This window comes from Propithecus coquereli, unplaced genomic scaffold (genome assembly GCF_000956105.1).
Source record: "Propithecus coquereli isolate 6110/MARCELLA unplaced genomic scaffold, Pcoq_1.0 Scaffold8, whole genome shotgun sequence".
Lineage (NCBI taxonomy): Eukaryota > Metazoa > Chordata > Mammalia > Primates > Indriidae > Propithecus > Propithecus coquereli.
Genome location: NW_012154173.1, coordinates 5,795,872 through 5,867,960, shown reverse-complemented (window position 1 = coordinate 5,867,960; position 72,089 = coordinate 5,795,872). Strand labels below are relative to the sequence as shown.

The window sequence follows — 72,089 nt, the reverse complement described above, 5'->3', positions numbered from 1 at the left end:
CAGCACCTACTAGGGCCTGAACTTATTTTTATTTTTGTGCCAGTTAAGTACAAAGTTAAGTGAGGAATAAAGCCAGATAGAGAATACAATACATTCTTGTAGATTTCTTTTAACCTCCCACTAGGAAACTAATAAGATGGAGACGGGGGCAGTGGTAGAAAGGAAAGAATAAGATATCCTCTGAATAATGGCACTACTTAAATATCTCCTTAATAAATGCCACAGCATTTGGGAATTCATTAAAGGGAAGAACACTTTTTTCTGTATGTTAACTGCAGTTTCAGCAATAGGAAAGATGATTAAGAGATTCTTTGAATGAAGCTCAACTTTCTCAGCAGCAGCCTAATAGCTATGATTTTTCTAAAAAGGACTTTCCTAATAACCTATAAGCTTTCCTAATCCCTGATTCAGAAGCTGTTTTCTCTCAGCCAATGAAAATATAAAGTTCTAGAACCAAGCCTTAAAGTTCTTAAAATTTAGAATTTCCTTTTAAGAGTAGACAAGTTGGCTAATAAGCATCTCCCTTTGCTGAATATTTTTCTTCCTATTTCCTATTTCTCATGTATACAGGGCTCCAATTCAAGATAGAAATTTCTGGCAATGTGCGTGCATAATGGTTACCTTAAAATTGTGATGCATTTTAGGGAAGTTAGATTATTTTGTTTAAAAAATGTATTTACAACTAGTATTTGAAGAAATAACAGATTTCAGACATATAGAGTAGATTTTAAAAGTAAATACATAATACCTGAAAAAATGTAGACCCCAGACTTATGGTTCTTCCCAATATTGGGTAAATACAATATATTGGGTTACAACAATTCTATAGAATGCTCTAAGTATGGAGAATGAAGCACAGAGAGGTTAAATAGTTGCCTGGATATAAGGAGTGATGCATTCTGTGATTAATTCACACTTCTCACAGATAATTCATCTTAAAATAAAATTTTAAAATACTTATATATTAATTTAATAAAAGCAAAGTGAAGAATAAAAGAGAAGTAATTATGAAAATGATCCAAGTTTTATAGAATTTCTACCTATAATATCTAGACTGTTGGGCAAAAGCAATTGTCCTAGAGTTACTTGATAATTTCCTGAAGTCTCAATTTTTGCATAATTACATACATCCATTCCTGATACTATCAGTACCAATGCATGGCGGATACTAGAAATTTACCTAACAGCATCAAGAACTCATACACTATAATACAGTAAGCTAAGGAATTTTTATACACATGCACATATATATCCCAGGTGAACTTAATTTCCATCTGTTAAAGGATGGACAATATTGCTAATTCACAGTTATCATAATTAGGGGAAGATTTTTATGATAAAAGAAGAGCCTCATCAAAGAACAATGTGTTAGTCCATTTCGTGCTGCTATAAAGGAATATCTGTGATGGGGCAATTTATAAAAATAAAAGAAGTTTATTGGGCTCATGGTTCTGCAGACTGTATAAGGATGACGCCAGCATCTGCTTCTGGTGAGGGCTTCAGGGAACTTCCTGTCAAGGCAGAAGACAAAGGGGGAGCAGGCGTGTCACATGGAGAGAGAGGGCGCAAGAGAGGGAGGAGATTTAACAACCGGCCCCTTTAAACACCTGGCTCTCACATGAACTAATAAAGCAAGCACTGGCTCGTTATTGCAAGGAGGGAACAAAACCATTCTTGAGGGATCTGCCTGCCATGATCCAAACACCTCCCACTAGGTCCCACCTCCAAAACTGGCCATCAAATTTCAACATGAGATTTGGAGGGGCTAGCCATCCAAACCATAACAAATGAGAAATTGTTTTAAATTCTCTGTCTTCTCTCAAACCAAAGTTTTACATGAATTGTACATTAAAATCCAATTTTCAGTTTGGCACAAGTACCAAAAGATATTTGAACCCCTTGAGTGATTTTTAATTTTTGAAAATAGGTATTTGTATGTTATATGAATGTGCTATTAAGAAAGCCTTATTCAACAAAGTTTGATTGCGTACTGTACACCAGGCCTTAAACTATGTGCCATGTTGCCACCTATACAAAAAACACTAGTAACCATAGAATTACAGAGAAAAACAAGAATGTTTTGCAGCACAATGCTTTCTTTATCCGTCTAGGGCACTACTTTTCAACTTTGGTTGCTCATGAGAATTGTCTGGGAGCTACTAAAAGTTTGATGCCCAGACCTCACTAGTTAAATAAGAATCTCTAGAGGTAGGACCCAGCTGTTTTTCCAGTTTCCTAGGTGATTGCAATATGAGACTCACCTACCTAGGAAAAATAAGGGATAATGAGATGAAAATTCCACTAATTCAACAAGTGGAATCAATACAAGTGGAAGGAGTAATTAAATAATCTTTTCCTCTAGAAATAGACATTCAATATGCATTCTCTAAAAGTAGTCAATCCTTGAAAATTCCTTGTATGACCTTGAGGCTTAGCCAGGGCAGCTGTAAAACACTGTGCTGGAATTCAGGGAGCAGAGTCCCTGTGAAGGGCTCCCAGGGCTCATCCTCCCAGACGATTCTGGCCTTGTAGACCTCTGGGCCAGTAAAGGGTGGGGGCAGCCTTGAAGATCTCTGAAATGGCTTCAAGGTCTCCCATTTTCTTGAGGAATAGCACCTGGCTCCCTTCCATTATGCTAATCTCTTTGGCAAACCTGGTTTTCTCTCTTGATGACACTTTTTCACTCTTTACGTGACCAGGCTGAAAGTTTTCCAAATCTTTCCTCTTTGCTTCTCTTTTGATTATAAATTCTGTCTTTGAGGCATTTTCTTCCCTCTTGTAGCTTAATATAAACAATTAAAAGCAGCCATGCAGGAGCCTAAGTGCTTTGCTGCTTGGTAATTTCTTCTGCCGGATACCCTAGTTCATCAATTTCGAGTTTGACTTTCAACAAAGCCTCTAGGCATTGACACAGTTCAACCAAGTTTTTTGCCAGTTTATAACAAAGATAATCTTTATTCCAGGTTCCTTAGTTCCATCTGAGACCCTGTAGGAATGGCCTTTATAGTCCATATTTCTCTCAGCATTCTGCCCATTACCATTTAACCAATCCCTAAGGAGTTCCAAATTTTCCATAGTCTTCTTGTCTTCTATGCCCTCCCCAGAATGTAGGCTATTCCTAGCCTGCTCCTCCAAATTATTCCAGCCATTGCCCATTACCAGTTCCAAAACCACCTCCACATTTTCAGATATTTATTACCAGCAACAGCCGATTCTTGGTATCATTTTTCTGTCTAAGTCCATTTTCTGTTTGTTACGACAGAGTATCTGAAACTGGATAATTTATAAAGAAATGAAATTAATTTCTTACAGTTATGGAGGCTGAGAAGTCCAAGGTTGTGGGACCATATGTGGTGAGAACCTTCTTGCTCATGGGGACTCTGCCAAGTCCGGAGGCAGCATAGGCCATCACGTGGTGAGGGAACTGAGCATACTAGCTTAGGTCTCTTTCTCTTGATATAAAAATTCCAATCCCACTCTTGTGATAGCCCATAAATCCATTAACCCACTAATCCATGAATCTGTGAATATTAGGGCAGAGCCCTCTTGACCCAGTCACCTCTTACGGGCCTCACTTCTCAATACTGCCATATTAGGGGTTAAGTTTCAACATGAGTTTCAGAAATGACATTCAAACCATAGTATTTTAACTATTTTTTCTTCTAATAGTTTCATAGTTCTGGGTCTTACATTTAGGTCTTTAATATATTTTGGCTTTAATATTGTATAAGGTGAGAGACAGGAGTCTAGTTTCATTCTGCTGCATATAGTTATTCAGTTTTCCCAGGACTGTTTATCAAAGAGGCTGCCCTTTCCTCAATGTATATTCTTAGTGTCTTTATCAAAGATCAGTTGGCTGTAGATAAATGAATTTAATTCTAGGATCTCTGTTCCATTGGTCTATGTGTCTGTTTTTATGCCAGTGCCGTTCTGTTTTGGATATTATAGCTTTGTGGTATATTATGAGGTCAGGCAATGTGATGCCTCCAGCTGTGTTCTTTTTACTGCTCTATTTGGGGTCATTTGTGGTTTCATACAAATTTTAGGATTTTTTTTTTAACTCTGTGGAGAATATTATTGGTATTTTGATAGGGATTGCATTGAATCTGTAGATTACTTTGGGTAACATGGTCATTTTAAAAATATTAATTCTTCCAATCCATGATGATAGGATTATATTCCATTTTTTGTATCCTCTTCAATTTCTCTTGATTAGAGTTTTACAATTTTCATTGTAGAGATCTTTGACCTCTTTAGTAAAATTTATTCCTAGGTATTATTCCTAGGTATTAATTCCTAGGTATTATATTTTTGTGGCTATGATAAAAGGGATTGTTTTCTTGATTTCTTTTTCAACACTTCATTACTGGGGCACAGAAATGCTATTGACTTTTATGTGTTGATTATGTATCCTGAGACTTTACTGAAGTCATTTATCAGTTCTAACAGTGTTTTGGTGGAGTCTTTAGTTTTTTTCTATATAAAAGGTCATGCCTTCAAACACTGACAACTTGACTTTCTACATTCTAATTTTGAAGCCTTTTATTTTCTAATCTTCCCTAATTGCTCTGGCTAGGACTTCCAGTACTGTGTTGAGTAAGAGTGGTGAAAGTGTATCCTTTTCTTGTTCTCGTTCTTAGAGGAAAATCTTTCCATTTTTCCCTGTTCAGTATGATGGTACATGTCGGTATATCATAAATGACCTTTACTGTCTTGCAATACATTCCTTCTACATCTAAGTTGTCTAGGGTTTTTATCATAAAGGATGTTGAATTTTATCAAATACTTTTTCTGCATCTGTTATAGATCATTTAGTTTTTGTTATTCATTCAATTGAATGTATCATGTTTATTGATTTGCATATGTTGAACCATCCTTGCATCCCTAGGATAAATGGCACTTGATTATAGTGTAAATTAATTTTTGATACGCTGTTTTGTTTAGGATATTTACATCTATGTTCATCAGGACTATTGGCCTGTGGTTTTCTTCTTTTGTTGTGTTCTTGTCTGGTCTTGGTATCGGAGTAATACTGGTCTTGTAGAATGAGTTTGGAAGAATTTCTTCGTTTTAAATGTTTTGGAATAGTTTGAGAAGAGTTAGTGTTAGTTTTTCTTTAAATGTTTGGTAGAATTCAGTAGTCAGGCCATCCAGTCCTAGGCTTTTCTTTGTTGGGAGACTTTTTACTATTGCTTCAATCTTGTTGAATGTTATTGGTCTATTCAGCTGTTCTATTTCTTCCTGGTTTAATCTTAGTAGCTTTTATGCATCCAGAAATTTATCCATTTCTTCCAGGTTTTCCAATTTGTTAGTATGTATTTTTTTCATAATATTCTTTTCTGATCTTTTTATTTCCACAGTATCACCTGTAAGTTCTCCTTTTTACTTTCCAATTTTATTTGAATCATCTCTCTTTTTTCTTTTTTCTTTTTTTTTTTTGAGACAGAGTCTCACTGTGTTGCCTGTGCTAGAGTGCCGTGGCGTCATCCTAGCTCACAGCAACCTCAAACTCCTGGGCTCAAGCGATCCTCCTGCCTCAGCCTCCCGAGTAGCTGGGACTGCAGGCATGCGCCACCATGCCCGGCTAATTTCTTCTGTGTATTTTTTTTTATAGTTGTCCAATTAATTTCTTTCTGTTTTTAGTAGAGATGGGGTCTCGCTCTTGCTCAGGCTGGTTTCGAACTCCTGAGCTCAAACAATCCACCCGCCTCGGCCTCCCAGAGAGCTAGGATTACAGGCATGAGCCATCTCTTTTTTCTAGTTAGTGGTTTATTGATTTTGCTTGTCTTTTTAAAAAACTATTTTTTGTTTTATTGACCTTTTTTATTTATTTATTTTTTTAGCCCCTATTTTATTTCTGCTTCAATTTTTATTATTTCTTTCCTTTTAATAACTTGGGGTTTGGTTTATTTTTACTTTTTATTTCCTTGAGGTTCATCATTAGATTGTTTATTTGAAATCTTTATATTCTTTTGATGTAGGTGTTTATTGCTATTAACTTCCTTCTTAGTATTGCTTTTACTGTGTCTCAGAGGTTTATTTTTGTTGTTGCTGTGATTGCTTTGGGCATCTTCTTCATAAATTCTTTGCCTAGGCCGATGTCTATAAGAGTTTTTCCAACATTTTCCTCTAGAATTCTTAAGGTTTGACACCTTAGGTTTAAGTCTGTTATCCCCTGGGAGTTGATTTTTGTGAGAGGTGAGAGGTAGGAATCCACTTTCAATCTTCTGCATGCGGATATCCAGTTTACCCAGCACCATTTAATGAATAGAGATTCTTTTTGCCAATGTATATTTTTGTCTGTTTTGTCAAAGATTAGTTTCCGATATGCAGATGGTTTTATATCTAGATTCTCAGTCCTGTTCCAAAGGCCTATGTCTCTGTTCTTATGCCAGTACCATGCTGTTTTGGTTACTAAATCCTTATAGTATAGCTTAAAGTCTGGTAGATTGATGCCTCCCAATTTGCTCTTTTTGCTTAAGATTGCTTTGGCTATACAAGGTCTTCTTTTTTCATTATAGCAATAATGTGTGTTTCAAGATTCTCCATAAATAAAACATGAACTTAACAACAAAATTTAATGTATTAATTGTCTATAGACCTCCAAACCATTGAATGAGAGATCTTCATGTATCATCTCTCTAGTTTTTAAATTTTGTATATTTGTAAACTGAGATTTGGAAAATTTAATGAATACCTAACATGACAATTCCGGAATTAAATCAACCAAAAAAAAATTCTCTTTCTTCATGACATTTAACAGTTTAACTATAATGTATCTCAAAGAGGATGGTTTTTGGGTTGAATCTGTTTTGGGATTTTTGAAATTCCTGGATCTGGATGTTTGTATCACTTTCAAAACTTAGGAAGTTTTCAGCTATTGTTGCTTTAAATAGGTTTTCTATACCTTTTCCCATCTTTCTCCTTCACAAATTTGTACAATATGAATATTTGTTTAATGATGTCCTGCAAGTCCCAGAGGATTTATTATTGTTAATATTATTGGGCTATTACTATTGTTATCACTATTATTTGTCTGATTGGTTTATTTCAAAAGACCTGTCTTCAGGTTCATAAATTCTTTCTTCTGCTTGATTGAGTCTGTTGTTGAAACTCTCTATTGTATTTTTATTTCATTCATTGACTTTTTCAGCTTCAAGATTTGTTTGGTTCTTTTTTAAATATCTCTTTGCTAATTTGTCATTAATTATTTTCTTGATTTTGTTAAATTTTCTATCTGCATTCTCTTGTATCTCACTGAGTTTCCTTAGAATCACAATTTTGTATTCCTTTTCAGGCATTTTATAGATTTTTTTTTCCCCTGGGGTATTTTACTGGAGAATTATTGTTTTCCTTTGGAGGTATCATATTTCCTTGTTTTTTTATGTTTCTTGTATTCCTATGTTTGTCTGTGGATCTAGTGGAATAATCACCCCCTTATAAAGTAGCTTTTGTATAGGAAGACTTTTTCTGTACAGATGTGTCCTATAGTGTTGATTGCGTAGGATGCTATGACTTTGGTTCTGAGTGGGCACTGTAGTGTAGTCTCCGTGTGACTTATTTGGCTGTAATTAATGTCAGCAGTGTCTATAGTTGCCTCTGTTACCTAAAAATATAGATGATTTGGAGTCAGTGGTATGGCTCTACTGAGAGCAAGCTGGTTTTTGAGCCCTTGGTGGCATATACCTGGCACAGTAGCTCTGTCAGCTGCAAGAGTGGCATTGCCAGCTGTGATGGTGCTGTGCAGGTTGGTCCTCAGTTTGTGGGGGCCGTGTGTGGCATATTATGGCTCCACAGCTGGACAAGGTGGGTTAGCTGGCAGTGATTAGTATTGTTGGGGCTGGTCTTCAGCCCTGGGTGGGGCGGGGGGCGTGAGTCCCACAGTCCCATGGTGACTCTGCTACTAGACAAGATAGAGTCACTGGCCACCGTGGGTGCTGGACTTTTGTCTTATTTTAAATTGTAAATGGCATCACTGTCAATTCCAACACTAAGCTTAATGACAGTCATTAAGATGCCATAAATATTTATGTCCAGTAACTATTCCTTTTTTGCTGAAAGTTTTATTTTTAATATAAGGGAATATTAAATTCATCAATTACCTTTAAATAATCATCAAAATCATCTTTGATTTTATTACTGTGACCTATTAGGAGAATTAATTCCAGTTGACACTTGATCAACACAAGTTTACCTGTATGGGTCCACTTATATGTGGATATTTTCCAATAAGTATATTGAAAAATTTACTAGAGATTTGCAGCAATTTTAAACAACTCACAGATGAACCACATAGCCTAGAAATATCAAAAAAAATAAGGAAACAACAGGTATATCATGAATACATACAATGTATGTTGGTACACATCTATTTTATCATTTACTACAATAAAATATACACAAATCTATTATGCAAAGTTGAAATTTATTAAAACTTACATACTCAAACGCAAAGTGTACATACATGGTGCTATTCACATTCAATAGAAATGTAAACAAGCCTAAAGATGCAGTATTAAATCAAAAAGGCATAGAATTAAGTGTAGTATATACTGTACTACTGTAATAATTTCACAGCCACTTCCTATTACTGTTGTGGTGAGCTCAAATGTTGAAGGCATCTGCTTAAAACACTGTCTGACTCTAATCATCTAGAAATGAGAAATTTGTCCACCACATTGCTTCTCACAGTAAAAAGGGATCTCTTGTATTTTTCATTGTGTTTAGTGCAATACTGTGAACCTTGAATATCACCATGGGGCCCATAGCAAGTGTGACTAGTGATGTTTAATGTGTTTCCAAGGAGCAAAGTCATGCCATCATAAGAAAAGTTAAATTATTTCATATGTACCATAGATTTAGGTCTTCAGCTCAGTCGCTCACCATTTCAAGATAAATGAATCCAGCATAAGGATCACTGTAAAAAGGGAACAAAATTTCATAAAGTCATCACTGTAGCTCGACCTGCAGGCACAAAAACTTTGCAATTTTTGTGACATACTTTTTAATCTTATACTGAAAATGCAGCTTTTTTGTGGGTGCAGGATTGCTATAAGAAAGGCATACTTATAGACTTTAATATGATTTGAGAAAAAGTGAAATCATTATATGAAAACTTGAAGCAAAGGGAAGGTATAGGATCTAAAACTAGATAATCTGATGTCAGCAAAGGATGGTTTGATAATTTAAGAAAGAGGTTTGGCTTAGAAAATGTCAGGATAAGAGAAGCAGCTTCTTCCAACCAAGAGACAGCAGCTGAGTTCTCAGACATCATTAAGAAAATCATTGAGGAGAAAGGATGTTTGCCTAAATAGGTTCTTAATGTAGATGAAAGTACTCTATTCTGGGAAAAAATAAAAGGCCAAAAAGGACGTTTAATAATAAGGAAGAGAAGTGAGCACCAGGATTTAAGGCATGAAGGGATAGGCTAATCTTACTGTTTTGTGTATATGCAATTGGATTTATGATCAGGGACTTACCTTATCTATAAATCTGCCCAAGCCTTGAAGAAAAAAGATGAACACCGGCTGCCAGTCTTTAGGTTGTACAACAAGAAGGCCTAGACAATGAGAACACTTTTTTTGAATTGGTTCCATTGATGCTTTGTGCCTTAATTCAGGAAGTATCTTGTCAGTAAGGGACTATCTTTTAAAGTTTGTTTGACATTAGACAATGCCCCTGACCATCCAGAACTTATAGGTTCAATACCAAAGGCATCAAAGTGGTCTTCTTACTCTCAAACACATCTCTAATTCAGCCTCTAGCTCAGGGTGTCACAAAGATCTTTAAGTCTGTTACACATGAAACTCTACAGAAAAGATTGTCAACACTATGGAAGAGAACTTCCATAGAGAGAACATTATGAAATTCTAGAAGGATTATACCATCAAAGATACCATTATTGTTATAGAAAGAGTGAAGAAAGCCATCAAGCCCAAAACAAAAAATTCCTGCTGGAGAAAACTTTATCCAGATGTTGTTCAGGACTTCACAGGATTACAACAGAACCAATCAAGGAAATCCTAAAAGAAATTGTGGATATGGTAAAAAAAAAAAAAGGTGGGAGAGGAAGGGTTTCAAGATTTGGATCTTGGAGAAACTTTACAGCTAAAAGACACCACACCAGAGAAATTAATAGAAGATGACTTGATGGGGCTGAGTGCTTCGGAAACTGTGCCAGCCGATGAGAAAGAAACTGTAGAAGCAGCAGTGCCAGGAAACAAATTGACATTGGACGGTCCCGTAGAATGGTTCTGATTATTGAATTCTGCTTTTGGCTTCTTTAATGACATGGATTCTTCTATGATATGGGTACTGAAACTAAAGCAAACAGTGAAAGAATAGGTAGCATATAGAAACATTTTTAGAGAAATGAAAAAGCAAAAAGTTAAACAGAAATCACAATGCGTTTCCACAAAGTTTCATTGAGTGTGCCTGCCTCTCCTACTGCCCCTTCCACCTCTTCCACCTCCTCTGCCTCTGCCATCCCTGAGATGGCAAGGCCAACCCCTCTTCTTTGTTCTCCTCCTCAGCCTGCTCAACCTGATGATGATGAGGATGAAGACCTTTATGACAATCCACTTCCCCTTAATGAAGAGAAATACATTTGATCTTCCTTATGATTTTCTTAGTAGCATTTTCCTTTCTCTGGCTTACTTTGTGGTAAGAATACAGTATATAATACATATAACATACAAAATATGTGTCAATCAACTGCATTATTGGTAAGGCTTCTTATCAACTGTAGACCATTAATAGTTCAGTTTTTGAGGACTCAAATGTTATATGCAGATTTTCGTCTGTGCCAGGGATCAATCAGTGCTTCTGAGCCCTGCACTGTTCAAGGGTCAACTGTATATTGACTCCTAACATTAAATCATAGTTATACTCTCTTTTTCACATAGCGCTGAGTTTATTTGCTATTATTTTGTTTTAGGAGTTGCATCTATTTCAGAAAAGAAATGGTTCTATATTTTGTCCGTATCTTATGTCAGGTTTTGTTAACAGGGTAATTTTTTTATTATTTATATTAATTGGAAATTTACCCTTTTTTCCTTTATCTTATGAAATAAATTTTAAAAAATAGGATTTACCTTTTTCTTGAAAGTTTTAATAATTTAATTGTAAAACAGAGTAGATCATGTCCCTTCTGAAGAAAATTATTTCACAGGGCTTTAAATTTCATGTTTATTGATCTACTCAGATTTTCTCTTTTTGAGTCCACTTTGGACATTTAAATTCTCCATGAATTTCATACATTTTATCAAGATTTTCAAAATTGTTATTATATAATTTTACATAAAACATTTTCATATACTTTAAAAAATCTTCCCTATAACTTTTGTTGTATCTTTTCTCATAATGTTTTATATCTGTTCCATTTCAATCTCCTTCTGTGTGTGTCTTATTCTCTCATTGATGGACCTTGTCAGATGTTTTTTCTTTGCCTTAAAAACAACCAAACAAGCTTTAGGATTCATTTATTAATTTTATTTTTTTGTTGTTTTCTCTTTTATTTCTCACCTGTAGGAGTATATTCCCCTCCAAATATATTTCTATGTGACCTAGGATTTGTAGCAAAAGCTATTAGTTGTCTACCTAAGATTGAGGCTCAACTTTTAAACTAAATAACAGCATTCTATTAATAATATTAATTTGGTTAGCAATATGTCTTTTTTGAAAACTGCATTTTCCAGTCTTTTTTGAAGTTAGGTGGGAACATGTCACTAAATCCTGGGCAATGAAATGTTAATGGAAGGTGTGGGTAGGACTTTCAGATAGCATTTAAGGGAGTTAACTTTGCTTTCCTTAACTTCCTTCTGCTGGAATGTGGATGTGATGGCCAGATACCTGGCAGCCATATTGTTACTTTGAGAATATCGACGTCCAAAGGATTGTATGGCAGAGGGATAGCAGAAGGAACTTGGGCCTCTAATATCTTATGAGACCCCCAAAGTAGCCTTGGGATGCTTACCTCTGGATTTTTTTTTCCATATGAGAGAGAAATATACTTGCCACCATCATTCTGTTCTCACCATAATCTATTGTCAACCTTAGAGCAATAATTACCCTTTTAAAGCAAAAATAAGATTATGATCACTTTGTCCTAATCATTATTTGACTGGACTCCTACATTGTGATTATTGATATTGAATTTTTTGGTTGACTTGATGTCTTTGTCATAATATCTTTTGTAATGCCCTAATTTTTAGACTTTTGTTGTCATTTGGTTTTAGGTATGATTTATAAAGTGTTTATCATAAAATTTAACTGTTTCAATGAACTGTTTAATAGTGGCCACTTTTACTGAATACTTAACTATGTGTACTCTGTCGACCACTTTTACAATTTTTTCTTGCTTTACCTTGAAACAGTCATAGATTTTTGTCATAAGTTATCAGGTAGAGTCTTATCACCATTTTACGGATAAGAGAATTGAGGTTATAAGAGGTAAGCATCTGGTAAAAAGCAGGGAAAATATTTGAATTGAAATATCTCCAAGTTCCAAGATTTGCTCTGTCATCTTAAAGAGCCCATGACTTGTACACATGTATTGTACAAAGTACTATTTCATTACCATTTATAATTATCTCATGTGTACCTTTTGCTTTACTCAAGTTTTCCTTTAGTCCTGTAAATTCATCTACTGAGGGGCTGGCTTAATCGATGTAATCAGAGATCCTCTGGACAGGCAGGCCTGGCCCATTCTAGACTGGAGAGCTTGGAATAATGACCTTGTTGTGCTAATGTTTTCTATTTCATGCAGGAAAAATTGATGGGTCATTTAAGTCTTATAAAGTAGAATATAAGCAATATATGAGTTGAATTTTTACTTATTGAGCCAGTAATTTAAGGTCAATATTCATTAACAATTACATTCATTAGCAATTAAAATATCTTTTTTTACTTCCAGATATGTATCACACATAATAAAGCTAATATAGTTTATCGATTTTTTCCCCTTTTACTTAGAACTTCTGGTAATTAAATTATATCCTCATACTCACTTGGTGAGCCCCTAACCAAAACATTAAAATGTATGTGCCATGAATTCCCTAACTCTACATGTAGCAACCTGAAAATACGAGAGGAATACATAAAGGAGATAAAGAACAGATAGAACAGATTCTTGCAGATCAAACTTTTAAAATCTTATTGTTTCTGCAAATAGGCACTTACTCACTAGACACAGATGATTCTCCATTTCTGCCAGGGTTGTAGTAATAAACACTGACTTCATTCGTCAGTGATCTGCTGTGGGGACAGAGAACTGTTAACCTTGAAAGAGAATACACACAATTTACATTCTTACATAAATCTGATTAAGAATTATCAAGGAGAAGAAAAGTTTCAGCTCAACTCACAAAACGAACATTATGGTACTCTCTATCTTTGGCATAAACAAAATAATTCACAAAGTGTTACTCATGTAATTCTGCTTTTGAGATTTCAAATAGGCACCTCCCTTTGCATATAATTTTGCTATTGGAGGAGAGGGTCAGAAAAAATAATAAATAGAAGAAATAGGGAAAAAACATATTAAGATCAGTGTTTGAAAGCTGCGAAAAGAGATTAGATGGCAGAAGAATATTTTAAGCAGACATTATTAATTTCAAATAATATTTCCCTAGATTCAGCTTGACATGTACATAGTGACTCCATACCTAGAAGATTACTCTTTACCCCAAAATATGACATAATGGAAGGTATACAAAGTAACCTATTTAAGCTTACAACCATTTTGTTATTGAAATCATTTTAAATGATCACTGTTCAAAGTTATTTTGGAATGGAATTGACCTAGACTGAGCTTACGACTTCTGGAAAATTAATTTCGCTAGATTTTCTTTATGTTTTTAGTTTATGGTAGTTTCAAATTGACAGCCACATTAAAAATCCATCCAAAAATAGTGGAAGATAGCTTTTTGCTCATAAACAAAACAAAGAGAAAGATATTACTATGACCTTATCTTTATTCTCTTATGAATAGAATGAAAAGTATAATTTTTCTTTTGAAAGTAATTATCCTAAAACATAGCCTAAGAAGTTTTGGATTAAGTTTAAAAACACTAAGTGAATACGAATAACTGCAGATTGAACAGGCAGTGTTTTTCCATAGGAAGAAAATAATGACTGTTGAAGAGTCACCAACATTCAATTCAAGCAACATACACATAAACACATTATCCCTGGACACCGTGGGCCTATAAATATAAGTAAGATATTTTCTCTACCTTCAAGGAACTTGCAGTGGGGGAGACATAGAGATTATAAATAAATATAAATAAAAGCAGCAAAAAATTTTAGACTTCTTTGCAGGTTCATCTTCCTCTGGGCCAGCCTCTTTCCCCCTACAAAAACTCACACTTTTAAGATTTTTATATATTGATATTTCTCAAGGGTGGGTCCTTGGCTCTAGTCTCCTCTAATACCATATATTTTCTAACCAATCTTTTGGCCAAAAAATCTCAAATTTATATCAAATATAGGCTTGTCTTTTGATCATGAGTGCACCATAAGCACAACTTTCCCAAAATTGAAAGGATCCTCCTAGGGAGATGGGACATATAGACCTGATCTGGTATTCTCCATCTCGGTGGAAGGCACCAATACTCATTATGCACAATCCTAAACACTGACATCTCTCTCACCGTCCGTATCAAGCCATCACCAAGTCTAGTTGATTTGACGAAGTATTTCTCAAATCTGTCCACCTCTCTTCATTACTGCTGCCAACACCAGAAACCAAGCCACCAATTCTCACTTAAACAACTACAGAAGTCTCACAACTGGCTGATCGGCATCTACATTTGCTACTGTGAGATCATTTCCCATGTTACAACTTGAAAGGTCTCTTCAAAACTGTCACCTCCCTGCTTAAAACTCCTCAGAGCTTTTCCATTTCTCTTAGAATAAAGGTGGAACATGGACACTCCTTCTCACATCATCCAGCCCCCGTTTTCCACACTCCAGCCTCTCTGGCTTTCAGTCCCTTAAATAAGCCAAAGGCTTTCCCACAACAGGGCTTTTGCATTCTCAGCCCCATATATCTAAAAGGGTCCTTTTTTCCTCTTCATCTAATTAATTTCTACTGGTCCTTCATATATGTTTACTTGTCAATTCCTCACAAAAATCCGTCCCAACTACCCAGAACAAATGAGTTATATGTTCTCACAAAACAGTGTTCTTTTCTTGGAGAGCCATTTTCTTAGTTCATCTTGGATTGTCCTTATATATTAGAGTCATTATTTGATTAATATCTGTCTTCCTCACTTATCTAAACTCCATGAAAGCAGAAGCTCTCACAGGACATGGCGGAGTTCCTGGTTCATAGTAGGTTCTCAATAAACATTTGCTGAATGAGTGAGTGGATGGTGAGATGGAGGGAAAGCTGGATGAGTGAGTAGGGGAGAAATCTAGATAAATTAAAAGTAGAGGTCAGTGTGCAGGTGATGGGTTTAAAAAAATTAAAAGTAGAGGGACAATTGATTTAATTCTAAAGATAGGATCAGGATAGCTTTCTTGATGGTGATGTTTTTTGAGCTGAACCTAATAGACTTAGAAATTGGGAAACTTTTCTATTAAAATGTTAAGGGGAGACCCTTTTTAAAAAGTCAGAAAATGTACAAGTTTTTAGCTGTTGTTGACATGATAAATTAGCCAGTATGGCCAGCGTGGGAATCTGTGAGGCATTATATGAAGGGCATGTAACGACTAAGAATTTTGTTAGGTAGGCAGCAAGAAACCAATGAAGATTTAGAAGAGGGATGTGTCATTACCTGACCTGTAGAAAGATAAGTTGAATTTGAAGGGTGGGCCAGAAAGAAAAGAGTCTGGACAAAGAAAGGGTAGGTGGGAGGCTACTCTATGAAAGGGGATGAATGTCTGAGGTACAGCAGTGGAAGTGGAGTTGGAAAGGAGAAAAGAGGTAAATATATTTCCAAGAATGAAGCAATAGTCCTGGGTGACCATTTGAATGAGGGTAGGGCGAAGGTGATGAGACAGAGGTGATTGACTCTATGTCCTGTGTGATTAAGTAGATGGGATATATAAAAAACCTCCTCTTCCTATGGAGGGCTAGGATTAAAAACAATAATTCTGGTGAAATAAGTTCAGGTTGGAAAAAAACGAAAATTGGATAAACCAGTCTAACATTCTTATGGACATCACTGGCAGGTAGTAACTGCGATCCTGCCCTTAGATGCTGGCAAAAGAGCCCATCCCCTAGGACCTACAATTTAGAGGGCTCTACTCTAACTCTGGTCTGGGTATGTTTTTCCCTGGACTGAGGAATCCACAGGTCCAAGGGGGATGTGTGCTGGGGTCCACTACCCACTAGTACATCAGTTCTGGGTTACTGGGATCTTGCATCCCAGTCCAAATGGTACTGAGTCCATTTCCAGGACTGAGGCAGGCCTCTTCATTGAGTCCATTCTCTGATGGGCCTCCCTTAGGCCCAAGAGATGCTCAAACAACAGCTGTTTGCAAAGGTACAAATACAGCCTGCACTTGAGGCACAGGAGTCCACATGCCTGCACATGTCCACGTGGGCCCCACGTAATGTTGGGCAGAGGAAAGAGAAGGAGAAAGGAGAAGGAACAAGCCAGGGATGGCTATCTCCTTCCGTAGTTTTTTTGTTTTTTTTTGAGACAGGGTCTCACTCTGTCTCCCAGGTTAGAGTGCAGTGGAGTCATTATTACTCACTACAACCTTAAACTCCTGGGCTCAAGAGATCCTCCCACCTCAGCCACCCGAGTAGCTGGGACTACAGGTGTACACTAACACACCTAGATAAGCTTTTAAAATTTTTTTGTAGAAACAGGGTCTTGCTATGTTTCCCAGGCTGTCGTTAAACTCCTAACCTCAAGTGATCCTCCCACCTTGGCCTCCCAAAGTGCTAGGATTACAGGCATGAGCCACCATTCAGATGAGCAGTCAGAAAGGTAGAACACTGCCATGGAAGCCAAAGGAGACAGTTTCAAAAATAGCAAGATTATTAATAGTATCTTTTCATAGAAAGGTCAAGCTTGATGAGAATTGAGAATTGACAAATAGATTCTAAATGACCTTTTAAATAATTGTTGCAATGATATTTTGTGGGCAGTCATAAGTTCTTAAGGGATTAAAAAGGAAATGAGTATAGAAAGTGGAATCTGTAAGTAAGGAGTATTTTCCTGAAAAATTTGGTAGTAAAGGGAATAGAAGAAACTGATGAAAAAGTTTTTAGCAAGTGGGAAATAATCCGATTTGTAGCCAATGTTGTTAATGACATGGAAGATTCAGGTGAGGGTGTATAATTGATGGAGCCAGTATCAAGACACATGGGAAGCAGCAGTGTTCATAAAGTAAGTTAAAAAGGGTGACAGAGTTAGCCTAGGAAAGAGAGGCTACCATTACAAGTAAATTTGGAAGGGAATAGTGGTATAAATAGAGAGCAATTGCACTTGGTGATCTTTATTTTTTTCTGCTATGTATAGAACAGGTTGTTAGTGGGGATATGTGGGTCATTTATAAAACACAGAAAAATTTTGAAATAATCACTGTAGGAAATAAAGAGTAAGTTAATTAAATAAATTAGTGAGAAAAGGCTAATATATGTACTGATCATCAGATAAATCTTGTTTGGTCATGTGTCTCCTTCTTGACAGCCTCATTCAGAAAGTCAAAGAATTCAAAAAGAGAAAACAGATTTTAAGGTTTACCCGAATTTATTTATTTAATCATTTAATGTTTATTGTTTTACCTAATTAGGTGACTTAGACAAGCATAGAACCCATATTGGGGGAACTAATTACACAGTGGAATCAACACAAAGTCAAGTAATCAAGAAAACTTCAAGTACTTGTGAATGAATTATTGAACGTTTACATCGGGGGGATTGATTGTGTAGTGAGGAGGGTGAAGCCAGATTGTAAACTCAGGGAGGTCAGGTCAGGAACAACTGGAATGTTTCTCTATAAACTCTGCGTTGAGTATCACTCTATCTAGCCCAGGGTAAGTTTTAAATAAGTACTTGATCAATGAATTATGGAATAAAGTTGGTCTGATATAAATGAATGAGTCTGATACAAATGAATGATTAGCCTAGAGAGAAGTTGGACCCGGATGTTTGGATCAAAGAGTAGATTTAGCGGGAGCATAGGACTGACTGTGGAAAGCTCAAGAGCCGGGGTCAGAGAGGAAGAATTTGGAATTTAACATTCAAAGAATTTCAGACATATAAGTGCCAAGGTATGGCTCAGTTAAAAATTGAATGGGGGGCTGGGTGCGGTGGCTCACGCCTGTAATCCTAGCACTCTGGGAGGCCGAGGCGGGAGGATCGCTTGAGCTCAGGAGTTCGAGACCAGCCTGAGCAAGAGTGAGATCCCCATCTCTACTGTAAATAGAAAGAAATTAGCCAAAACAATTAAAAATAGAAAAATTTGCCGGGCATGGTGGTGCGTGCCTGTAGTCCCAGCTACCCGGGAGGCTGAGGCAGGAGGATCACTTAAGCCCAGGAATTTGAGGTTGCTGACGCCACCGCACTCTAGCCCAGGCAAGAGAGTGAGACTCTGTCTCAAAAAAAAAAAAAAAAAAAAAATCGAATGGGGGTAAAATTTGTTGGATTTGGTCCAGGAACTGTGGTATCTGTGTACTGGGTGGGCAGGTATATAGGAAACCTGGTGCAAATTTCAAGAACCACAAACGTGAAGAGGGATATCCTGAAGTTAAGCGAAGTGATGATGGTAACAATAGGAATAGGGTCTATAGGTAAAAAGGAGGGAAGAAAAATTGAATAAAGATGGGCAAGTGAAGATTAGGAGGTGGCAGAGAGAGGGATAGAGGTAGATCTTGTCTGTATCTTCTGGTTCTGAGATGTAAATTTGGGGCAGTGACCCACCTCAATTTGAGAGAGTTACTGGGAAAGCTAGATCATCTGAAGGAACCCAGATTCCCAGTATGGTGGAGGAGGAGCTGTAGTAGGCAGAATAATGGCTCCCCAAATATGTTCAAGCCCTAATCCCCAGAAACTATAAATATGTTACTTTACAAGGCAAAAGGGAGTTGGTAGATTTGATTACATTTAAGGATTTTAGGGTAGGGAAATTATCCTGAATTATCTCGGTGGACCCAATCTAATCACATTGAGGCCTTAAAAGCCGAAAACATTTTCTAGCTGTGGTCAGAGAGAGATGGCAATGTGAGAAGGATCTAATACCCCATTACTAATTCTGGGACATAGAGGCCATGTGCAAGGACTGGAAGAGAAGTTTCTAGGAGCTAAAGGACCCCAGCTGACAGTTAGCAAGAAAACAGAGCTCTCAGTCCTGCAACTGCATAAAACTGAATTCTGCCCATAGTCGAATGAGGAGGACACAGATTCTCCTTAAAGCCTCCCAGTAGGAACACAGCCTGCCGACACTTTGATTTTAGCCTGGTGAGATCCGTACTTGACGTCTGACCTAACAACTATAAGATAATAGATTTATGTGGTTTTAAGCCACTTAGTTTATAATAATTAATTGCAGCACCAAGAAAAAAACAGGGATCACTGTGGGAATAAATTGAGACATTAATTTGCTGACAAAAGAATGAAGATTTTAGGGAAAACATTGAAAATTGATAGAGCCTTCTCAAATGTCTGAAAAGGCATTGATAATTTATTTTTTAAGTGCCATACTTCTTTCAGAAAATTACATGGAGGTACAAGACTCCAAATGGTATGTATTAAAATAGAAATTATGTAATATGAGAAATGCAAAACATAGGTGAGACAATTAGTCCTTAAAAAAGTTTTGCAAACTAAAATTAAGACTGTATTTTTATATTAAAAACACCACAAACTCATTGCTTTTTGTAAGTAAGAAAAACTTTTTTAAAATAACAAAATGGAATTCATTCCCATTGTCATAGGAGATTGACAAAGAAAAAAAGGTTAATTTCTTGGCTTCTAGGCTACTATTTAAATCTAGAAATATTCTAGAAATGACTTAATCTTAGCCCCAGAGAGCGTCCAGCTCATATGGCAGTCTTGAAAACTGCTCGAAAGAAAGAAAGAGGAAAAAAAAAAAAAAACGAGAACAAAAACAGACAACAAAAAACCTCAGCCTCTCTGCACCTTTTGTGATTTCATAGCAAAGATGAGTTCCAATCCATCTCGTTTTCATTCTAGTCCTACATGCCCCACTGGTCTGGGAAAATTGTTCCTGACAGAGGGATGAAAACAAATGGGAACTTGCCTGCAATTTGCTGGTGTGCAGGAGAGCTCTTTCCCAGAATTTCCTTTTGGCAAAAGCAGACCTTTCAATTTACATAAAAGTGACTGTGTTTTTCCTTTTACACTACCCTTTTGATTTACATTTTTCTTTATTGACTCACTTCTTCCTGGCATGTGAGAAATCACTCCTCAAATTCTAGAATGACTGAGAGTCCTTTTGGCTCTTCTTCAGGCCATGCATCTTAACCACTGCACTCTTTCTAATCAAAGGCTGTTCCATTCTTATGACTGGCCCAAAGAACAGGGGTCCTGCTGGAGTGGTCTCTGTGGACCTCTTCTCTCTGCATATGGGGAAAGTAGAAGCTTATCCATAGCACAAGCCCCTGTATGGTATTTTTGTACCTAAAATATTTTAAAAATAGTATTATTTTTGCTAAAAAAATCAAACGTATTAAAAATGGAGCATTCTAGATAGAAAAGTGTCAATTTTTAAGAAGAATGAATGAGGATGATTTGGGGAAGACTTACAAACAAAATAAATTCAGTAAGCTTTTGTATATATAAACAGATAGAGGAATGCAGAAAATAATAAAAGGACCATAGATTTTGGAACTAGATATGTTTTGAAACACAGGTTATGTAACATATTAGCTCTGTGACCTTAGACTTAAACTTTCTGTGACTCAGGTTTATTATTACTATTGTCTCTGTCTGTAAAATGGGGATGGCTACACCTATATTACAAGGCAGTTGTAAGGATTAAAACACAATAATTCCTGACACATTTGAACAACTGTTTGTAATCCTACATGTTTGTTGAGGGTGGAAACTCTGTCTTCTCGTTTTGTTTTTCCCGTGCTAAACACAGCAGCTATGTATAGACATGCAAAACATATACACTGAATGACTGAACAAGAGTAGTGGTAAAAATAATTTAGAATACCTGATAACTGGAATAACTGTATTCCTAGTAAGGCAGGTTTACATGTGGCTTTCCATGGAATGAGGTTTACATGATTCATGATTAGCCAATATTTGGAATTAGATTGCATTCCATGGGAACACACAGGCTGAACAGAACGCCACAATGTCAGTCTCTTTAGGTTACTTATGTTGCCCTTGTCCCCCCTCTCCCCCCCTAAGTCCGAGTTTCAAATATGTCCATCCTTTGGGTGGTGCGCATTGCACTCTTTGTGTATGCAAATACCCGTCCCCTCCTCCCTCCTCCCCCACCCCTCCCCCTCCCCCCTGCCCAACATCCAATAGATGTTATTCTTATATGTGCACTTATGTGTTGATCAGTTAATACCAATTTGATGGTGAGTACATGTGGTACTTTAGACTTATTCTTTTTTTTTTTTTCCTTAACTCTAGAATCAATGGATCCAGGCTGACATCTACGTAACATTATACTATAATAAGAGCTTATCTTAACATTAAAAGCTCTTTTTTTGGTTTGTTCAAATATAGTGTGTGTATCTGATAGGCAGTTAGGCCTATTTTGGGATTTTGATTTTTTTTCTCCATAAAACTGGTGATCTCAAAGTATGAAATAAAAACCTAAAATCCAGAATTGGAATGGTGGCTTCAATTTACACTGTCTAGCTCCCATGGTTTTTATAACAAGTTTTAATTTATTTCAAACCTTGTAGTGGAAATATCTTTGAGCTAAACCTTGGAGATCTTTTAGTAAATGAAGATAGTAACCCAAAGAATAAGACAAACAACATTACTAGTGATTAGGAAAAAACTTGTTTTGAAAATAACATGGGTTATTACTGGTATTATTTTTAATGTACTTGATACAACCAATCTGGCTTGCTGTGGGTTGCATTTAACCAAAAATCACTTATAAATATTTCAAGGCCATGTACTTTGAGGACAGTCAATCAAATTTAAATGAAACACTTTTTTTTTTTTTTTTTTGAGACAGAGTCTCACTCTTTTGCCTGGGCTAGAGTGCCGTGGCGTCAGCCTAGCTCACAGCAACCTCAAACTCCTGGGCTCAAGCAATCCTTTTGCCTCAGCCTCCCGAGTAGCTGGGACTACAGGCATGAGCCACCATGCCCGGCTAATTTTTTTCTATGTATTTTTAGTTGTCCGATTAATTTCTTTCTATTTTTAGTAGAGACAAGGTCTCGCTCTTGCTCAGGCTGGTCTCGAACTCCTGAGCTCAAACAATCCGCCCGCCTCGGCCTCCCAGAGTGCTGGGATTACAGGCATGAGCCACCGCGCCCGGCCCACTTATTTTAAAATGGCATATTTAAACCTTCTGCTACAAGGGCTTCTTTTAACCTTAGAATGGTATCATACTTTAGTGGAACAATTGCAGCAGAGAATGAATATGAATCACTTAATTTCATTAATATATTTATATTGCTGCTCATTGTCTGAATCATAAAAATATGCATGGCTTTTAAGGAGCCTAATGTTTTGCTGTTCTTTTGTTTGCAATAGTTTAAGAAATTCATATTTATGTCACTTATGCGTGCCTATTATGGGTGGGAAAGGTAATTAAAGACAAGAAGCAAACATTTCCACCCCCATTAGCATAAACCCAGTGGATGTAAGCAATTTAACAAAGAATTTAGCTTGTGATTTTGTAGCAATAAATATGGCGAAGAACAGAATCAGATTATATATTTTAAAATAACAGAAAAAACATGTTTTTATTTAATTAAATTGATTCATTAGGTATGTTATCATGACTAGCACACTAAGGAAAGTAATTATTAAATAATTAAATATGGAAGCACACACTATTACAATATTGCATTGTTTTAATCAAAGTATCTGCTCCAATAATGTAGATGACAACTTGTTAAGGACCAGGGACAAGGAAAGCCAAAGGAGCTTAGGGGACAGAAATGCTGGAAAGCATAGAAGTATTAACAGATAAGGCCTAGAAATGATTCAGTGGTTAAGGCTGAGCTAGGGTTCTGAAACCAAGTCCAAAAGGTGGACGAGACAGGGGGGAAAGGAAGAAAGTAGGTTTAACATGATATTAAAAGAAAATGAACCTTGAAGTTCAACATACATTGGTTCAAATCTCAGTTTCACTAATTACTTACAGTATGACATTGGAGACTTATCAATACCGTTTCCTCATTAGCAAAATGTGAGTAATGATGTTTGCCTCTTATGATTAGTATAAATATTAAGATAGATAACATGCATAAAACACCTAACACAATACTTAATAAACGACACTTTTTAGTGACCTTGATACAGCATCCTCATTTACTTCATGTGTACTCACTATGAGGCATTATCTTTGGACTAGTTCCTGCTCTCCAGGAACTTACATTTTAATAAATGAGAGAATATGTACACAAATAATGACAATAGAGTGCGAGGTACGCAGTGAAAGATGGGAGTAGTGAGCTCAGCTTGGATAGGCAAGAGGAACCTGCACAGGGAAGGGCACACTTAATACTTACATATTCCATTATTAATTATCCAAGGTAGGCATCTTAGTCTGCTCAGGCAGCCATAATAAAATATTAATACCATGAACTGACTGGTGTAAATAACAGAAATTTATTTTCTCACAGTTCTGGAGGCTGGGAGTGTGAGATGAGATGGTCAGCATGGTTAGATCCTAGGTCAGATCCTAGTGGAGGGTGTTTTTCCGGCTTGCAGAAGGCTACCTTCTCCCTGTGTCCTCACATGGTCTTTTCTCCATGAGTGGAGCACAGAGAGTGAAAGAGAGATCTCTTCTTCTTAAGAAGGCCACCAATCCTATCAGATCAGGACCTCACCCTTCCAACTGCATATCTCCAAATAAAGTCACATTGGGGGATTCAGGCTTCAACATATGAATTAGGGGGTGGACACAATTCAGTCCATAGCAATATCCAGTCAGAGCCAGGAATGGAACCAAGGCTTTAAGACTGAAGGACAACGGCTGCAGAATCCATATAGAGAATCTATGCAAAAGGAATCAGAAGCCCAGATAAGTAGCCCACCAGCAATTCTGCACTAGAATTGAAACTCTTCACAATAAGGTAACATGTTTTTCTCAGAATGAGAAATTTTGCATATTTCCAACATTTTTAGGGCAAAAGACAGTCTCTGTGTTTGGCTATCTGGGGTCTTGTGCTCAGTGGGAGCACATGGCTAGAGAAATGATGATGATATAAAAAGGGATGACAGAGAAACAGGAAGAACTGCTGTCCCATCCATCTTGGATTCTTCCAATGGGGCCTGATACACTAGCAGGTGTTCAATACATGTCGGTTTAATTGACTTGATAGGAAAATCCAAATACATAAAAATCAACTTGGGTTTTTGCACCAAGGATGACAGAAAATAGCTCCTTTTCACAAAAAGAAAATAAAATTTCTACTTACTATTCCAGGAAAGGTAAGTTATTTGTTAAAATATCTAAATTACCGCTTCTACGGAAGCTCATAAACGTTTAACTCAATGAAGAGTGGGTATAAATACAATTCTGTGGCCCAAATTCCAATTGCACTTCCTCTTCTGTGTGCACAAGAGGACTGCATTATGCAGCCTTGCTTGTGGTTAGATGGGGTCCATGCAGCCAAGTACTGGCCTATGGAATATAGAGATACAAGCCAGTTTCAGGCCTGACTCTTAAATCCACCTAGAGTGACCCTGAAGCTCTCTTCACTGCTGCTGGTAGCACCCTAACCTGCAGACCACGTGTTCCAGACTGTGAAGTTGTAAAATAGAGGAGGCTCATCTAACCTGCATTGGCTTTGTACAAGTGAGAAGAAAATTTTTATTGTGTTAAAGATATTTAGATATCAAGTATAGGTGAGCTTTTCCTGACTGATACATTATCCTTTCCATGTGTGAGGAAATTTATTTTCTTTTTGCTTAATTCTATTTTATTTCAGTTTTCAAAATAACTGGTCTCAATCTACTAAAGTAATTTAATGAACCCTAGTGGGTCATGATCTGTAGTTTGAAAAACACTCTTTAGAGAATGTTAGAGTTCAGATAACGCAATGGGATGCTTGCCATTCAAACAGATGGGTTAAATAAGATCCTAAAGACTTTGGGGCTATGGTTTACATTAATCACAATTAGATGGTTCCATTTTCTCCTTAGGTAGCTAAAACGTGACCCCAGTCACCTCACTGATTGGTGACAATGGAAACCTACTCTAGAGATTTGTCTCTTGAAAAGAGGCAAATACTATTTTAACAATATAAATATTAATGGTTCACTTCCTAGAAAGACAAAGAAAATGAGATAACAATTTTAAAATAATCCTGTTTCTTTTCTTCTTGATCCGTGATGTCACAGACTGCCTTAGCCTTTTCATTTTCATGCACTGTTTTCTTCAATCTGGTTCTCAACCTTTTACTTCTTACCTATGGCTTCCTGGAGCAGTCTGGCTGTGGCACATCCCCAGCTGTTAGCTGTCCAGCTGCTCTTCCTCCTTGAGATTTGAAATCTTCTGAGATAAACTCAAAGCCAGTTAGGTATTGACCTTTCAATTAACTCAAATACTTGAGCTCTCTCTAAGAGAGGTTGTTTTTGATTATTTGTTTATTTTTAAGTAATATGTTGCTCAAGCAAGAGAGTATTGAGCTTAAAGAGAGACAGCAGATCTTTATCTCTTCTGAAAAATGTAGGAAGTCTGGATACCCTGGTGTATCTTAGGTTTAGATCTATCTCAGCCCACCCTTCCATCTCTGGTCTTCAAATTATTTTAAACACTTAGGAGACTTTTTATCTACCTTGTCTCTACTTTAACTGTCAGAAAGGCTTGATGACAAGGAACCAAGCAAGCTTTCTGCTGGTAAGAACTTTTATTTAAAATTGTTTTCATTAAAACATCCTGATATTTGAATATAACATAGCAAGAGCAAATTTAAAACAGATTCAGACCTAGCTTCTTCACAGGTTAAAATCCTTTGTTACTTAGTATGGGGGAAAAATGATTAGTAAATGTTTCAGTAAATGTGCTCATGTTCTTATATGAAGATTCCACATTTTGTGGACAGGTAGAGTAGGAATGGAAAAGTTCTTACAGTAAGACAAGTATATAAAATTCACTAAGTGCTAGATAACAATAAAAGGGTACAAATAATATTAATACTATATTCAAATATGCTGTTGCTATTTCCAACAAGGCAGAGTCTTCTAAGAGTAGAAATGATACATTATGTCATACATTTAAGAATAGGGACCCAGTGAGAAATCACATCACAGTAAAATTTAAAGTGCCATTTTTAGTGGGCGTATTCTATTCACAATAAATTAATCCTAACTACTAGTTCTTACCTTGATTATGAAAAGTAATTATTATTTAAGGCCACTAACAGTTGACATGAACCAGAAACAAAGATAATAGGTGTCTGTATCATGATAGCTGCTGATGTTTGTGAAGAAGTAGAAAGCATCAGTTATAAAGAAGTAGGAATCATCTGAGGCACAAAACCATGGAAGTCTATGGTGTTTCCATTCAGAGAGCAAATGGAGGAAAGAACTAAAGGTTCTAGAATAACATGCCAAATAAATTGGGCATTTTTCTTTTTACTTAAATGGGAAACCATGAAAGAGACTTTAATGCAGTGCAGAGGCCTGATTAATTTGAAACTTTAACAGCAAGCATCATTATCAGAGATGGATTTGGTGGCTGGAATGGAGGCAAGGAAGTCAGAGATCATAACAATGCAAACTAGGGCAGAGAAGTGTTATAGAAATGGACAGCAGTGGGTAGAAAGGATATGTAAGACAACGCAAATGCAGAATTACAGGGCTCAGGACCAACTGAATGCAAAAGTGAGGGAGAGAGAAGGGGAAGTCAAGAAATAAATACAGCTTTTCTTTCATTGTGACTAAATAGGTGGTGATACAATTAAAAGAACATAGTAAAGATTGGGTTTGGAAATAATGATGATCAGTTAAAGTTTTGAATCTGTTGGGTTAAATTTTCAAATAAGATAGATCCAATTCATTAACGGTCTTTGGAAACCAGGCCAAAAAGTTCAGCTTTGAAAAAGTAGCTAGACAAGAGCTATGGGAGAGTAAAATCATAGAATAATGAAAATGGCACTGAAGTATAATTTATTGTACATTACAACTTTTAAGAAAAACCCATCTTTGGGAAGCTAGTGATGTCGGCATGGTGACAGCAATAGAAAAATTTAGGAAAAGACCAGAGAGGGGAGACTTGAAATCAAGTCACGTGAGGTCCCCTAACCTATATGACAACTTTGCCTTAATACGAAGGAGGTGCCTTCTCGGTATAGACTAAATCCCACAGGTGGAAAGCATGGCAAGCGGACCTAATGCGGATACTGTTGTGAAAATTATAAAAAGACACTTGCTTCTATGGAAGGGCTCCTGTGAGCCTTCATCTGTCCCCACCAAAAAGCAGCTTTTTTAACTCAGTTACAAAAGAAAAAAAATATAAAAAGGCACCTGCATGTTGGGGCTCAATACTTAGCACGTAGTGCATGGCCTGAATTTCAGCTCCCATTCAGCTCCTTGACCTTGCTTCTGTTTGCAGCAGGGGTGTGTATTTGTTAGTGTTGGAAGTGTTGACTAGACTCGAGTAAAGGAAGACAGCCACGCTTTGTTTTACTTCAAGTATATCAAGGACTTTTCTGTAGAAGAAAGATTAGATTTTTCCTAATGGCTGTACAGGACAGAATTTCGAAATGGCAGGTAACTTCTTTAAGTAAATAAAACTGTTCAAAAGCATGACTGATTTTCTTGGGACACTGTGAATTCAGTTATAAGAAGTAATAAAATGGAGTCTGGATAACTAATTGATAAAGATTTTATAGAGGAATTCTTCAAAACACTTCTTTCAAGCCTGTGATTTTATGATACTTGCCAAATGCGTGTTACGGCCAGTAAATCCAGGATTACAAATAAGAGCCGACTGTAGAATGGAAGAGGCAGAACTTGACTTGGTTCTTGTAAAAGGAATATTCCTTCAAATACAAAGATTTGGGGAAAAAAATAGAAGAGCCCCCAAACACTTAATTTTTAATATTTATGTATGTGTATAACATTTGCCCCAGTTGATTATGATTTTACTATAGGTACCAGATTAGCATTAGCCTAAAAATTCTGTTTGAATCGATGGATTACCCTAGTCTAAATAGTTGTGGATAAAAACCTGGTCGGTCTTTGGCTAGATTATGTGCTTGCATTCCTCAGATTTTCTAACATGGATAATCAGATAGCTAACGTTGTTCTGTGTTTCTGAATTCAATTGCTTTGCTTTGACATACTTAACTAGGATATCATTTTTGTTTGAAAACAGAGGTCTTCAGTATGACCTTGTAAATAAGTGTACATGCATAAAATATCTACGTTTAGCCGAAGTAAGAAAGTAAGAATAATAAACATCAATATCTTGTTTTCACTTAATGTTAAGTTGGCTAATTTAAGGAAAATAAACATTTTTTAGTAAGAAAAAGTTTATAGAAAGTTTTTTTTCAAACACTTAAGCAATGGAGAATGCTGAAAGAAAATGTAAAAAAAGAAAAGAACCCTCTAAGAAGGACAAGGATGTACCTGAGCCAGCAGGTTAGTTACACAGCTAATGCTGCCGCTGTCTTTTCAAAGGACAAATAGAAAGGGAGATAAAGATCCTGTTTTCTGGTTGAGGAGGTTGCTGAGCATCTTGGAACACATTCTACCTTCCTACTCACAGCCTTCCCTGGTGATTGGAAACTGATTCTAACCAATCAGAGTATCTAAGAGTTAGTGTTTTTAGCAAAGTAGAACCTTGGGGTCTTGCAATTATGTATATAAATACCTATTTCTGATGACAATTTCATCAGAACTATAAGAAAAAGAGGAAGATAAATATTGGAAAGATCAGTGGTACAGTAAACCAATGAACTCAGTAAAACTCAAACACATCATCTTTTTTTTGAAAAAAGATTCTCATTTAATTTGTAGGAAATCCATTCATCAATATTCATTTATAGAGTGCCTACCATGTGACAGGCACTTAAGATAAAAACAGGAGCAGCAGCAATAATAACAAAATAATGCCTTTTTTTCATCAGTTGTTGTTGGCTTGATCTAACAAGCTAACTAAAACAGTATTTCAAATCAAGTCGTATTTATTAAGTGACTAGAAATGTATATCTTTATGATATACTATTCTCAAATTTACGATATTACCAGTTACTTAATTGAAAGTACTATATGTCGGCATGCAGAAGAAAAATCTAAATGATATTTGCTCAGTCTTATGTGATAATCTTTACATAGTTTATTGCCATTTGGCATGAGTACAGTATAAAATTAGGTTTAATGTTATAAGAAATTATTGTAATAGTTACCTATTGCTGTGCAACAAATTACCACTTGAGGATGGGGTCTTGCTTGCCAGTTCCCAGAGCTGCTTGAAGTATCAAAATGGTGTTGGACTCTTTAAGTACTTATTGTGTCACACCTTTGCTACCTTCTACTTAAAGGTAAGAAGAAAGCCTTCTGTCCACTCTGGCCAGGTTTTGTCCCTTGGGCCCTAGAGCAACATTTCATACACCTGTGTCCAACAGGGATTATCCTGAGAACATCTTTTATTTTTTATTATGTGTATCACACTGTCACTAAACTTTTTCTTCTTACTTTTTTAAGTTGACATGTAATAATTGTACATATCTATGGGATACAGAGTATTTTGATACATGTATACAATGTGTAATTATCAAGTCAGGGTAATTAGCCCATCCACCACCTCAAACATTTATTTTTTTGAGTTGTGAACATTCAAAATCTTCTCTTCTAGCTTTTTGAAAATATACGACAAATTATTGCTAACCACATTAGTGCTATAGAACACTAGAACTTATTCCTCCCATCCAGCTATAATTTTGTATCCTTTAACCACCTTCTCCCTGTCTTCCCTTCCTCTCTGCTCTTCTCAGTCTCAACTAGCCACAATTCTACTCTCTACCTCATGAGCTAATTTTTTTTTTTTTTTTTTAGTTCTCACATATGAATGAGAATACGCAGTATTTATCTTTTTGTGCTGGACTTATTTTGTTGGTGCAAATTTCAAGATTTCATTCTTTTTTATAGTGGAATAGTATTACATTGTGTATATAGACCACATTTTCTTTATCTGTTCAGCTGTTGATGGACATTAGGTTGGTTCCCTATCTTGGCTATTGCAAATAGAGCTGCAATAAACATGGGAGTTCTGGTATCCCTTTGACATACTGATTTACTTTCCTTTGGATAAATACCCAGTAGTAGAAATGCTGGATCTTATGGTAGTTCTAATTTTAGTTTTTTGAGTAATCTCCACACTGTTTCCCATAATGGCTGTGCTAATTTACATTCCCATCAACAGTGTATAAAGGACAATATCTCTTTCATTTTCTGCTGGCATCACAGGGTTTGATGGTTCATTTTATGTGTCATGGTGGCGGGTCCACACGGTGCCCAGGTGTTTGGTCAAACATTGTCCTAGGTATTTCTGGAATGGTTTTTTGAATGAAATTAACATTTAAATTCATGGACTTCGATTAAAGCAGATTTCCTCCACAATGTGGGTAGGCCTCATCCAGTCAGTTGAAGGCCTGAAGAGAACAAAAAGAATGGCCTTCACCTAATAAAAGAGAATTTTCCAGCTGGCTGGCCTTTGGACAGCATTGGCTCTCCTAAGTCACCAGCCTGCTAGCCTACCCTGCAGATTTTGGGCTTTTCAGTCTCCATAGTTGTATGAGACAATTCCTTACAATAAATTCTTTCAATATATATTTATATTTGTGTGTAAGTATATTTTATATCTATCTATCTATCTATCTATCTATCTATCTATGCACATCCTATTGGTTCTGTTTCTCTGGAGAACCCTGAATACTATGCAGGGGTGTACTTATTCCATAAGGGCAGGCGGGGCATATGGCAAGACACTATGCAATCCTCTCTTTCATCCTTATCTTGGCCCCAGGGAATAAATCCTCTGCCTTCACTTTCAGTTTCTATCAAAACACCTCAGGCAATTTAACTATAAATTCCTCTAAAATGTACATATGTGAATCCTAGGAGTACACATAACCTTGTCATATACATATTTTATATAAACCATTGTCCCCATTTCTGACTCCTTTTCAATGATAGATTCTGAGAAGTGGAAATCTTGGGTCAAAAGCTGAGTTATTTAAAGTTCTTCATTTATATTAGAAAACTGCTTTAAGTATATCATTACTGGGCTTTCAGCAACAATCAATATTCATATCTGTACAGTGCACTATTATTCTAATTAGCATTTCTTTGCTGGCCAAGTGGAACACATTTTTATAAGTTTATTAGCCATTTTTACTTCCATTTTGTCTTTTCATGTCTTTGTACTCATTATTTTTATGGAGGGGTGGGTAGGGTTTAAAGACATTAACTCTTTATCTTTTATATAATTTCAAAATATTTTTCTTTTTTGTGGCTTGCCTTTACATGTTTTAGTTATTTTTTCTTTTTATAAAATAATTATATATTTATTATAGAAAATTTGAAGAAAATAGCACATCACATACAAGGAAATAAAAATTACCCAAATCTCCCAAGGATGGTTATTGTCAACATTTTACTACAAATTCCTCTAGTCTTTTGTTATGGATTTATATAAATATAAACATATAAACATTTTTGTTTAAGAAAAATTGAGTGATAATGCACATTCTATTTATAACTAATTTTTTTCTTTTGACTGAGTGAGAGATAATGAAAATACTACCATGTTATTAAATATTCTTTTACAGCATGATTTTACTTAACCTATCTCCTATTGGATATTTTTGGCTGTTGACAATTTTTACCACAGTAAATAGAGATGAGCATCCTGGTAAATAAATGCAATTACAATTTCATGTGAAAAGGAGATGTATTTTAAAGCTTCTGATACATATAACCAACACGCTCTCCAAAACAATTTACTACCCTACAGTAGTTGAAGAAGATGCTCAGGCCAGGTGCGGTGGCTGATGCCTGTAATCCTAGCACTCTGAGAGGCTGAGGCGAGTGGATTGCTTGAGGTCAGGAGTTAGAGACCAGCCTGAGCAAGAGTAAGATCTGACTCTACTAAAAATAGAAAAATTAGTCCTGTGTGGTGACGCACACCTGCAGTCCCAGCTACTCGGGAGGCTGAGGCAGAAGGATCGCTTGAGCCCAGGAGTTTGAGGTTGCTGTGAGCTAGGCTGACGCCATGGCACTCTAGCCCGGGTGACAGGGAGAGACTACCTCAAAAAAAAAAAAAAAAAAGAAGATGCTCATTTCTCTATACTTTCAGCAATACCTGATATTATTAAAAACCACACCACTAGAAAATAACTTGACCAATATGTAGGTTAGAACAGCATCTCTTATGTTTTACCTTCCCCCTGACATTCATTCTTCTATTCATTCAACTAATAATTATTGAGTACCACTATGGACCAGACACAATGTTGAGTTCCCAGAAAACAGTAATAACTCTTCCCCTTCCTGAATCACTATCTCCATTTCCTGGGTCAAAGAAATTCTTGACATGGGCTTTTCCTCTCAAGTATCCAAGTATCTCAGGAATATATTGTATTTCTCCTTTTTCTCAACTATAATATAGCTATTGAGGACACATTAACCAGTTTCTGCTCTAATATCACTGCTACTCTAAAGGGTAGTTCTATGTGAGTAACCTTTTTTTCTGATACATTTATGATTTTTGTTGAGATCAGTGTAATGCTGAGGGTATGGCTGAACAATGAGCCTGTGGGAGAAATTGTAAGATAAAATTCAAGAGTAGTTTGGTATTATAGAAAGAGGGTGAATTTTGACTCAAAAGACCTTAGTTCTCACACTTGCTGTGTAACCTTGGGCAAATTGCTTAGTTGCCTCTTTTGTAAAGTGTGGTTTATAACACATTTCATAGAATAAAAAGTTCTAAGAGTATCAGCCCCCGGGTAGAGCTAAAGATTTTTGGCTCATTTCAGCCAAAATTTGTTTGCTACTTTGTCTATTCCCCTTTCAACAGCCTTTTCTCTAGTTTCATTACCCTGTCTTCTGAGGCATCCTTAGCCTTTTCTACTGTCCTGGAAAATCTCAATTTAGGATTACCAGCCTGTGCTTTCTTCTCTACATGCTACCTTATGTTATGAACCTTTCTTCACCCCGCCTTTGCACAGAGTCTTGCTCTGACTGGACCCTGTTTTCCATAGTGATAACTAGTTTTCAGGCAAATTGTAAGCCTAAAAAGGGCAGAAAACATGTCCTGTATTTAATGTCTCTGCATCCTTGGTGCATACCTAGCACTATGTCTGGCACACTGTAGGTCCTTGGTGCACGACGATTCATCTGAACTTGGATATTAGGCGCTCATGTGTTAAATCTCAAGTGCTTTTTCTTCCTCATTTTAATGTCCTTTTTAAATTTCTTCACCTGAACATATCCTACACACCTTAAGACTGAATTCAAATGTCACTGCTCCTGGGAGGTCTCTACAGGTCCCTGATGGAATAAATCACTCATTTCTCAATATTCTCCAAGCACTTTGTCTATTTACTTTTATCGTCCGTCATCTTCTTTGGTAGACTCTGATCTCTTATTTATCTTTGGTTTCCTAACGCCCAACATACTGAAGAAAGTGTTCAATAATCATTTGTCTGAATTGAATGAGGAGGGAGGCTAGGTTTAATTGTTCACATGACCTTAAATTTCAGTTCGTATAAAGGGGAAGCCAGTTTAAAACGAACTTAGAGGACAATAAGTGAAAAGAAGCAGTGTGTAATAATTGGGAAGTGAGGGGGGTGCAGAAATAGAATAGGTTTGGATTGGTGGTTTCATAGTTTATAGATGTATAGGAGCCACCTTTCCCCCTGCCCTGGCTGCCTCTAATCTCTGCCCGGTGCCAGCAGGAAACTCACTAGAGGTGGCAGCACGTTCATGGAATGTATCACATCAAGATAATGCTCAGCCCTTACAGCTACACTGCTTTCTACTGATGATGGAATTCCAGGGGCCACGGCACACTCGCAGGCAGATATTTATACCTCTAAAACACACTTGGAGACCTCTGCCTAAGAACGGCCCTGCTGAGACAAATCCATGGGCATTACTTATGTAACTCATTAAAGGAAATATGTGGGTAACTAGAGCTTCAATGGAAGGCAGAGGAGTAAATAAGGACCAGCTTCAGAACTGAATTGGTTATCTTGAAAATCTGTCACTTCACCCTTGCAATACCTCATAACTTTGTATTATTGGTAAATTTAATTATCATGCTTGCTTTTGTTTCAACTTCTCAATCCAAGGATTGAGGTGTTTTTAAAGAGACTGGACTTTAATTTCTGAAGGCTTTTAGGAGATGTTTTATCTTTTCCTTGTCAGTATTTCTGAGAAATTTTTATTTATCATACGTGGCCTTAGACCATCACTGAGTCTGCGAGCTCCCTCCCTTCCCCTCCCCAGTTTATCTTCATCATATTTTATACCTGATTACTCATTCCATTTCTCAACTTTGAAACACTGAACAAAACCAAACTCAAGTATTGATGGAGGTAATTTACGTAAGAGTAACTCTTAGGAGTTCCATTTTTAATGGAAAGACCACGCTTCCTAAATTTCCCTCTGCCCTTTGCCTGCCTCCCACTCTCGGGTTGAAAAGAATGGAAATAAGGATTATTGAAGAAAATAATTTGGGAAATTATTGGGAATAGATTTGGGAAAAAAAATGTTGTTTCTCTTAATATTTTTGCTTTGCCCCTGGGGAATGAATGTTATTGTTTTCAAAGATCAAGGAATCTGTTGTTTTTGAATTTTCTACCAGTTATCCATCTATGTGTGGAATAAACATATACAGGAAAGAAGACTGATTTCTTAATTTTTTAAAAAATAAAACTGATGAGACAGCAAATGATATTCAATCCTATTAAAGAGACTAAGTACAGGCTTTTAAAAAAGCGCTTACATTCCTTGCATTGGGATTGTGTGGTATGGCTCTACAATTCAGGGGTACTGGAAATTACAGAACATCTGCAATGAAATTGGTTTTCTGTGGAAAACTGATGAATCACTTACTGCCAATGACTAGAAGGAAAAGCACTTGTTTATGCCCTTATGTAATGAATTTTTATGAGGTGAAGTTTGCTGTTTATAAAAAATACACTTTACGCTGCTGTAGATGTAAAATAATAGAATTCAGAATCCAGAGCAATGCATTACTGCAAAGACAGTCACCAGCAGAATATTATCTCCTTACAAAACACCAAAACAGGGCTATTACTTCTATAATGGAATTAAAAAAAAAATTCTCATCTAGCCAGTTGGATTCTAGAAGAAAAAGTATTTAAAGAGATATAGCTGAAATTGACAGTTCCAAAATTGCATGTATTTTCAAAGAAAAGTTATTAATTCTCTTATTGTGTTCCTGAATTCCAACTATGTTTTTCCTCAAAGCAAGAATGCCACAGAACATTTTAAATTAGAAATGGCACTCCTATGATACACTACAAACTCGAGGTGCTGGCCTCTCTATACCATTACAGACATACGTATACAAATCTCCCTACAATAATACCCAATATTTGTGAGGGGCTCGATGATCAAACTCCAAACTCTCCTGCTTTCTTCAAACATTTACACAGCATCTGTATTCTGCCAGTCTGTTTTGGCTGTAGTATCAAAAAAAAAAACAAAAAAAAGAGAGAGAGAAAGATACAGCCTCTGTCCTCACTGAACTCAATCTTGTTTTGCTGGTTGAGAGGGTCATCCAGTCAAAACTGGGGAATATTCTACTAGGTCCAAGAAGAGGCACTAAGAAATAATGCTTGCAATATTGAATGGGGCTCTTTGTTCTCAAAGAATTTATTTGCCCTTTATATTTGGTCTGAAGCTAAGTATTTTTAAAGCAATTAATTATAATTTCCATTAGTCGAAAACAACTATAGTATTTTATCATTTTTGTTGACTGAAAATGCACTCTTACAAATTGATGTAGATTTAGAAGAACAGAGGCTATCAGGAGATGGTATTCCCTGAGTGCATAGTGAGATGTTTACCAGAGAACCATCCGGGACACCTCAAAGAACAGTAAAACCCCAGCTCCACTAATTCAGAATTGTGACTATTCAGATAAAGTCTCAGCTTAAATTCAAGTTTGCATTATCTCTTATTGGCAACCAAACCATAACAATACCTCAAAAATGTCAGCATTTTTGTGTCCACATCTGGAAGGAATACAAAATCCTAGGTCAGACTCCATGTTTTGATTCTTAGTTGAAGAAATATAGTCATGTCACAAGCTTAGGCAATTGATAATATTTAATATTCATGTCAATTGCTCTGATGTGCTATATTCTAGATATTTTGAAGTAACTAAACTACATTGATTTATATTTGATATTTATTTACAAATATTGTACAAATACTCTCACCCCTTTTTGCCTCATACTTCTAAGTGATTTAAAAAATGCACATACTGAAGATATTTAATGTGTAATTTAAGATGCATGAAATAATTCAGACTTTTTCAACAGCTGTGGTTGGCTATTAAGGTAGGCTTTATTTTAATGCAAAAATAGGTACTCTAGCAATTTAGAATCTTATATCCTATATTCTCTCACATAGTCAAAAGACTTGTTTACTAGCTGTGCAGATGTTTCACCTTTGGATTGAACTGAAACAAAATTGGCCATGAGATTTTAAAAAATAACTTATTTTGGTCTAATTAAAAAGTATTATATGCTCATTGTAGAAAATTTGGGACATATGGAAAACTATAAAGAAAATCAAAATTGAATTACTGAAAGGCATTTATTGTAAGACATATGTGTCTGTTTATCTCATTGTTGAGATCATACTGTACTTAATTTAGCCTCCTACTTCTTTCATTTTAATATCATACTGTGAACACTTTCCCATGTAATGAAAATTATTCATAAATATTTTTGCATAAAGTTCTTTTCCATGGTATTCACATAACATTGTTTTAGTCAATTAAATAGCTGTATTTTATTTATTTCCATATTGTTGAGCATTTGTTGTTTCACATCTTTATTATAAATAGTGCTACACTGAATATCTTTTCAATAAATCTATACCCAGAATTATCATTTCCTTCAGACAGCTTCTTGAGTTCGATGGATATTACAAAAAAAGTCTACATCCACCTGATTTTGAATATCAGTACCACCTAACTAAACAGATGTATGTTTTATTGGTTTTGGGGTTTGGCAAAGGCATGAGTTGAACTTGTTAATGAGAGTAAGTTATTCTATTGCTAATGAGAAGGAAAATGAACTACCTACAAAATACCAGATTTTTGGATCTTCTGGCCTCAGAAGAGACTTGGTTTAACCTTATTTGACTTGGTGTAGTTGCTAGAATAACAACTCACTTCAGGATTCAGTGAAGGTCATTATATGCTTTTTTTTTTTTTTTTACATTTTAAAACTATAAGCTTTTGTTTTTTTTGTTTTTTTTTTTTAATAGAGAAAATAAGAGACTACCTGAAAAAATATGAAGGAATATTCTGTCTTGTTTCATGATTTACATAATATATGAAGGGAAAAAAAGACATAAAAGCAAAATATTTGCTAGCTTATTTGTGGTGATGAATATAAGCATACACTATACACTATTAATTGCAGAGAACCATGGATCATCACGTCTATAGACTATACAGCCAATTGGTTTGGCTAAAAAGTACGTTCAGAATTTCTCCATTGCTGAAAATATCTATTCTTAATACAGTAACACTTCACTTACTGGCTGCTGTTAGGAAAAATGCCTTTTTGTTAAAAGCAAATGTTTCAAGTAAATCAAGATTTTGCCTTTATGTGTCAACATATTTTGAAGGCTTTCTCAAAAATAGCAATACTGATTTTCCTTCCTTCTTAACCAAATTATACCGAATATGAGGGAGCTTTTATTGATGATCCAAGGTCATTTTTAAACCAATTACTATTCACAGTCCTCAGAGCCTGTGTTCCTACTCTAAATGTTACCAGATTAGTCTTTTTCTTTAAGTTTTCTTCTTTGATACCAAGCTGTCCATTACTGCTTGTTACTGTCAACAAGTCTCCTTTTACCAGTTTTCTTCCTCTCTTTTATCTGTTATTTTTAATCTGTTGGTGAAAGTTTATTAGAATTTCATTTAAAATAGAGCAATCTCTAACTGGGGACTTGAGGAACTGTGCCATGAATAGAGCTTTGGTGTATGGAAGCTATGAAAATCTATAGTTTTCTTCAGGCTTTGTTTACTTTCAGGCTCCTGACCATTTGGATAGTGATACTGTTAATATACTACAAACCTAATGGAAATAACATCACAGATCGATCATACTGTTTGTAATAGCCTTTGATTTGGTTTTCTTACTTTTACTCACACCTCTCCACAAATTATCCAAAGTGATACCTTAAAAATGGTAATTTGATCATATAACTTCTCTGCTTAAAATCTTCCTGTGGTCTCCTCATACTTGAAATAAATCCAGGTATTTTTCCCCCTTGGCCTGCATGGCCTTACATGACCTGGCCTTGGGTCCCTCACCTCACCCACCTCATTTGTCACCTCTCTTTCTCTTGCTCATTGGGATTTCTTGCTGTTCCTCAGCCAGGTAAAAGACTCTCATCTCAGAGGTTGGACATCTGCTATTTCTTTATCCTGGCACTCTTTCTCTGCTTGGAATTCTTCATTTCCTTCAGGCCTCTTTTCAAATTTCACCTCCTCAGAGAGGCCTTCATGAGCATGCAATTCAATATAGTATCCCTTTGTGACTCTGCATTTCCTTAACCTGTTTCATTTTCTTCAGAGTACTTCTAACATCTGAAATGATCTTATACATGTGTTTATTGTCTATCAGCCCTCCAAGAAGGTAAACTCCATGAAAGCAGTGGTTTTGCTTTATTCATGAATACATTTCCTGAGTACAGAAGAAGAATGTCTGGAGAGGCTTAACAAATAGTTTTTGAGAGAATGATTTAAGTTACTTAAGTTCCATTGCAATCCTAAAAGGCAGACATTATTGAATGCCATTTTATAGGTGAACAAACTGAATCTTAAAGAAGTTAAATAAACTTACCCCAAACCCAAAGTTGCTAACTATTGAAAGCAGGAGAGTTGGAAGCAAGGGAGTAGGACATGTCTTGTGTTAGCCCTGACTGACATCTGAGTAATTTAGATATGATCACTGACGGTACTTGGGTATTTTAAATATACAAGTAGCAAAACTAATTTGAGAACAAATTGCATGTGAGAGAAAAGAAAAATGTTACTGTAAAAGTTTTTATTTTCATAAGGAAGAACATTTGTAACCTGATGGCTAGGTACTTGAGGCTCACGTGGAAACACATCATGTGCCTAAATATGACTCAATTCTCCCAAACCTTGAGCCCTGAGGCTGCCGGGAGTAGAAACAGGTGCATCAGTGTCAGAGCAACTCTTCTGGCAGTGCCCAGGGAGGCAGGGACTGAATGGGGTCCTTGCAACTATCACAGCAACTTGGCCAAGAGGCTTAGTATCTGCAGTGAGGCAGTTCTTTCAGAGACACTTTGGTGTATAAGTCAGTCATAAATCCATTGATTATAAATTGAACACTACCTGCCACTAGCATGGTTTCAAGTATCCTGTAAGCAAGAAAAACAAAAAATGGGAAACTATGAAGAAAAAAATTGAGACAGTATTAGATGGGGTAACCACTAAGATATGACACCCAGTTCCTCCTTTAAGGATGGACTTGTTGCCCAGCTGTGGACAGTGTGATCAGCAGACTGCCTCCAGCTGTTAGCTCCTTCAGGCTCTGCTTTAGCTGGAGGGAGCTGCCATGCTTGAAGTCACATCCTTCCCAGAGCAGCCCACATGCAGGGACTGAGAGATGTGTAGGTAAAAAGGCCTATTTACTTTGGCTGAATCTAGGACATTCTGACAGACAATACTAGCTCCAGAGCTCCCTCTGGGTTGCCCAAGTTTTATCAGGGCTGCACTACAGTACTACAGTTTCTTCCCCAGCTTCTCTGCCCTTCCTTTCACAGGTGTGGATCCCTAGATATATCTTGCACTTCAAATCCCTTTCAACATCTGCTTGTGCAGAGCCCAATCTGTGACATTAGGTTTATTCATTCAGCTGACAAAATGTCTCTATTGTTACACTAGAACTATTATAAAAGGATCTGGTTATCCAGTAATACCAATCACGGTCCCTGAACTCACAGGGGTTATCACCTAGAGAGGGTAGCAAATATTAAAAAGAAAAATTATAGGACGTTGGTACTTTGAGATAGGAGTCTGCCAACTTCCTCTCTGCTGGCGAATTAATAAATTCCTCTTTGTTTCTCCTCCAAAAAGTATTAAAAATTAAAAAAAATACATATTAACACTAAGTACCATTAGAGTCTATGAAAAAAACTGAGCCCTCCTAATACTGACAACTGTATTAGCTAGCATATACGTAAAGTACTGTGTTTTCATGTTAAGATTATGACAATACGGGCACCTATTTATGAGTTCACTCTGCTATCAAAATAATATAACAAAATTGTTAGTATAACAAAATCTTGTTGACCTTATTTACTCAATCCTTTCAAATCTGAAACCTAAAACAACCATTCGGTTACTTACGAATGTCCTTATCAAACTAGATCACTGGTAAAATGAAAGACTGCATATAGGCTTTTGGTTTAAAGAAGGCAAATGTAGACTCTCACTAATAGTGATCTGTTTTTACCTGCCCAGAATCTACCCTTCTTATAAGAGCACCACTGTTTCCTGTGGTGAACAGTCTCCTTTAGGTTCATGCAGTATACATGAGTATCATTCACATTTGAGTAACTGACATAAGTATTTTCTATACCCTAGTCATAGTGACTGCTTTGGGAATGTGCATATAAAATATAAGGCAGACCAATAATAGTGAGCTCCTGCACTATTAGCAAGAGGATCTCATGCCAGTGGGATCAGAAAGCTGGCAGAATATAAGCTTCCAGCTTCTGGTGGCCATCATTCTGCTTGAGAATGAAGCCAACTTAGAATAATATTGATAACAGTAATGGAAAGCACTACTAAATTCTACTTCCCATGTGTCTGGTACTGTTGTAATATCTTTATATATACTAAGTATATAATCCTTACAATGTTTACATGTACAGAGATTCATTCAGCACATTGTCCCAGGTTACAAATGAGTGCACAAGTGGTATTTAAATGCCAGCGGAGGCCATGTCCTACATGCCACGAATATTGCTCATCACAAAAATGGGAGCAGAGGAATAGAGCCTGTTTCAAAGTAAACCATTTGAGCACCTACATCCAGAATGGGCCTATAGTATCCACCTAGACTCTGCATTTAATTAAGTCAATAAATTATTTTTCCTTTTGCAAAATCAGTCTGAATTGTGTTTATATCATGGGAACTGAAAGAGTCCTGATTACACTCTAAATTCATTATTGCATTATTTATAATAAAAAGAATCTAAATGCCCTAGTATGATGGACAGTTAAATACATGATAGGAATATATCATATAACCATTAAAAAATATTTTTGAAGAATATTTATACACATGATAAACTACTTTTTAAAACAACAAAACTGCATATTCATTATACCAATTTTGTTAATCAGAAATGTGCAACACAATGACTGAAATGAAATATATCAGAATATTGTGATCTCTGTTAAAAACAATTATGAGAAACTATTTTTGAAGTGTTTAAGTTTTCTACAACAATGTAGAATTTTTGAAGTTTTCTAAAATAATGTTTCGAAATTAGAGGAGGAAAAAAGGGCAAACTTTTAAAGATGTGGAATACTGTTAACTCTCAAACTACAAAATTCCTTGGGTATCTTATTCTAAATTGAACCTAAATTAAACTTATAGTCCACTCAATCACAGAATGTAAACTCCTGAAGGTAACTTTCTTTTTCCTGTTTTATTCATTGTTCTATCCCTAGTGGTTACATTAGTACCTTAAGTGCTTACTGAATGAGGTGAACAGAAAAATGAACTGGCAATGTATTTCTGCCATATTAAATAATTTTATTTTCCTAGCAAGATGTTTATTACATAAGAAGTAGGTTTTTCAAAACATTCTAGTTAAGACTTGAGATAAATCACTGCTCAAGCTAATTCTACACCAGTTTAAGAGTTTTAAAAAAGTAACATATTGATATTGTGATTTTACCTGTGTAATAATCAGTTGAAAGTAAACAGCCTTGATTATCTATCCTATGGCTAACTTTAACTCCATGTGAATTACTTCTAACTTTTTTATATCAAAGTACAATATATTTTATTTTGTATCTTGGTTTATTCTCAAAGCACAAAAATCTAGAATTGGTGCAAAATAGGTGCTATTATTTTAGTGAAATAACTTAAACAGTCCAAATATTTTTCATACTACTGTTATGTAGCAAAAGGTTCATTTGTAAGCTTTTAAATGAAAAATGCAAAGAAAAGGAGTGAACTATAGAGAATTATCTTGATATGTATTACTCTATTATTACTATGTTACACACCTCAATGTTTCATAAAACTATCAATATACTTGCCGAGAATGTAAGTTCTGAATCAAAGGCTAGAGAAAGAGACCTGTATACAGTGTTTTTCATATTGTCCTTAATTGTCCCAGGCCTCATTTCTAAACTGCCTTAAGCAATTTTTACTTTCTGCACATAAGAAGCCAACTGTGAAGGGGTCTGACAACTGAAGACTGAACCCCTTAAAAATCAGCATAAGAAAAAAGCATAAAATCACAACTGAGGCATCAGATCTTAAGGTTTAAAACGGTGTTGTAAGATCATGACATTAAATCATCTCTGAAAATAAATACACATTCACCCCACAGTCTCCCAAATCTTTCTTTAGAGTCCGACCTCTTTCTAGGAAGTAGTAAAATGAAGGAATGTTCTTAGTCATGTGACAAAAGCTCTCCATTATTCTTGACATTAAAAATTTAATGCTATTATTTAAAAAGCATAATATATTAATATTTACATAACATATTTAGAATTATGTGGTTTCCAGTGATTAGAATTTAGTCATGCCTGGAAAGGAACAGAATACATTGGCTGAGAAGCACATGCCTTATAAAAGATACCTAAATGGTACACTTAGGATGACCAATATTAATGACTTAAACATACTATATTTTCCCTTAGAGGGAACAATTTTAGTTTCTAAAGAGCATTCACTTCTGACATCTCGATCCCTGATTTCAGTGGCTGCAGACTGTGTACCTCTGTGCCACACTTAGGACAAGTGAAGTACATGTCAAATAAGAAATTACTCTTAACACAGTAATAACAGAAGATATGCTGACATCCTATGGTGTGAGGCATGGTGGGCCACTCTCCACATAGAGAACATTCTTTGCCACTGGTGACTAATGTATCATCACTATTAGGAGCACCAGTGAAAGGGATACACCATGAAGATAACTTGGCTTTCAACTTCTGGATATTGATAAGTGGTAAGAGAAAAATCAGAAATTCAGCAAAACCATGCCAGAGAAGTTCCCTATTCATATACTCAAAGCCAACTTCGCGTATGTTTTGAGGCTTACAAAATACAGAACGAATGCCTAGGAGACGTTCTGTCAAAGTTGCAAACTTTCCTCTTTGAAGGAAAATCAAAAAATTAATCAAACTACCTAATTTCAAAAGTCCAACCACAAAATTCACACACTGCTTGACTTTCCCAAATGATGCTAAACGATGGTTTCGAAACAAATCATAGCATCTCTCTTCTAACCACCTCCCACCAATTGTACAAACAGCATACCAGATCTTTTGATTTTTACTTGGTGGCTGGTATCTCTGGTTAGGGGAAAAATCGTTTTTGTACTGAATATTCAAAACTGACTGTCCCACAGTGGCATTTTTGGAGTAGATGGTGAATCTCCACAAGAAAAGCCACAAGAATGCTTTCACCTCTGGTTCAAAGCAGGTTAACAGGCCTGGCTTAAATCCATGAAAGCACTGAGTAAACTGGGACCAAACCAGCTGCTCCAGGGCCTTATTTAGTTCAAGTGCATCCAACTGACTTATTCTTAGCACTCTGTTTATACTCTTCGTATTCTCTTTTCTGGGAGCCATGTCTTCTCTGAAGGTTTCTAGGAAAAAATACAATTAAGAAACATCATCAAACAGTTGCAATCTTGTACTACCTCCTCAATTTACACTGGGAAAATTGTGATACACATATTACACAGGACACATAGAAAATGGGCCTCTCGGTAGACTGTAAATAGTACAGAGAACAATTGCTTCGTACTTGGAACTTCTTTCTCTCTCTCCTCTCTTTTTCCTTTCTTTGTCCCCCCGCCCTTTTTCTTTTCCATTTCTTTTTCTTTTTTTTTCTTGGCCCTCCTCATAAAAGGGGTAACAACGAAACAAATAAAAAATAAAAAACACCCAAATCCCTATACCCTATTTCCACAAAAATACTATTAAGTAACATTCTTTGATCAGATATTCTAGCAGGGAGATATTAAAATCCTGAAGCTACCAGTAATGAGGCCAAATAATAGCATGACTAATGGAGAAATATATGCATGTAATAAATATAATGAACAATACAGAACATTGTAGTAGATAGTTAAGTCAAGACCTCAGTTTAATTTCCAGCACTTCTACTGACTCCAAAGGTATGTTTTTCAACAAGTCACTTAATCTTTCTCAAATAAATTTTATATTTATAAAGGAAGTTAGAAAGAAAAATAAATGAACAATATACATTTATTATTCTATCACACTATTGCAGAAAATAAATACTACTAAAGCTTAGCATGAAGCAACAAGAATGCAGAAAGGCCATTATTAAGCTACTAAAAATGTACACATCATACAATACTCCAGGAAAATAAAACTATGATATAAAAATTTGTCCTACAGTAACTTCATAAATATACTAAGGAAACAAACAGCTGCTTAAGGAAAAAATTTTAAATGAAACATAAAAAGCTGATTAATGGTTAGCTAGGTATGACCAATATACATTTATTAAATGCTTATTATATGCAAGCTCATGCAGTTAAAGCATCCAGTCATTGCTATAGTTGATTATACAGACCAGTTTAGATACTTTCATTGTTATTAATGAACTGGCAAATCCAACCTATGACCAAATATCATGCTTAAATTTTATTTCTAAAATGGGCCTTCTGTATGATCTCACTTATATGTGGAATCTAAAAAAGCTGAACTCACAGAAGCAGAGAGTAAAACAATGGTTGCTACGGGATGTGGATGTAGTAGAAGTAGAGAGATATTGGTCAAAGGATACAAATTTCAGTTATGAGTAAGTCCTGGGGCGCTAATGTATAGCATGCTGACTATAGTTAATTTTTTATTTGGAATTTGCTAACAGTACATCTTAAGTGTCCTGACCTCCCCACTAGTCGCACCCCCCACCCCCACACGGGGGAAGTAACTATGGGGGGTGATCAATGTGTTAATTAATTTGGTTGTGGCAGTCATTTCACCATGTATACATATATGAAATCATCTATGTTGTATATTTTGAACAAACACAATTTTTATTTGTCAATTATACCTGCATAAAGATGGGGAAAAACACAAAAAAATAAAATAGGCCCTCAACAACATACAAAGCTTGAGCATGGTCTCTAGACCTTCGAAAGGCACAACACACTACCAGAGCAAGGTGTGGATCCTGCTGAAGTTCACTGCCACCAGCTGGCCATGTGATATTGATAAGTCACTTCACCTGATCTCTACCTTGGCTCTTCACTTACAAAACAAAGGGCTAGAAAGAAAATGACCTTCAAATTTCTTTCAAATTCTATTACTTCAAGATTTTTCATAAAAAGATGTTAAACGTAATTTGCTAGAAGGTAAAAGGACTGAAAAGTGCATCCTAAAATAAACTTGTACTTCTTAAAATTGGGAACATCTTTTGACAATAGAAGATGTTTTCAAGAGGGAAGTTTTAAAATTACCCATGGATCCTAGATGACTCAGTGACAGAAGACTACATGTTTATCAAGTTCAAGTAGAGGAAATGAAAATGCCCACTGACTAATAGGTTGTTTACTGCTGTTTTCTTCTCAAATCAAATATGTGACAGGAATGCATCTCATCCATAAATGTCAACCACCTTCTGGGGAGATCTTACCTTTTTCCCCTTCCTGCTGCTCCCCCAAGACTTGACAGTCTACAGCTATGGCAGTGGGAATTTTTGCTGCCAGTTCTGTGAAATCCTTGCCTCATACTTGTCAGGAGCTACAGAAAAGAAAGAAGGGGGTTAGAAAGAAAATTACCTTTTTTCACGACTAATCTAATCCATTGCCAAGGACTGTTGATTCTTTGTTCAAAATATTTTTCTAATTCATTTATCACTCTCTATCCCCCCACAAGCCTGTTCCTAAATTCTCCTATTCTCCTTTCTCCCCTAGACTACATCTAATTGGTCTATCTACCTTTTGCTTCCTTCAGTGCATCCCCACACTGCAGTCGTTCTAAAACACAAACCTCCCCAGATCTATTCCCAGCTTGCTTTCCTTCCTAATACATCACTACCTAGTCATAAAGTGCCACCTTCTCTTGTTCACCAGTGGACTTTACTATCTGTTCCCTTTGCACGAAACATCATGTTACCATTCTTTAACTGAAAAACTCATACTAAATTTTTAAGTACTGGCTCAGACAACACTTCCTCCAGACTCTCCAAATTTGGTTAGCTGCCCCTCTTCTAGTTGTTCTCTTAGCATTCTATTCTTTTTCTGTCTTGCTCTCTATGTGCTTTATATAAACTACTTTTTAATTGTCTATTTCCTCCCCTAGAAGATAAGCACTGTTGTAAAGATTATTTAAGTCTTATCATTGTTGAATCATAGCAACAATAGCAGTTCCTAATATACAGAAGACATTCTACAAGTACTAAATGAATGGATAAATGAACAGGATGAAAGTGTGAGATGTGTGAAGGTTAGAAAATTTAAATTTCCATCCATTAACTTGTAAAACTATTTCAAATTACCATATCCAGAATACTGAGTGTCACTTATTTCAACGTATTTGTTGTGCATCTGTTATTTACCAATTAATGTGTTAGAGCCAGTGATATAATGGTACAAGAGACACAGTCTCAACCCTTGTGGAGCCTACGATCTCCTGGGGAAGCAGGGGGAGGAAAGTAAGGGTGTGCTTTATAAAATAAATAGGCAATTGCAGTAAGATGTGATAAGTGATATACAAGGGGAAATTCAGGGCACTGTGCTTACAAGTATGCTCCAGAAGGTCAGAGAAGGCTTCCAGGGAGAGGCACTATTCTAAGCAGCCACCTGATGGATTAGCAGTGTCATCCTGATAAAGGAAGGTAAAAATATTCCAAGTTGAGGGAGGTAGCATGTGCCAAGGACTGGAGGTGCCCAGACAAGAAATAAGGCTGGAAAGTAAAGCAGGAAACAGATCACAAAGGCCCTAAAAGCCAAGTTGAGGAGGCTAATATCAAGAAGGAATGGGGAACCACCGAACAGTCATAGTCAAAGAACTAATCAGATTTGCATTTTAGACTGCTTGTTGTGGCCATCCTGAGTTAGAGGCTGAGAGAAAGACTGGAGGAATAGAGACCAGTTAAGAGGTTAAAATGATCTAGTGAGAAACTAATGATGATCTAAAATAGACAAGTATCAGTGGGCATGGAGAGAAAAAGGTATATTTGAAAGCTATGAGGTGGTAGAATTGATACGACTTGGTGAGAAATAAGCAGGGAATAACTGACTTAAGTAACTGATAGTGATCCAGTTCTCTGAAACAGGAAATACATGAGGCAATATAGGTTTGAAGGAAAAAATAAATTCATGCAATTTTAGAGATTTGAGGCTCCTATGAGACATTTAAGTGGAAAAGTTCAGCAGGTAGTTATATGAATATGGGAGAGAAAATCTCGGTGGAAATGTTAGTCTGATGCTGCTCTGATAAGACTAATTAATCTGTTTTAAATATACTTTATCTACTTAAATGCTAAAATCAGGAAGGCGGTAATTTAAACAAGACAGGTAGATCCTGTCTATTGATAACACATTCAACTTTTTTTTAACAACATAATCTTGTTCTCATAGTTTTCTATTGATACATAGATACATGTATCTTTAAAATAGATAAGACACATATCATACATGTATCTATGTATCTTTGGGCTTTGAATCATTCTATGCTGTGGTCTTCAGCATCACAGTCCTGTGGTCTCACTGTTCCTCTAACCTAGCAGTTTTCAAACTGAAGAGTTCATGAGAATCTCTTAAAAATACAGGCATACCTCGGAGGTATTGTGGATTAGGTTCCACGCTGCTGCAATAAAGCGAATATTGCAACAAAGTGAGTCACACAAATTTTGTTTCCCAGTGCATTATGAAAATTATGTTTACACTATACTGTAGTGTATTAAGTGTGCAATAGCATTATGTCTAAAAATGTACACACTTTAATTAAAAACACTTTATTGCTAAAAATGCTAATGATCATATGAGCCTTCAGTGAGTAATCTTTTTACCAGTGGAGGGTCTTGCCTCAATGTTGATGGCTGCTGACTGATCAGGGTCATGGTTGCTGAAGGTTGGGGTAGCTGGAGCAATTTCTTAAAATAAGACAATAATGAGGTCTGCCACATGGATTAACTACTCCTCTCATAAAAGATTTCTCTGTAGCATGTGATGCTGCTGGATAGCATTTTACCCACAGAACTTCTTTCAAAATTGAGAGTCAATCCTCTCAAACCCTGCCACTATTTTATCAACTAAGTTTATGTAATATCTAAATCATTTGTTGTGATTTCAATAATGATCGCAGTATCTTCACCAGGAGAAGATTTCATCTTAAGAAACCACTTTATTTGCTCATCCATAATCAACTCTTTATCTGTTCAAGTTTTACATGATACTATAGCAACTGAGTCAAATCTTCAAGGTCCATTTCTGATTCTATTAATAGTTCCTCTTGCTATTTCTACCATGTCCGCAGTTAGTTCTTCCACTGAAGTTTTGAATACCTCAAAGTCATCTATGAGGGCTGGAATCAACTTCTTCCAAACATCTGTTTGTGTTGATATTTTGACCTGTTCCTATGAATCACCAATATTCTTAATGTCATCTAGAATGGTGAATCCTTTCCAGAAGGTTTTCAACTTACTTTGCTCAGATTCATCAGAGGAATTACTATCTATAGCAGCTATAGCCTTACAAAATGTATTTCTTAAATAATAAGACTTCAAAGTCAAAATTACTCCTTGATCCATTGGCTGCAGAATAGATGTTATGTTAGTAGGCATGAAAACATCGATCTCTTTGTATATCTCAATCTGAGCTCTTGGTTGACTAGACACATTGTCAATGAGCAGTAATATTTTGAAAGAAATCTTTTTTTCTGAGAAGTAGATCTCAACAATGGGCTTAAAATATTCAGTACATCATCCTGTGAATGTATGTGCTGACATCCAGGCTTTGTTGTTCCCTTCATAAAGCAAAGGCAGAGTATATTTAGCACAATTCTTAAGGGCTCTAGGATGTTCTGAATGGTAAATGACCACTGGCTTCAACCTAAAGTCACCAGCTGTATTAGCCCCTAACAAGAGAGTCAGCTTGTTCTTTGAAACTTTGAACTGAGGCATTTACTTCTCTTTTGCTATGGAAGTCCTAGATGGCATCTTTTTCCAATAGAAGGCTCTTTTGTCTACATTGACAAACTGTTGTTTAGTTTAGCCACCTTCATCAATTATCTTAGCTAGAGCTTCTGGATAACCCACTGCAGCTTCTACATCAGCACTTGCTGTTTCACCTTGCACTTCTACATTAAGCGGATGGCTTCTTTCCTTGAACTTTACAAATCGACCTATGCTAGCTTCAAACATTTCTTCTGGAGTTTCTTCACTTCTCTCTGCCTTCACAGAATTGAAGAGTATTAAGGGCTTGCTCTGGATTAGGCCTTGGCTCAAGGGAATCCTCTGGCTGGCTAGTAGTTTGATCTTCTATCCAGACTACTAAAACTTTCTCCACATGAGCAACAGGCTGTTTTGCTTTCTTATCATTCATGTGTTCACTGGAATAGCAGTTAATTTCCTTCAAGAACTTTTCCTTTGCATCACAACCTGGCTCTGTCTGGCACAAGAGGCCTAGCTTTTGGCCTGTCTTGGCTTTGGACATACCTTCCTGACTAAGCTTAATCATTTCCAGCTTCTGATTTAAAGTGAGAGATGTATGACTCTTCATTTCATTTGAACATTTCTGGAGGTCACTGTAGAGTTATTAATTGGCCTAATTTCAATATTGTTGCTTCTCAGGAATAGGGAGGCCCAAGCAGAGGAAGAGAGACAAGAGAATGGCCAGTTGGTGGAGCAGTCAGAATACACATAGTATTGATTACGTTTGCTGTATTATATGGGTGCAGTTTTTGGCACCCCAAAACAATTACAATACTAACACGAAAGATCGTTACACAAAGATTATCATTAAAGATATAATAATAATAAAAAAATGTTTGAAATACTGCAAGAATTACCAAAATGTCACACAGAGACACAAAGTGAGCACATGCTCTTGGAAAAATTGTACTGATAGAACTGTCTGACTCAGGGTTGAAATAAACCTTCAGTTTGTGAGGCAAAGTCATAACATGTAACCAAAATGTTTGTACCCCTGTGGTATCCTGAAAAAAACAAAATACAAAGAACAAAAAAACTCAAGCAAACAAACAAAAATAGTATTTGTGAAGTGCAATAAAGGGAAGCACAATAAAATAAGGCGTGCCTATACTTATCAGGTTGCTGGGCCTAATCCCCAGAATCTGATTCAGTAGGTATGGAGTGGGACCCAAAAACGTACATTTCTAACAAATTCCCTAGTGATGTTGAAAACTATTAGGGTAGTCGATTTCAAAGCAAAAGTCATCATTTATTTTGCACATCACCCATACAGTTCAATGCTACATGCCAGCCCTCCAAATCTTTTCTGGTTAGTTCTCATCCCTATATCTACAGAGGCTATTACAAATCTTCACTGACTCAGGGTTTCTCTTTCATTTATTAAGTAGTCTTTGTGAAATTTGAGACCATTCATTCATTCCACAAATGCTTGGAGTATAAGTATATAACTCCTAGCCATACTAGGTGCTTGACATGCAGAGAAGACATCTCTTGCTCTCATTCAAGAATTCCAACTAAAGTCTAGAAAAAGAGGCAGGCAAATAAACAGACAACTAGAACAATAACAGAGGTATATGGTATTGAAAGTTCTCAAATGCAACATAAAATTTCAAAACTATCTCAACAGAAAAGAATTTCAAATTCTCACACATATAAATCAATGAATAAAATTATTTTTCTCACTTTTTTCTGCAGCTAACAGATTTTCTCTAATTAACCATTTATGTAATTAAAAAAACCCTAAAACATTATTTTAAAAACCTCAAATCTACCTCAAATCTGCAAAATTATTTTCCCACACTTACCAAATCACCTTTTTCTTACTTCATTATTACCCCTGGGATAAAGTACAAAGTTCTTAGATCTAATCTAGCCCAAGCCTGTCTCCATCTCTGCAACTATATAACCCACTATTCCCTAATGAAGCGTTTAATTACAGACCATCTTTCAGTCCTGCCTCTGTGCCTTTTCTCATGTACCTAAAACACTTACCTTTCTTACCAGCTATTTTCACTGCCCTAAGCTATCTGCCTTCACATTACAACTCTACTTCAACATTCTCTCTGAAAACTTAACTATTCCCAGTTCCCACTGAGTATTACCATTTTTAACCCTAACAGTAACTGTCTGTGCCACTCCAGCCCTCAACCATGTGTGCTGTAATTCCAGTCATGTAAGTACACGTTCTTTCCCTAACTTGAATATAAGCCAGTAAAGGGAAAAGGGAAAGTGTCTTATCCTACACTTATTTCTCAAAGATCTGCCATGTACAAAGTGACTTTGATACCTAACTTAGTTTTCCTCAGGCAAAGTTCTACCATCACTCCTGATGTGTGGGAATATGGTATACATAACTCTTCTACTGTAACAGTATCTCCAACTCTACATCTTCCACAGATTTCATATGCTGTGGTCAGCAAAATAAGGGAAACTCTCTTATTGTCAAATTGCTTTTGAAAAGCTCTAACCATACTGGATACCAATGTAAGGCCAACACTATCAGTCCCCTTCCTACCCCTTATCCTAGTATTGGATTGGATGAATTGTTATTTTTTTCGTTGAGTACCAGATAAAATATTTGGCTTGTCTTAGAGGGTCAGTTATGCCAATATATGTATCTTTAAATACTAGGGTCACAACAGTTCCAGATTGTGGCTAATGAATCTTATTAATTTTACAGTTCTAGAATTTATCACAAAGATAGGCTCATAGTAGCTACTAAATAAACGTAGAACTTATATGCAATGGAATGATTAGTCTGGTAGCCAATCAATGTACTAGCTGAATATCATGTGAGAGGATTTAGATGAACTGAATGGTGAGAAAAGGTATGCATTGTATAATGACATTTTGGTCAACAACAGACTGCACATCTGACGGTGGTCCCTTAAGATTATAACAGTGCTGAAAAATTCCTATCACCTAGTGACTCTGTATCCCTTGTAAAGTACAATTTTTAATAAATTTAAGGTAGCCTAAGTGTACAGTGCTTAAGTCTAGTATATAGTAAAGGCCTCCACATTCACTCATCACTCACTCCCTGACTCACACAGAGCAACTTCCAGTCTTGCGAACTCCATTTATTGATGGTAAATGCCCTATAAAGGTGTACCATTTTAAATCTTTTATACTGTATTTTACTGTACCTTTTCTATGTTTAGATATATTTAGATCACAAATACCACTGTGTTACAACTGCCCACAATATCAAGTACAGTAACATGTTGTACAGGTTTGTAGCCGAGGAGCAACAGGCTATACCATATAGCCTAGGTGTGTAGTAAGCTGTATCATCCATGTTCAGGTACACTCTGATGTTCACACAAGGACAAAAATCACCTAACTATGCAATTCTCAGAATGCATATCTGACTGTACCTTTTCCTCAAGTTTCTTAGTGATATTTAGTGAGAAACAGGTCAGAGAGAGTGGTTTCTCAGAATGATCAGCTATTTCAAATCCCTTGTTTCTAGAGGAATCAGACTTCCAAACATTTACTAAAAACAGGAATTTTTAATGACTGCCAGAAAAGGAGACTTAACACAGTCGCTAACCGATTCAATATTTAACAATACTTATTATCAAAAAATTCTTTCTTATTCCTTCTGTTATAGTTTAACATTTTTTTCTTTCCTCTTTTTCTCCCCAGGCCTGGCCTCAGTGTAGATTAGGAACAGCTGGGCTCGCTCTCCTCCGTACATAATACTCTTTAATAGACCAAAGACTATTATTAAACCGCTCTTCAGCCTTTGCTCCTCCAGATGAATAATTTGTTTCTCCATTTTTTTGTTTTAGGCTTTATTTTCCAACATTTTAATCATTTTTGTAACTTCTTTTAGTTGTAAACATAGACCAGACACTGTCTACTACACATCATAGTTCATTAAAGTGGATTACCTCTCCTGTGTTCCACATTCTTCTTCAGGCAACTGTGATAGAGTGGAAAAAGCAGACTTAAAATCAAACAGGCCTGGGCTCAAGTTCCAGCTCTGTCACTTACTTGCTATGTGATCTTAAAAAATTCATTAGCCTCAGATTCTTCTTCTAAAACCTGGAAATAACAGCTACCTCACAAGGTTGTTGAGATTAAACCAGATAATGTTATGAAAGTGGTTTGGAAACCGTAAAGTATTATTATTACATTATTGCTGCTTTGGCTAGGGATACGCATAAAAAGAAAAAGACTCCAAGTTGATTTTGGCAAATCTGATTTCAAAAGACTGAAATCTTCATTATTACTCATACTAATGCCTCAATCAAACTGTATCAAAAAGAATTTTTTCCAGGAAATATTGACTACACCATTAATTGTGGCAGTTAAAAGGTGAACATAATGTTACCATTATGTGTGCATGTGGGAGGGGCCCAGTAGGAGAGGGAAGAGGCAAGGTTGAGTGGAACTCACTGTACCCTTAACTTGTATCATGTCTAAAAGGAAATGATACAGTGGAGATTCTGAGAGAATGGAGATGGGTTCCAGCATGACCTACTCCCATGATTATTTAACTCCTATCAACTTGGTTGTGCCTGTTATCTTTTGAAGTAAAGAAACTTTAGGAACGCACACTGATAACATCTGACTCTAGGGTGCTTTGCTGCACAGGGCACGGTACAGGTAGTCCAAGACAAGCACTCAAACTTGGGTTCACCACCAGCATACTACATTCAGTTCCTCCTCTTCCCCACTTCCATATCCTCTTCTTGGCAGGTACAATTATTCTAGAATACTGGCCTTAGAGAAGGGCAGCCTAGGAGTAGAAGAAACTGATGAATTCAAAATAACCAGAAGTTCAATTAGTCAGTTAAGGAATATTCTCCCCTCCACTGCAGTACAGTAAGATTGTTATGATAGGTATGAAGCACAGAAAAATGTCACAAATGCCTTTAAATCATATGAAATTATTCTCAATATAAAGTAAGCAGTTTGTGTTTTAGTGAATTCTAATTCTCTGACAAATGGTTACTCAATGTAACCAATATTTATTGAGAATGCCTACCAAATACCAGGCATTCTTCTAGGTACCAGGAATTCAACTGAAATATTTAACTGTCAGGTAACGTCCTTTTATTCAAGTGTATTTAAAGAAATAGTACGTTACTTTAATCAGGACTGGCCATGGATATCTGAAGCACAGAACAGATCCCAAAATGTGAAAACACTATAAGGGATCACAAAATTTCCCAGGCAGAAAACAGGAAAATGGTATTTAGGGCAAGGGAACAAGTTGTGCAAAAGTCCAGAAATGTGCAAGCTCCTGGCCATGGTCTACCCGGGACATTATGGGGATGGATTTCAGCATGAGCTGCATCCTTGGTCATTAAGCCCCCATCAATGTGTTTGCATGTTTTCTGGAAACAGACAGACAAGTCATTTGCTGTGACTAGAGCAGAGTAGGCTTGCAGGAGAGATTGGCTGAAGTATCAACACAGGCAACACTGTAAAAAGAACCTGTATTAAGGAAACTGTGTTCATTCTGTAGGCATGAATAATCACTGAAGAGAAGACATGTAACAATATATAGATTTTAAAAGATTAATCTGATAGTTAAGTTCAATAAAACTGAAGAGAAGGAAAACTGCCATTCTGAGAGACCAGATTAGGACTCCTCCAACAATTCAGGGGCCTAACTAAGATGCTAACAACTTTCTGGAAAATTCAAAGTAATTTAACTTATTTCATTAAGAATTGTGGAAATCAAAAAGGAGATTATATTATCCTCACATTTTCTGATAAAAAAAATCCCCAATGCTTTTTGGTAAACCAGTACTTTCCTAACTTCTGTTAAACTTAATTGCCAATACCCATGCGCAACGATTGATCAGTATATTTCTACTTTACTTTCAAGAATTTAAGTAAGCTTTAACAATCCCTGTATTACTGGTTCTTATAGATTAGTATTTAGTTTCATAAATGTAGGCTCAAACTGGAATAGTTAAAAAAAAACCACAAGCTAATCTTCTTTAAAAAAAAAAGTTGGGATTGTTTTGAATTGAAACAAACAGCACTAAATTTAATTCAAATTGATTTTTCCAGAATGCCAAAAACAGACAATGGTGCTTTTTCCTATTCTACCTTTTAATACACAATTCTACCACCCCTCATTTCCTAAACTATACTAACTTTAAGATTCTGAAAGGCTAACCCAGGGAGAAACATTTATTGGCCATGCAAAGAGATATATAAAAATAAGTAATTAAAAAATACACCTGGTACTAAATAATCTTAGTGTTTAGTGAAGGATTCTACTAGGTTAAGGATATGTGAAAAAGACGCTTAAGGCAAAATCTAGACCAGATAAAAAGTATAACATCTACTAGGGTTAGTGTGATTAACTTGTCACATAAATATGTTTAAGACAAAATGATCTAGCACTAAAAACTATTAAAAAGGTCTCCTGCTGACATTTTATCACTAAACATGTCACATTGCTTTTCTTTCACAGAAAAAAAAAAAAAAACTGAAAATTCATTTACTAAGAGCAGCAATATATAACCTTATCCCTTAAATAACTCATGCTTTCCTTTTGTTTTTCATTCCCCAAAATAAAAACTTTGTCACCTATATCACGTTCCAAAACCAAAACAAATGACTATATTTCACTGAGGAAGGAGGAATTTTTCAGGATGTACTTTAGAGCTTTTATTGAGTATAGTGGAAATTATGAATGAATATATTTTCTTTAAAAACATGTTATTGACAGAAATCTATCAATAATAATGTGAGTATTGTCAAGGCCTGTCAATATTAATGTAATTATGATTAAGGGGATAACATGGATTTTAGCTATAATACCAAGTAACATCTCCTACATCGCTGCTATCAATATACACATTATTATTGACCTGTTCCGAGACTCTCAGTACTAGATGTATTACCATTAGGCATATTTGTCAATGCATACTGCCTACAAAAATTCTACGTTTAAATTTACAGTCCTGTAAACTTTGTCAGCAGAAACATGTGATTCCCAAGTAATCTCTAAGCTAGCACATTCACCTACACACTGCCTGCCAGCCTATCCCTTTTCAGCTCCATAAAAATCAACTAATTTTTAGAATGACAATGTTACTGTCACATTATCTTAAGTGTTCTAATAATCAAAGTGAATGGGACCATATATTTTTTTCCTTTTAAAAATGTTAAACTAACATTTCATATCATGGGGTTATATGAATAAAATTCTATGACTGAAGATCTTAAGTTTTGAACCTACACCCTAATATTTTAATTCCTTTGTGTAGTCAGATAGATTTACTGTCCATTGTATTGAAATCAATACTAATAAATGGGACATGCATCACAGACGGATTTAACAGGACACTGATTCCCAGAACACATTTCAAACACGGGCAAAAGAGAAAAAGCTATGGCTGAAACCCATTAGAACACTCTGACCTCTGGCACTGTGAACAGGCCTAGAATCAACAACTGTAAGTTCAAATCCCACTTCTGCCACAGACTTGCTAAGTGACTTGTCACTACTCTTTTGTTCCTTTCTTTCATAATATACAAAATAAGTTTCAATAGTTTAAAGACATCTGATGTTATAAATCTCAATCATACCCACTTAGGTATGTCCAAAATATAGGAAATTTTAAAATTGTGTTATGGACACTAGACTTCTAAACTATTCTTAACCTCAATGCAATTCTCATCAAAATCCAAACAGGATTTTTCTTTTTGGGGTGATAGTGGGTACATGACAAAACATTTCTAAAATACATCTGAAAGATAAACTTCAAAGTAGGACAAATTTCTCAAAAAGATGAACAGTGATGAGTAACTTGTCCTAGCAAAAGGGGAATTTTTTTTTTTTTTCATTTCAAGAGAGGAGGGGCCAGATGCAGCTCATGCCTGTAATCCTAGCACTCTGGGAGACTGAGGCAGATGGATTGCTTGAGCTCAGGAGTTCAAGACCAGCCTGAGCAAGAGCGAGACCCTGTTTCTACTAAAAGTAGAAAAGTTAGCTGGGTGTTGTGGCACGCACCTGTAGTCCCAGCTAATTGGGAGGCTGAGGCAAGAGGATCCCTTGAGCCCAAGAGTTTGAGGTTGCAGTGAGCTGACACCACAGTACTCTATCCAGGACAACAGAGCAAGACTCGGTCTCAAAAAAAAAAAAAAAAGGAGGGAATTCAACACAAATCAAATATGACAATTTTCAAGACTATAATTATTCTTACACAATTAACTGAGTGCCTTACTAATCTCATTTACAGTATATTTATTCAAGTATCTAAAACCAACACAAAATACTTTTCTTAAACCTTAGAAAAGAATTTCCAATACCCTGATCTAGCTTTACAAGTATATTTTTAAGAGAACAGCATAGTACTCATACTTTTTTTTTTTCTCAGAAAGCTGACACCTCTGAGTCTTCAAGAGAGAAGGCATGTTGTGAAAATAAAGAGATGTTTGAGTGAATACTGGGAAAAGAAGTTACACTGCCCTCGATTATTTCTGTACTCTAGCCCAGGTTCACTAACAGACTATGAGACTCTGAACAAGTCATTTTACCACACTATACTTTTCATTGGTTAACATTTCTCTTATTTTTAAAACGAATGTAAAATGTCATCCCACTCAACTAGAATCCTTTATAGGAACTGTTTTAGGAAACCTTGAATGGAGAAGGAAAAAAATAAATAACAGCTATTTCTAACTGCAGAAACGGTAATGTTGCACATGAGTTTGGAAAAGGCTGCTGCAGAACACATGAAACAGAGACAGTTTTCATAGACAGTAACAGAGAAGCATTAAGGAAAACAAACCCAAGGAATTTCTTAGTCTACAACCATAGTAAATACGTACTACTTACTTACCAGTTATTGAGTACTAACCAGTGACTACTATAGCTAATTGCCATGTACAAAACTAAATATCAAATCATTTCAATCCTTACAATATTAAAAAATAGGTTTTTTTATTATTTCTGTTCTAAAGCAAAGAAACTGAGGCACAGAGAGATTAGCTGACTCGTATAAAATCACATGGCTTGAAGAGGCAGAGCCATGCTCTGAACTAGTGCCCTATACTGATAAGATAGTGATGGGCCTAAAAATTAAACATAAACACTTTAGGATGGTACCACAGGACATGCAGATAGAGCTATTTTTAACAGGCTAAATACAAGAGTCCTATACTAAGAGTATAGGCATAAATTTTACGAAAAATTCAAATCCAAGGATAAACAAGAGCCACATGAAACATATGAAGCAACTAGATCTTTAAATATTCTATAAATTTAGAAAAGGGCTTTAGAATCTAGTTGCTTAAGAAGGGAATTCTAAATGACTTGAAAATTATTAGAACACACAATTGCATATTTTATGGCAAGAGAGAATGTGGAAATATCCCCAAAGGAACAAAGAGGCATCAGCAATGGAACAGGAGGAAATACCATGTGATACATATTACACGCAAGGCGCTATATTTGCTTTACCTTTTTTTTTCATTTCATTTAATCCTCACAACACAGTAAGTATAGTATTATCATCTCCATTTTAAGAACACAAAAATTAAGGCTTGAGAAAATTAATGACCTAAGCTGGCAATTAGTAAACTTCTGGTAAGAAAAACTGCAGAACACACAAGACAAAGTTAGTAGAATGGATATTTGGTAAATTTGGATGAAGTGTAATCCTGCAGAACTCAAGGTAAATGTTTATCCCCTTCAAGATCATTCAAAAGACCAGACCGCCAATCAAGCTCTCAGGGCTGTAGATGGGAAAAGAAATTAAAGGCATGTAGTAAAGTTGCTCTTGTGGCCTGGGATGCATCTTATCTACATTCCCTCTCCCTGACTCTATACATGTGGTTAAAGGACAATTCAAAGGGACTGAATGTCAAATCTGAACAAACAGAATATGTGTGTGAAAAGATGAGTTGTGAACATTCATTTATTATGATCACATATTATATATAAGGTAGAGGCAATGCCAACTCATCCATCTAACACTAAAAGGAAGTGGTTAGGCATGATAAAAACAGTTACTCTAGAGTTCTCAGCTTTTGTTCAAATAGTAAGAAGAAAGAAAACTTGTATGGAGTTTTTTCTCACTTTACTGACAGACAGGTAAGAAGGGAGAGCTCTGATAAAAAGAAAATATATTAAATAGAGTAAAAAGCAATATAGAAAAGGGTATTTTTGTTATATTGATGGAAATATGTTGCGAAGAAGATTAATAGCCCACACTGGGAAGGGCAGAGGATACAAGACATCCTCCTCTTGGTTTCCACCTTCATGTAAAAAAACCCCACAGGAGTGGGCTTAAAAGAGCAGTGAGAAGATCATAGACAAGGGCCAAATGGAGCAATTCAGGGCTTTTTTCCTGAGGTTTCCTGTACATTCCAAAGGACTGGAAGAAGGACAGGGAATATTTGGAAACTGCTGTCACTTTACAAGAAAGAGATAAAGGTAAAATTCAATTTGTTTCTAAGTTGTCCAACCCAGATCATGATGAGGAAAAAAAAAATGAAGTGATTCAGAGTAAAACTTTTGGCCAGAAATAAAGACTGTGCATATGCATACATTTTCCTTGTGCTGTAAGAACCTGAACATGTGGATGGTGTGCAAGAGAGAAAGAAACTTTAAAATTACTTGATGTTGTGAGGAAAACATGGGGCTAGGACTCAGAACTTTACTAGCAATGTGATAATGAGCACACCAGCTAACATCTTTAAGGTTCAGCTACTGAATATGTAAAATGGAAAATACCTGCTCTCCTCATGGCAAGGATTATTATGAGCATTGAATATAAACAAACATTTTATGGCTAAAATAAAAGGATATGGAGAAGAGAGGAAAATAACAAATTATGATTCTGATCATAAAGAAAAAATAAATTTCAAATTTGTATTGATAAAACAAATGGGATTAAATAAGGACATGTTTGTAACTTTCAGAATAAATTAACTGTGAATATAACTTTAAAAATCTGTAATAATCATATAAATGCACATTAAATACAAATTATTATTCTAAGGAACAGAATTTTAATGCTAGAAGGAAAGGATGATCTAATCTAAGATATGAACTTAATCTTAACAGGAACCGGGCTATTCAAGCAGAACACATAAATAGCTGGTCTTGTTAAAATACAGCTGAGAGTCGGCTTGTTTTGTCTCTCCCCTGCAGGACTCCAGAAAATTTATACAAAAGTTCTCCTTTGGAACAGTTTTAAAACTACAGATTGAGTGCTACCACTGATTTCTAAAAATGAGGAGAATAAGGCCAAGTAGGTAAGTTGGTCAAAATAAAACCAGAGTCAGGACTGGAACCCCACTCTCTAGATTTAGTCTAGTCTCTGATGTTCTGTTAAGTTTTTTAATTTAAGAAAAAAATATGAGTTCTCTTTTTGATTTTGTAAATAATTCTACTATCTCTCTTCTTTCAAATCTCCTTTTCCCTTAAGATCATTCAACTCCAGTCTTTCTGGATACATGTAATTGATAATAGATCAGAGAAGTTGAAAGAAAAAAAGAGAAAAAGAAAAGTCAGCCACCTCCAAATCATTCTGTTCAGCTTTAAAGGTAACAAATAGGCAAAGTTGTTTAGACAACAAACTGGTGTGGAGTGAGCCTCAGTGTCCTTAATTGCTTGCAACTAAAATTTTCAACGGCCACCACAGAAGAATACAGAACGTGTTAGAACAGAATGTTCAACAATTTGTCTCATTTTGTGCAAAGGCCTTTCATTAAATGTTGGATGTTTGGAAAACGGTACTTAATAAACAAACCACGATTTTTAAGGACCCAGAAGAAAAATGTTAATGATTCTCACGTTCTCAGATTTCTTATCAGAAGTCAACGTGGAACATAATTAACTTATCACAAGCAATTTTTAAAGAAAATTCTCAGTATCTCTTCCCCCATAAGAAAACCAAAGTGTTTTTAAATGAATGCGCGTTCAATAACGTTGAAAACTTAGGCATACCGAACTTTTTTTGGACCGAATATAACATTTTCCGTGAACTTTCAGATATTAAGTAAAGCCTGGATCCCGAATGATTCCTAATATAGCCGTGTATACGGCGTAAATCACTTCATGATCGCAAAATGCGAGAAAAAATTTCAGTTTGTCTTTAGACAGTCACTGCGTGGAATGCAGAGCAAATCTAGCTGTGTGTTCGTTAATTTTTAATGGCGCTATCCTAAGAACATTTTTAGGAGTTTAAGCTTGCCTCATTGCTTTTCCCGAGAAAGATACTTTGATTTGCCTCTCCCGGGAAGGCAAGAGGCCGACAGGGAAACTCAAGCAAAGGTCGACAATTACAAGGTCATGAAACTCCGCGACCTCCCAGCCGCCAGCAAGACCTCAGGTTTGCACTCGGCTCTTTAGGGCAGACACTGACCTTAGGAGTCTGCGAAACGCCCACGCTCCACGTAACTTTTTCTGAAACATTCTCTGGAAAGCTTGACTTTTTCTAGCAGAATCTGAGCTATCCAGCTTTCCGGAACTCGCGGGCTTCCGGAGCTACGCAAGACCCGGAAGTGGCTGAAAAAACTGGGGAAATTACACCAACGAGAACTACGCTTTAGCGTTCCGCGGAAGGTCCCGGAGGGCCCAGCAACAGCGAACGCCCACGAGCCGAAGACCCGAAGGGCCGAAGAGCCGAAAAGGACACTCTCGCACGGTGATTGGTCGGCTGGCCGCTCAGAGGAAATCCGTCTCTGATTGGCAGGAGAGTCACGAACCGGTCAGCCCCGGGTCAGGGGCCGCTAGAGGAGAGGCTGCGGTGTCAGGGAGCTGAGGGGAAGCAGGGGCTCTCGAGGGCAGAGCTTTTTCTACCCGAGCACGCCACAACGGGCTGGTGGACAAGCGCCGCCGGGTGGCAGCGGGGCGTCTCCGCACCTCCGGGGCTCCTTGTTCGCCTTGTGGGGAAGGCCGGCTGCGGGATGGCCTGGTGGGGAGGGAGCCCTCGGGCGGGACGGCTGCGTGGAGCCTGGGGCAGTTGTGCGGAGCGTGGAGACCTGCCTCCACCAGGGCCAGTGTGCACAGGGTGGGAAGCTTACCTACCTCTGCATGTTCCGGAAGGCACGTAGCTGGTCCAGTTAGTTGTCCGCCCTGCAAAGCCGCCCCCCAGATCCCCCGTAGAGCTGACTAGACGCGCTCTCACCTTCCTGGCAGCTCGCACCTGGCCGTAGGCTTCCCGCCCCGGAGGCGCGTCACATCTCCCCGGTAACTCTTAGGAACACGGGCAGCCAGGTTGCCCACCCCTGGGGAATGGAGTCAGAATTTCTGGGAGTGAGGTCCGAGGGAAGAGCGCTCACCAGGCAGTTATGTGTAGCGGGCCTTGAGAATGTCCACTGCCTTCTCCCTGCATGGTGTGAATACCAATGTCTGTCTAGCCGGTTGGTTCTAAGGTCTGAATGAAGTCAGGTAGTTCGAGATTCCGGAACATAGTAGGTTTTAAGGTTTTAGTTCTTGCCTCCACTCTAGACTCCACCACACCCCATCCATCTCCACGCCAAGAATACTTAGTCCTACAACAGCTCTATTGTTAGATTTTTGGAGAGCTTATCCTGTAGAAGTATGAGAGAATTTTTTTTCCCTTGTCTTTTCATCACAGAAATTGCCTTGTGGAACCGAGTTGTTAAGCTCATAATATGAAACATGGTTAATATAAAAGAAAATGTATTGATGAATTCTAATACTGTCCAAATTCGTTTCTACGTTAAAGATGTACAATTTAACGTATACCTGAAATGTTGCATTCTGTACGTTAAAGAGATCTTGGAAAGAAATGGGCCTGAGGAGAAGCAGAAGGATGTTATCTTGTTTAGTGAAAGAGAATCCTTCCCACCATGTGAAGCAACAGCACAAAGGAGATAGAGTAGGGGCTACAAATTGATAGGGTATGTAGTTCTCCTAGGAAGAGGCGGAGATTTTTCTAGAGCTGCATCTGTCCAACAAAGTAACCAAAGTAACTGGCCATTTGAAATGTGGCTAGTCTGAATTGAGGTCTGCTTTAAATGTAAAACATGCACCAGATTTCTAAGACATGGTATGAAAAAAAGAATAAAATATTTCATTAATTTTATATTGATTACATGTTTAAATGAGAATGTTTTGGAAAATTTAAAATTACATATGCAGTTCCCATTATATTTCTATTGGATACTGCTGTTCTAGAGAGTAAGAAAATCTCCGAAGGAGAGCAAAACTTTCATTTAGCAATTATGAAAGAAGGCAGCCATGTTGCACTTCTCAGGTAGCCTACAGATGTACTGTGTTTCACTTAATTTTTATGGGAGGGGGTAAAAAGGACCCCCCCCCCCAAAAAAAAGACCAACGCAGAGGACATTTTCAGAAAGCAAGTTCAAACTTGTGGAGCCTCGTGTCTGTCACATGAACATCACAGTATTGAAAATAATAAAGGTACCAAGTAACGAGAAATTTGAAGTATGTTTAACAAACCTGATTAAGAATACAGGGAAACAGGTATAACATTTAAGATTATGTTAAATAGGTTTAAAATAAGTTCTGCATTTTAATGTCTAATTTCTAGATACAGTATACTTCTTTAGTTTTCCAGTGAGCTAGTGAGTTGAAGTTTCAGGGAAGCTTCATTTCCAGGTTTTTTTTTTATACTTGCTTTAAAATATATTTATTTTTCATTCATTTATTTAACAAAAGCTTGCTGGGGGTCAGGAGTATTGCTAGGCAGTGTTGATAAAATGTGAAGACAGAAGACAGACATGGTCCTTGCTTTCTGAGAGCTAATGCGTATCAATTCAGAGACAGTGAATAAGTAGATATTAATAATAACCAAGGCAAGTGTATTTTGCCTTTCAGTAAATGCTTACCTCTGTAAATTCAACACGCTGGGTGTTTTAAATCTAGAATTTATACATTCCTGCTGACATGTTAAGAGTCTTTGTTAGGACTTAGCTGTGGGCTTAAGAAATATTAACAAAAAAATCAGAGTTAATTCATTCATGACTATGAGAACCTAAAGGAGAAAAATTAAAATCAAATATTTCTTTACCTTTAAACATAAAGAAAAGATGAAAAAAAATTTATAGTAGCATTTTATATCCTCTTTTAGCCTTTTAGCAATTTTTAGTTTCTAAGAATTTAATAATAGAAATGTAAAGAAGATATTGATTTATGCCCCTAATATAGTTTAAAATTGCTGACTTTACGAAGTTAAATTTATTTTAGCGTATTACATAGTACTTAAATCAATATATTTTAGTCTTTTAGGAAAAAGTTAAACATAGATCTCATTTTACTACTGCTGCTGTAACAAATTATCACCAAGGTAGCGGCTCAAAACACCAATTTATTATCTTATAGTCTGTAGGTCATAAGTCCAACATGGGTCTCAACAGTCTAAAATCAAGGTGTTCCTTTCTGGAAGCTTAAGGGAAGAATCTGGTTTTTTGTTCATTCAGGTTTTTGGCCAAATTGTACAATGCTGTTATGGAATTGACATCTCTGTTTTCTTGCTGGCTGTTAGCTGGGGGATGTTCCCAGCTTCAAGAGGCCACCCATGTTCCTTGGTTGTGACCTTCTTCCTCCACCTTCAAAACCAGCAATGGTGGATTGAGACCCTCTCATCCTTCTAATCTCTCCTTCTTTTTCTTCCATTGTTGTGTCTCCAATTATAGCCTTTTAAGAATTTATTTGATTAGATTGAATCATTCTATCTCAGGGTCAATATTTTAACTACATCTGCGAAGTCCCTTGTGGCATAATAAGATAACATATTCACCAGTTCCAAGGATTAAGGCATGGACATCTTTAGGAGCCCTTATTCTGCCTACTACAGATCTCAGTTGGGGCCATGCAGTATATCCAGTATTTCTTACGAGTATTTTCTATACTTTATGTTTGAATAATATGAATACTGGTAATAACAGGTAAATTTTATTGAATGTTCCAAGCACTATTCTGAGCCCTTTTACTGCATTCACTCATTAAACTTCAGAACTACCCCTAGAGGCAAATACTGTTACTCCCACTTACAAATAGGGTACAGAGAGCAAAGTAACTTGCCTAACTTCTCACAGCCATTACATGGTGGAATGAGGTTTGGAACCTAGACGGTCTGGTTCCAGAGCCTGTGCATGCTCTGAACCTCAACATAATAAAGATAATTTCTGAATATATGAATTTACTAAACATGTGTTAGTGATGTAATGGCTATGAATTCAGGATCTGGCATCACATCACATTGGATTCAAATTCTGCCTAACAGTTACTGGATGACCCTGGACAAGTTACTTTACTCAATCAATAATAAACCAAACTAATAATATTAACACTTGGGGATTAAATGTGTACTATATGTAAGATAGTTAGAATAGTGTTTCCAAACAGTCATGCATCACTTAACAACAGAGATGAATTCTGAGAAATGCGTCAAATGATTTCATTATTGTGTGAACATGACAGAGTATGCTTACATAACCTAAATTTTGTGTAGGCTATACTACACATCTACCTAGGCTGTATGGTACAGCCTATTGCTCCTAAGCTACAAACCTGTACAGCATGTTACTGTACTGAATACCGTAGGCAATTGTAACACAATGGTATTTGTGTATCTAGACATGTGTAAACATAGAAAAGGTGCAGTAAAAATGCAGTATTTTAATCTTAAGGGACCACCATTGAATACATGGTTCATCATTGTGTTGGTATGTGGTACATAACTGTAGTAAGCTATTGCTAGGTATAATTATTAGTGACAATTCAACTTTTAAAAACAGTATTTATTATAAAAGGAAATGTTTCCTTTAGGTATATTCACATTCTATTTGTGAAATAAAAACTAAAAGTTAAAATTTAGACTTTCCTTTTAATGTACCACAATGCTATCTCCTTTCTCAGCCTCTGATTTCTTCTCACTCCAGTCTAGCCTCTATCTTTCTAGCAGCGTTAACCTTCAGTGTCATTTGATCATGTACTTTAAACACTTTGTCAAGACTCTAGTTGTCCCAACTTAATGTCCAAACTTTCTAGAAAGGCACCGGGACTTTTCACACACTACAAATATTCTCTCCTGCCATCCCTCTGCCTAGCATTTACACAGCCGTCAGTTCAAACTTCTCATTGTTCTCATTTGCTGTTATTATTCCTTGAGGGAGGCCCATGTATATGTGTGAGTGGCAGGGGCATAGCCTGGGTCCCTGGCTATCACACCTTCAAATACCACTCCAAAACTCCCCCTCTCTTCTATTAATAATAATCTTTACTGCCATTCCCTTAATTCAATCCCTTGTTATCCCTGCACTTTGAGTCATCTCATAACAAATTGTTGGCCTCCAGCCTAACTGCCCTTCAGGCTTATTCTCTTCCCTGCTTGCTAGAATGATCTTTCTTTCTTTCTTTCTTTCTTTTTGAGACAGAGTCTCGCTCTGTCACCCTGGGTAGAGTGCAATGATGTCATCATAGCTCACTACAACCTCAAACTCCCGGACTGAAGTGATCCACTTGCCTCAGCCTCCTTAGTAGGTGGGACTGCAGATCCACACATGACACCCCCAGCTAATTTTTCTATTTTTAGTAGAGATGGGGTCTCACTCTTGTTCACACTGGTCTTGAACTCCTGAGCTCAAGCAATCCACCCACCTTGGCCTCCCAGAGTGTTAGGATTACAAGGGTGAGCCACTGCACCCAGCCTAGAATGACCTTTCTAAGATACAAAACTCCACATGTCACTCCCCTTCAAACCTTTCAGGGCAACCTTTGCCAGTTCCTGAGTAATATTATTCCTTTTCTGTGCTTCTTGGCACCAGTTACATGCTTCTACTGTAGCATTTAAGGTATCCTGCAATTGTTTATTTAAATACATGTCTTCCCTTCTAAATCGTGAAGTCACTGAAAATAGGGTCATAAGAGATGGTTTTGCTTGAATGAATTTATATTATTTTGTCATAATAAAAATTATTACATTATTTTGACAATATCTGTCTTTTGTCACTAATCTGTGAACTCTTTAAGGGGAAGCTCATTGTTGTATCCATTTCTCTTTTCCTCTGTGCCTATGGCATAGGAGGTGCTTGGTAAATAATTGTTGAAGGAACCAATTGGGAAAAATAATCCAGAATATATATAATTTTTCTTGTTCTCTTAAATCTAAAAAATATTAAGCAACTTATATGCAATTCAGATATGACTGTAGAAGGAGCATAACTGGTGGTTAAAAGCATGGACTCTGGAGCCAGAGTGCCTGAGTTTGAATTCTGGCTCTACCACTCACAAGCTCTGCATTCTTGGAAAAACTCATTAACCCTGCGTCTGTTCTTGTTCTGTGGAAGAAGGATGATAATAGTAAGGTAACAGAACTAAATGAGTAATATTTATAAAATGTCTACAGCTTTAGAAAGTATGACAGTGTTTACCACATAGTAAATGTTCTACAAATGTTTGGTAAATAAAAACATAATAGTTGATATCCTCATTGCTTTTGATGATAGGTAATGGTCTTGTAATACAATGATTAAAAAAAATAGCTCTGGGTTTTGTAATTGTGTTTTTGGACTACAGGTTTTGTACTCTACATGACTTTTAATATCTTACATTATACAATGATCATATGTATTTCTTAAATATTTAGAGAGTGCTTGTGTGTGATCCCTCTCATGAGAAACTTACATATTTTCTCTTTGTATTATTTTTCTATTGTTGTTGTAACAAATTACCACAAACTTAATTGCTTAAAACAACATTAATTTATTTTCTTATTGTTCTATAGGTCAGAAGTCCAACACTGATCTCACCAGCCTAACATCAAGTTATCAGCAGGGTTGTGTTCTTTTCTGGAGACTCTAGGCTGGAGTATGTTTTCTTGCCTTTTCCATCTTCTAGAGGCTGTCCACAGTCATTTGCTCATGGCCCCCTTCTCCATCTTCAAAGCCAGCAATGTTGCATTTCTCTAATCATTCTGCTATAGTCACATGTCTTTCTCTGACTACAGCCAATAATTGTTCTCTGCTTTTAAAGATTCTTGTGATAAGATTGGGCCCACGGATAGTTCATGTCAATCTCCACATTACAAGGTCCTTAATTACATCTGTAACGTCCCTTTTCCCATGTAGAGTAATTTATTCACAAGTTCTGGGGGTTGGTGCATGGATGTCTTTGGGGGACCATTGATTCTGCCTGTCCCACTCCTGCAATGTAAATAAGTCACTACTTAAAGGTACATAGGTTATACCTTCTGAAAATGAAGGTAAGCTAAATTGTTAACAATAGCGTCAGTATCGTTTACTCCTCCAGTGGTTGATGAGAGTCAAGTCTGCTTAGCAGAGTGCTAAAATACTGCAAAGCTCATCGATCAATGTCTTTGTTTCCAAATACTTTTATTCTAGTAAGGAGGGGAGAATAATATTTGTTTGATGTCTGCTATGGGCAAGGTACTCTACAATGAACTTCAGATTATTAATCTCATTTAATTTCCACAATAGCTTTATGAGGTGTGGTGGGCAGCCTTCTAAGATGACCCTCAATGATTTCTACCATGTAGTATTCACATCCTTGTATAATCTCCTCCTTTGAATGTGGACTTGACCTAGTGACTCTTCCATTGAAGAGAGTCTGATAATAGTGATAGGATACCATTTCTGAGGTTAGGTTCCAAAAAACTGTGACTTTTCCCTTGCTTACACTCTCTCTCTTGCCTTCTTACTTGCTTACTTTAGTGAAGCAAGCTGCCATGTGGTAAACTGCCATAGTGAAAGGTACATGTCAAGAAACTGAGGATGGCCTCTGGCCAACATTCAGAAAGGAATAGAGGCCTCTAGACCAACAGCTTGTGAGGAACTGAATCCTGCCACAACCAGAATGTGAATTCTGAAGCGGATCCTTCCCAAGTTTAGCCTTGAAATGCCTGAAGCTCTGCGGGCACCTTGATTGCAGCCTCGTGAGAGATCCTGAGCCAGAGGACCCTGTAAGTCACACTCAGATTGCTGACCATAGTACTTATGGGATGATAAATGTTTTTCAAAGTCACTAAGTTTGGGATAATTTGTTATGCAGAAATAGATAGCTATTACTAAGGTAAATACTATTTTTATGGGCATGACTTATTTTTTAATTTTCGTATTGATATATACTGTATATATTTATGGGGTATGTGTGATAATTTGATAGATTCATATTATGTGTAAAGATCAAATCAGGGTAATTAGGATATCCGTTATCTTAAAAATTTATCATTTCTTTGTGTTGGAAACATTCTTAATCTTTTCTTCTAGCTATTTTGAAATATACAATAAATTATTGTTAGCTATTGGCACCCTACTGTGCTATCAAACACTAGAACTGATTCCCTCTAACTGTACATTTGTACCCATTAACCACACTTTTTTTATTCCCACCTTCTCCTTCCCCTTCCCAGACTCTGGTAACCATCATTCTACTTTCTACTTCCATGAGGTCAACATTTTTTGTCTCCCACATGTGAGTGAGAACATGTGATATTTGTTCTGTGCCTGGCTTATTTCAGTTAACATAATGTCCTCCAGTTCCACCCATGTTACTGTAAATGAAAGTGTTTCATTTATTTTATGGATGAATATATATATACATATATATATATCACATATATATATACAAGTATCTCTCTCTCTCCGTATATATATAGATATATCACATTTTATTTATCCATTCATCCATGGGTGGATACTTAGGTTGATTCTGTATTTTGGCTGTTGTGAATAGTATTGCAATAAACATGAGAGTGTAGATATCTCTTTGATATACTGATTTTCTTTCTTTTGGATTCAGTGGTAATGCTGGATCATATGTATTTTTAATTTTTTGAAGAAATAACATGTTATTTCCACAGTGGCTGTACTAATTTACATTCTCACCAACAGTATACTAGCATGTCCCTTTTTCCACATCCTCACCAGCATCTGTTATTTTTTGTCTCTTTGATGTTAGGCATTCTAACTGGGATGAGATGATATCTCATTGTGGTTTTGATTTGCATTTCCCTGATGATTAGTGATGTTGAGTATTTTTTCATATACCTGTTGGCCATTTGTTTGTCTTCTTTTGTGAAATGTCTATTCAGATCATTTACCCATTTTAAAATCAAATTATTTGGTATTTTGCTATTGACTTGTTTGAGTTTCTTACATATTCCGATTATGAATCCCTTGTTGGATGGATAATTTACAAATATTTTCTCCCATTCTGTAGGTTGTCTCTTTACTTTGTTGATTATTTCCTTTGCTGTGCTGAAGCTTTATTTTAGTACAAATAAGAAAACAAAAACTTGAAAAGATTAGGCACACAGTTACTAGTGGAAGCCCTTTCCGCTACAAATAATGATAATAATAATAATAAAATTAGTGTATTGGTAGTAGTTTATGTTTATTGAGCCCTTCCTAGGTATTAGCCACCTTCAAAGCATTTTATATATATCATCTTAGATTATTACAAAACCTTTGTAAGGTGGGCACTATAATGATCTCATTTGATAAATGATGAAATTGGAGCTAAGAAAGGTTAAAGGACATGCCCCAAATCCATAGTCAGTCAATATATTGGCAGAATTTCAACCCAGGTTGTATAACTTTTGAGTTCTCACTCTTAACCACTGTTATGAATTGCTTCCTAAAGATCCACACTATGAGGCAAAAACTGGTGGTGTAGCAGGAGGAAATGAAAGGCCTATAACTGTCATCAGGCAGATGAGGTTATTCCTGACCAGGTTTGTTAGGAAATGCTTGGGTGCTAGGAAGCCAACTGACTGGGCTTTTCAAGATTGGGTAGAATTTAGGCTTGTGGCTGTTGGAGGAGAGAGCATGCCAGCTAAGCGATAGCAGGTAGAGAAGCATGAGACACAAATGGGAAAACACCAGCTCACAGTGTCTAGAGCTGGGGCAGGATGAGGAAAAGTGGGAGATCAGTTTAGAAAGGTAGTTTACGGCCTGGTTATAGTTATGTAAAAAATATGAATATATTTTTAATAAAAAAATTGATTCTTGAGTTTTTTGACTAGTCATTTAAATCAACTACATCTTAGTTATTATAAAGATAATATTCTTGTAAATTTGAAACAGAGCATCAGTTGTATAGATTGTATGAAAATATGAAGTTTAGTTCCAGTGCAGTGCAAAAGGAAATTATGAATGTACACTAAACATTTTGTGTGGTTTAACTTCTTAGCACATTCAAAGATGTGTTCAGTTTATATTAGTTTCGGTGATGTGCATGTATTGTTCCATATCAAAAATTTGCAGGCCTTTTTTTTTCTTATAAAAACAATATTATTTGTGGTTACATTCAAAGCACATTAAGTATTTCACTAAAAACATAACACACAGAAATAAAGAAAAAAATTGTTATAATT

At 36.4% G+C, this 72,089-nt stretch overlaps 1 protein-coding gene across 3 annotated transcripts; it reads right to left on the bottom strand.

The window, feature by feature from the left end:
* Positions 1–42,958: 42,958 nt before the first annotated feature.
* On the bottom strand, positions 42,959–62,397 carry PEX2 (peroxisomal biogenesis factor 2). Of its 3 annotated transcripts, none has more exons than XM_012663188.1 (4): positions 62,127–62,358; positions 53,673–53,704; positions 46,255–46,361; positions 42,959–44,230 (listed from the first exon to the last, which is right to left on the bottom strand). In XM_012663188.1, the coding sequence occupies exon 4, from the start codon at positions 44,211–44,213 to the stop codon at positions 43,296–43,298; it is 918 nt and encodes a 305-aa protein (XP_012518642.1). In that variant the 5' UTR covers positions 44,214–44,230; positions 46,255–46,361; positions 53,673–53,704; positions 62,127–62,358; the 3' UTR covers positions 42,959–43,295. The 3 variants fall into 3 exon arrangements, with proteins under 3 accessions (XP_012518642.1, XP_012518643.1, XP_012518641.1); XM_012663189.1 differs by lacking the exon at positions 62,127–62,358 and adding an exon at positions 57,764–57,784; XM_012663187.1 differs by lacking the exon at positions 53,673–53,704 and having other exon boundaries at positions 62,127–62,397.
* Between the last annotated feature and the right edge of the window lie 9,692 nt (positions 62,398–72,089).

What these genes read in the sequence shown, in the direction of transcription:
- PEX2 (XM_012663187.1), bottom strand. Translation starts at nt 44,213, where the DNA reads ATGGCTCCCAGAAAAGAGAATACGAAGAGTATAAACAGAGTGCTAAGA.